General features: G+C 37.3%; 4 protein-coding genes and 1 non-coding gene across 9 annotated transcripts; 3 read left to right on the top strand and 2 right to left on the bottom strand.

The window, feature by feature from the left end:
• Nucleotides 1-3,342: 3,342 nt before the first annotated feature.
• Nucleotides 3,343-5,216, bottom strand: LOC103707218 (pentatricopeptide repeat-containing protein At4g31070, mitochondrial). Its single transcript, XM_008791621.3, has one exon. It carries the CDS (start codon nt 5,180-5,182, stop codon nt 3,368-3,370), a length of 1,815 nt encoding a protein of 604 aa, XP_008789843.3. The 5' UTR covers nt 5,183-5,216; the 3' UTR covers nt 3,343-3,367.
• A 63-nt stretch (nt 5,217-5,279) lies between these two features.
• On the top strand, nt 5,280-5,352 carry TRNAE-CUC (transfer RNA glutamic acid (anticodon CUC)). Its single transcript has one exon. It is a non-coding gene; the product is annotated as a tRNA-Glu (tRNA).
• Nucleotides 5,353-12,463: 7,111 nt separating this feature from the next.
• On the top strand, nt 12,464-20,011 carry LOC103707181 (E3 ubiquitin-protein ligase GW2-like). 2 transcript variants are annotated; one of them, XM_008791579.4, is made up of 8 exons: nt 12,464-12,859; nt 12,963-13,014; nt 13,118-13,163; nt 15,646-15,727; nt 15,852-15,969; nt 16,049-16,148; nt 18,580-18,646; nt 18,795-20,011. In XM_008791579.4, the coding sequence occupies exons 1-8, from the start codon at nt 12,659-12,661 to the stop codon at nt 18,999-19,001; spliced, it is 873 nt and encodes a 290-aa protein (XP_008789801.3). In that variant the 5' UTR covers nt 12,464-12,658; the 3' UTR covers nt 19,002-20,011. The 2 variants fall into 2 exon arrangements, with proteins under 2 accessions (XP_008789801.3, XP_088571464.1); XM_088715338.2 differs by having other exon boundaries at nt 18,803-19,441.
• A 6,153-nt stretch (nt 20,012-26,164) lies between these two features.
• Nucleotides 26,165-30,630, top strand: LOC103707180 (tetraspanin-7). The gene is made up of 2 exons (XM_008791578.5): nt 26,165-26,771; nt 29,040-30,630. The coding sequence occupies exons 1-2, from the start codon at nt 26,271-26,273 to the stop codon at nt 29,355-29,357; spliced, it is 819 nt and encodes a 272-aa protein (XP_008789800.3). The 5' UTR covers nt 26,165-26,270; the 3' UTR covers nt 29,358-30,630.
• A 5,912-nt stretch (nt 30,631-36,542) lies between these two features.
• LOC103695662 (very-long-chain aldehyde decarbonylase GL1-2-like) lies at nt 36,543-44,939 on the bottom strand. 4 transcript variants are annotated; one of them, XM_088715334.1, is made up of 12 exons: nt 44,714-44,933; nt 44,331-44,545; nt 43,243-43,475; nt 42,527-42,746; nt 41,299-41,547; nt 41,066-41,187; nt 39,564-39,820; nt 39,361-39,468; nt 37,885-38,091; nt 37,662-37,772; nt 37,218-37,391; nt 36,543-37,098 (listed from the first exon to the last, which is right to left on the bottom strand). In XM_088715334.1, exons 1-12 carry the CDS (start codon nt 44,762-44,764, stop codon nt 36,943-36,945), a joined length of 2,103 nt encoding a protein of 700 aa, XP_088571460.1. In that variant the 5' UTR covers nt 44,765-44,933; the 3' UTR covers nt 36,543-36,942. The 4 variants fall into 4 exon arrangements, with proteins under 4 accessions (XP_088571460.1, XP_038987308.2, XP_088571462.1 ...); XM_039131380.2 differs by lacking the exon at nt 41,299-41,547 and having other exon boundaries at nt 44,714-44,939; XM_088715336.1 differs by lacking the exon at nt 42,527-42,746 and having other exon boundaries at nt 41,299-41,419; nt 44,714-44,897.
• Nucleotides 44,940-61,121: the final 16,182 nt, after the last annotated feature.

Here is a 61,121-nt window from a genome sequence, read left to right as displayed (position 1 = left end):
GTGGTAGACACTTAATATAGGTTGTTCTTGTGAGCCAAATCTTACCTTAGCATGGCGCATAGTCGATTAAACTTAAAACACACTTAACTAATGATAGTACATACTTAATTAACCTCGAAATACAGTTTTCTGTTCTGTGCACACAGTTTACTATTTCCTGCACATAGGTATGGTTTCTCTGCACACAGTTAAGTTAACAATGTTATATTATTTGTATACCAAGCTTACTAACCTAACTGTCGCTCACTCATTATTTTCTTTTTTCTTCTTTTCTTTCTTTTTCTTTTCTTCTCTTCTTTTTCTTTTCTTCTCTTTTTTTTTCTTTTCTTTTTATTCTTTTTCTTTCCTTTTCTTCCTTTTTTTTCTTTTCTTTTCTTGATATTGATAGATACAGTGGAAGAAAAGACAAAAAAAAAAGAAAAAGAAAAAAAAAAGAAGAAAAGAAAAAAAGAAGAAAAAGGAAAGAAAAAGAAGAAAAAATAAAGAAAAAGAAGAAAAGAAAAGAAAAAGGAAGAAAAGGAAAGAAAATGAAGAGAAGGAAAGAAAAAGGAAGAAAAGAAAAGAAAAAGAAGAGAAGGAAAGAAAAAGAAGAGAAGGAAAGAAAAAGAAAAAAAAGGAAAGAAAAAAGAAGGCAATTAAGTATTCTATGTGCACAATTAAGTCTCCTTTGCACACAGACTTAATTGTATACAGAGAATACTTAACTGCGTACAGATAGCACTTAACCATGTGCATCACACCGTTAAGTATTTTCTGTACAGAATTAAATCTTTTCTGCACACAGTTAAGTGTTCTTTGCATCACACAGTTAAGTATGTACAGAGAATATGTAACTGTGTGCATCACACAGTTAGGTGTTCTCTATACATAATTAAATCTTCTCTGCACATACTTAAATCTTCTTTGTACATAGTTAAGTGTTCTCTGCATCACACAATTAAGTGTGTGCAGAGAAGACTTAATTGTTTATAGAGAACATTTAATTGTGTGCATCACACAGTTAGGTGTTCTCTATACACAATTAAATCTTCTCTACACATATTTAAATTTTCTCTGCACACAGTTAAATGTTTTATACATCACACAGTTAAGTTAAATATTCTTTGTACACAATTAAATCTTCTCTGCACACACACTTATATTTTCTCTGCACACAGTTAACTGTTCTATGTATCACACAGTTAAGTATTTTTTTCCTTTCCTTTTTCTTCTTCTTTTTTTTTTCATTTTTTCTTTTTTTTCCTTTTCTTCTTTTTCTTTCCTTTTTTTTTCTTTTTCTTTCCTTCTCTTCTTTTTCTTTCTTTTTCTTTTTCTTTCCTTTTCTTTTTCTTTTTTCTTTTCTTTTTTTTTCCTTTTCTTCTTTTTCGTTCCTTTTTTTCTTTTTCTTTCCTTCTCTTCTTTTTCTTTCTTTTTCTTTTTCTTTCCTTTTTCTTCTTCTTTTTTCTTTTCTTTTTTTCTTTTTTTTCCTTTTCTTCTTTTTCGTTCCTTTTTTTCTTTTTCTTTCATTCTCTTCCCTTTCTTTCCTTTTCTTTTTCTTTCCTTCTCTGCACAGAGTTAAGTATTCTCTGCATCACACACTTAAGTATGTACAAAAAAGACTTAATTGTATACAGAGAATACTAAATTATGTGCATCATACAGTTAAGTGTTCTCTGCACACAATTAAGCCTTCTCTACACACACTTAAATCTTCTTTTTCTTTCTGTTTCTTTTGTTTTTTCTTTTTTTCTTTTTTTTTTCTTTTTTTTCTACTTTCTCCTCTCGTGAGGCCGACAACGCTAAAAGGAGGCTGTGCCATGGTGGCAGTGGGAGGGGGCCCGACCGCAGCCACTTTATTTATTTATTTATTATTTTATTACAATATATTATTTATTTATTTATTTATTCGTTCATCACATATATATGTATTTATTTATTTATGGATTTATTTATTTATTTATTTTCCTTTTCTTTCTTTCTTTCTTTTTATTTTTTAATTTTCTTCTTTTCTTTTCTTTTCTTCTTCTTTTTTTTTTTCCTTTTCTTCTTTTTTCTTTCTTCTCTTCTATTTTCTCCTCCCATGAGGCCGGTGGCGCCAGAAGGGGGCCAGGCTGTGGCGGCCGCAGGAGGGGTTCCAGCCGTAGTAGCTTTATTTATTTATAATTATTTTATTTCATTAAAATATATTATTTATTTATTTATTTATTTATTCATTCATATATATATATTGATGCATTTATTTATTTTTTTTCTTTTTCTTTTCTTTTTTTCTTTTTTTCTTTTCTTTTCTTCTTTTTCTTTCCTTTTCTTTTTTTTTCTTTTTCTTTTTTTCCTTCTCTTCTTCCCTTCTTCTTCTTTCTTCTCCTCCCGTGAGCCGGTGGCGCCGGAAGGGGGGCCGAGCCGCGGCAGCCGCAGGAGGGGGCCGCGGGAGGCGGGGCTGCCGGCGGCGGCAGCCGCGGCTGGCAGCGGAGAACACCTCTCCTCCCGCTAGGCCGGCGGCTCCGGAAAAGGGCCGTGCTGTGGCGGACGTGGGAGGAGGGCGGGTTGCGGCCGGCGATGGCTGCAGAAGGGGGCTCATGAGGGGGCAGGGGCGGGGCCAATCCTAGCGGCGCGGCCGCGGGAGAGGGTTTGGGAGGGGGCGGGGCCGCAGGAGGAAGCTCGGGGGGGCGAGCCGGGGCCGACGGCGGCCGCAGGAAGAAGCTCGGGCGGGGGCGGGGTCGCGGGAGGGAGCTCGGGAGGAGGCGAGCCGGGGCCGGCGGCGGTCGCAGGAGGGAGCTCGGGCAGGGGCGGGCCATGGTCGGCGGAGGGGGGGTCTTTTTCTTCTCCTTCTGGGAATGGGAGATGAGGAGGGCAGGGGCATTTTCGGCCTTTTAAAAAAAATAAAAGGGGCTCAAGGACCGGGAGTTAAACTTGGTAAAGATATTTGACGAAAGATTTTAAGACCAGTCAACCGGAACTTTTTGTTATAGCGGGGTCTTTTGAAGGGTGGGGAATTAATTACCCCTTTAATAGGCGTAATTGATCACCAGTACATTTATTGACCGGTCTTTGACTTTTTGTTATAGCGGGGCCTTTTGAAGGGTGGGAAATTAATTACCCCTATTTAATATCTTATGACTAGCCATTTTGAATGAGGTCCTAAATTGTGAGAGATGTTATCCTCGCGGATATGGAAGTCATTTTGGATGAGTTCTTGAGTTGTAAAACTGTAGAACTATCTATAGCTTTTAACTCACTAAGTATGCAAAGACAGAAAAGGGATAGAGGATAGAGCGAGGGTATTTATTTTAACGATTATATGTCGCATATAATGCTCGCATATATCCTCTCCTTCGACTAAGCGAATACATACTCCTGGATGTCTTGCCATCTCAGTTATATATCTGTTTCACATGACAGACGAGCAACAAATCTCTGCTCCCATTTGTATTTGGCTGCTCCCAGAGCTCTTCTTCAATCCCCTCTCCCTCATTGCCCTCCTGATCTCCTCTGCCTTAAACCAATCACCAGCCTCAGCGTATATCGTTGACAATAACGTAAAGTTTGCTGCATTCTCTGGTTCGGTATTGATCAGCCAAAAGGCCAACTTCTCTGCCACCTCAAATCTGCCATGCCCCCTGCAAGCTGATACCAATGAACTCAAAACTTTGGGGCTTGGCTTCATGCGCATATTTCTCATGACGTCGCAGGCATATTCAAGCTTTCCAGATTTCCCCAAAAGATCAATATAGCAAGCATAATGCTCTGAACTCAAAAGAATGTCGCAACTTCTGCCCAAGTTATCAAACAGCTTCTTTGCCTCGCCTACGAGACCCGAGTGGCTACATGCTGATAAAACTGCAAGAATCGTGATCCCATCAGGTTCGACTCCCATCTCCGACATCTCGTTAAAAAGCCTCAAGGCATCGTCGCCACGACCATGCAGACCATAGCCTGCAATCATACTAGTATATGAGATGGAATCCCTCACAGGCATCTCAGAAAAGATTCGGATGGAAGAATCCAGGCATCCACTTTTAGCATACATGTCTACGAGATAATTCCTAACGAAAGTATCTGAAATGAGGCCAGATTTTAGAATGTAGCCATGTATTCCTTGCCCGTGACCCATGGATGAGAGGCCGATGCAGGCGGCAATCACTCCCAGCATTGCGACTGGGTTTGGTTTGATGCCATCTTTCCTCATCTCATGCAGAAGTTTCAACGTTCCAACGTAGTCGCTATTCCTAGAAGAGTTTTTCAAGATCGAGCTCCATATGACAACATCTCTTTCCTCGGCTCTCTCAAAAACAAGAGAAGCCAGATTTGATGCTCCCTTGCATCTACTGTACATGTCTATCAAGGCTCCAACTATTTGAGGTTCCAATTCAAACGCATGTCGATGAACATAGCCGTGGATCTCTTTCCCATGCTTCAAAGCACGCAATGCACCGCAAGCCGGTAAGATGGTAGCTAGTGTTGCCCTGTTTGGTTTAATTCCTTCGGCTCCCATCTCTCGAAACATCTCGAGGGACACATCATGAATTCCATTTGTTATGCAGCCTGTGATCATTGCTGTCCAAGAAACAACATTTCTCTCGGGCATCAGACTAAACACCTTTATAGCTGCATGCAAATCTTGGCATCTCGAGTACATGTCGACCAAGGCGGTAGGCAAGAGAACACCTGACTCAGATGCTCCATTCTGAATCGAATGAGCATGAATGGCTCTTCCAAGGCCCAAATTCCGTGCACGACCGCAGACCGAAAGGACGGCAGCAAGCAGCTCGGGCTTGAGCATGCATCCCACCGAGTGCATCTCCCGGACCATTTCCATGGATTCGGAGGCATACCCATTTCTGATATAGCAATTCATCATCGAATTCCAAGTGACGGTGTCTCTCAGCGGCGCTCTATCAAACAGTAGGCGTGCGGACTCAATCATGGAGTGCTTTGAGTACATGGAAAGGAGGGAGTTCATGGTTACGGTGTCCAAGATGAGGCCGGTCTTGAGGATGGTGCAATGGAGCTGGAGGGCGAAGCCGAGGGATTGTGGGGAAGAGCAAGCTTTGAGAAGGGATGGGAAGAAGGATGGGCTTCCATGGATTCCGGAGGAATGGAGTTGTTTGTAGAGCAAAAGCGCTTCATGGATTGGTCCACCGGAAACTGCTTCTACGATCTTTTTGCTCAAAGCCGTGGCAAGGCAGCTCGTGGGTCGGTTCATTGAATCATTGGTGTCTCATAGCGGTAGCGGAGGTTGAAGGCTTGAAAAGGGGTTGGTACTCTTGCCATAATTATATGTATTTCAAAACTTTGTCACATCCGTTGTAGTCTAGCTGGTTAGGATACTCGGCTCTCACCCGAGAGACCCGGGTTCGAGTCCCGGCAACGGAATTATTATTTTTTTTTTTTGTGAAAATTATTTTTTTTCAAATATCTCTTTTCAAATATAATTTAACTATTTTCTTTTTGCCTCGATCTGATTTATTGTTTTAGGAGTATGCTATGGGGTACCAGCCAGCGAAAAATTAAAAGGCAAAGAATCATGCACTGTATCTTGAAAATTGTTTCTGAATCGCAAGGAAAGCTCTAACGAGGCTTATCGATCTAGAAAAGTTCAGAATAGATTTTGTTCTCAAGTGGCTCATTAGCATAGGGGATGTCAAGGCAACACAATTTCCATGTTTAATACTTTTAATTTTGTTGTAAAGGTGTTTAGTTGGTAACTTATCATCGAATAATGTGTTATTATTTACCAAAAAGAAAATAATGTGCCATCCTATTTCTGTATAACATGCCTTCAACAAAGGGAAAATAAAAAGATTACAAACAGGACACCTAATTTTCTTGTAAGAAAAAATAGGAAAAGGAGAAAACTTGTCATGCTAAAGAAATATATTAGAAAGTTGCAGCACATCATTCTGATGGGTTGAGAGAATCAAGCGAATGTTTCTTACTCTCTTTGCCAACTTTTTTTTTTTTTGATTTTATTGGCTACACTCATGTGCACGTCGTATGAGGAGCCGGTGCACCTCAAAAAAAAAAAACTTTCAATTATATATTAATTCCAACAACATTATGTACATTGTTGTGGCTCCACTTATTCAAACAACTTATTGTGCAACCTGATGTTCAAAGGGAGGGGCCACATCTAAAAGGCAGTCGCAGTGGTGAGTGGAGCTATTGCAGTTTCCTACTGTCGAAGGATCCACTTGAAGTTGGCATTGCTCGCCACATTCCCTGGGTTCCCCACGGCCATTGCATGGTATCTCTGCAACCGTACCGCATGCTGGTTTTCCATCTGCCACAGCTGCAGGACACATAATTTATCAACGATATAATTAATCATATCCGCTTCTACCAAAATAATAATAATAATAAGAAAAGAAATCTACTGTAAGACATATAAATGAGATTTTTTTTCTTGTTTGAATGAAATGGATTGGGATGGTCCCTCACCAGATATTATTAATAAACAAGAAAGAAGAAAGAATACAAGAGAGAGAGAAAGAAAGAAAGACTACAGCTGGGACCTTAAGGGCTAATACATGTTGTCTATGAGCCAACTTATTCTGAGGTGCACATAGAGCATCCGAACCATGAAAGGAGTCTAGAATGGAGGAAATTAAAGATCGCAGCAGAAGGGTTGGCTTTGTTAAATTCTCTCTGATTCCTTTCCTTCCACAAGTGCCATCAAATAGCAATTACTGGTTGATCCCAAGCTTTCTGGTGGGGGGGTGCAAGTCTAGATCATCTCCACTAATGTCCAGAGAGATAGAACTCAGGAAGCTGTACGACGAAGCTGAAGCCAGCTGTGACTCGAGATTTATAAAATGAAATCCGGTTCTAAGAGCAAGATTTCATGCATCAACTTTTGGAAACACTCCGAGCTATACGCTAACTCTATCTAGGCCACGGTTATGAGGTGTAGTAGCTAGGGTTTGGTGCATTGAGATGTGGATGTTCATAAATACTCAGAGGTTTATCTAGTGGATTTGAGTATTTTCTATAGAGAGAAGTAAACATTTCTAAGTATTCAAAATTTGTTCACAATTATGGGTGAGGATAGGATTGCATTTATAAGACTGCTCGGGTAGACAGTGATTTAATGGAATCCCTCATTCATTGAGGTGAAACCATGCACCAACAGTCGGGTGTGCTATCATAGTAAACAATCAACACTAGCAATTCATCTTACAAAGCATTGTTAGGGATAAAGGTAGAAAGCAGGTGCATAAACTTGTATGCGGTCTCTTGACTTAAAAAATATGGCACCTTGTTGTACACTCAAGGTCAGCAAATTTGCAGCCAAACTCGTATATGGACCATGATTTCATGAACTTTATCTTTGATAGAAAGCACAGTGGTGTATTGGATTTAGATATGAGTGAAGAACGGACTATATATCCAACATGGAAACATCATATTAGCATCGTATGCATTTTTGAAAAGAGATGCGGTCAGATATATTAGATGTAGTCTGCTAGTAACTAAAAGATTTTAAAAATAATTACTTTATAGATTATAATAGTTAATAACTAATTGTTGTCAAAGTCCCATCCTTTTCTTTTTTCTTGAGAGCTAGTTAGGAGTCAGGGGCGACTAGTATATAAACACTAGCACCTCTCCTCCTTTATATATAAGGGAGGCATTTTAGGGGTTCTAGCATCCTAGGCAATTCACAGCAATTAAGATATATAAAGAGAGGATAGGCATAGATCTAGGGTTTCTTCCTTCTCTAAGAGTCATAATGGGAGAAAGAGAAAGCTTGTAAGACAAGCTTATCTTGCAAAGCATCCCTTTGGTTTGCAATTGTTGGAGAATCAGAGATACAATCTAGTTGCACAGAGCATCCCTTTCGAATAAGATATCTATTGTAGGTGTGGGCTATCATTGGTATCCCAAAGTGGCCATGACATTAGGTCGGGGAAGAAGATACAATTTATGGTTTCTAGACCTTCATTACACCATTGACATATTGGGCCACAAATAGTTTATTTTTTAGTGGCAAGGTGGTAGGAAGTTTCTTCTTAGGTTACTTTCAAAACAAAGAACTTTCTAGCACACTTGATCTTTCAAACCGAACCAAAATACCCATATATATTTGCATTGGACGTCATACTTCTATGAACTCTCGAACCTTGATATAAGTGGTAGAATTAATGCCCTAGCATAATAGTTTTTCTCCTGCTATTGTTGCTCAAGATATGCCAAGTATAAGGATGTAGATATATGAAGGAAATCAGTGCACTAGAAAAATCTAATAAGTCTTGGGGTTATATTTGTTGAAGAGCAAACATGAACAGGGTTGTTGTATGGTGAACCCTATCAATTCCACTCTCCTCCTCTGGTGAACTAATACCTGATCTTTCAGACCGAACCAAAATACCCATATATATTTGCATTGGACATCATAGTTATATGAACTCTTGGTCCTTGACATAAGTGGTAGAATTAAGCCCTAGCATAATTGTTTTTCTCGTGCTATTGTTGCTTAAGATATGCTAAGAATAAGGATGTAGATATATGAAGGAAATCAGTGCACTAGCAAGATCTAATAAGTCTTGGGGTTATATTTGTTGAAGAGCGGACGTCAACAGGGTTGTTGTATGGTGAACCAGATCAATTCTTACTCTCCTCTGGTGAACTAGATCATTTATGACACCTAGTTGAAAGCTTGCTGCTACTCGTATTTGCAATTATCTAGTTTAAGTTCTAATTGAACTTCGAATTACTTGTGTCTTTAAGTCACAAGCTTCCTCCTGACTTCGTAAGGATAATAGATGGAATTCACATGTTGAAAAAATATCTTTAATTGGTGAATACAAGTGCAAAGTTGGTCGATAAGCTTTTTGTTTTAGCATCACAAGTCCTGCAGGTCATTTGTGACATGCATTTATTATATCCTGAATTGTGTGCTATTAAAACAAAGCCTCATGACTTACATGATATGGGTGATGAGCTGTTGATCGAGACAAACATGGGCATTTGCACAATAGTGATGGGTTGGAGGACAAAAGCATACAAGCTTCAGAAGAAGAAGTAAATTGGATAGGAATGATATTGACGGTATATATGACTGTCATTTTAGAAAATGGTCATAGATGATCCTATATTGGATGAGGATACATAGTGCTGTTATTTTAGTTTGTAAGCTATAAGAAGATATAGCTTTTGGATGATTTGTGTGAAGTTATACTAAAGTTGGTGTTAATTTGATATGCCAGTAGTTTTCGTTAAATTGATGATGGTCAGCTCAAATATTTTTTGGGCACAGCGGCGAGGAAAGGAGACCTCTTGCCACTTGAGTATGATAACAAGTGGAAGGTGCCAACTGAAGTGAAGAACAACATATAGAAAATTGTTCATTGTAGACTATTTTAAGTTGACTTCTATTATATATTCCAATGTTCGGTTTGTGCTCATCCTGTTGAACCTTGCAAGTAAGTAAAGAATTTGTACATTTGATATTGAATTATAACTGGATTATGCTACAGGATTGTCTCCTTCTTGACTTAATCCACTTACCACATCATTGTAGCATCTACTATACAAGTATGCCATTTTCTTTGGCTTTGATTGATTCCTTTCTTTGGTTTTAGTCAAAAGTTGGCTTGGGACCAGAGAGAAAGGGTTGGGTTCTATCAAAAGTTGGATGTGCATTTAAGAAATGCAAGCATAAATTATATTGCACTCATTTCTACGCAGAGCAAATAGAAGCACGAATAAGGGCAAATAAGGATCCCATATGCCTTAATGCCCAGTCACAGGAGCTTGTGGATAACTGGATTTATCGAAAAAAAAAAACTGGATTTATCAAAAGTGGTAGGTACGACTTGGGTCAACTGTATAAATCTTGATCAACAGGACTGCATTTTTTCCCCAATTGGTAACTTATGTCTTAGGATAAAACTTCATAAAAGTTGTAACAACCAAGGATCTCATATAAAAAAGGTAGCCAGAAATTATTATTTAAATTTTTTTAGTCTTGTATAAGTATCAAGGATCAATCTAGTGCATAGCCAATATGAGAGTAAACATTTACCTGTATGTATCCTTATATGCTCCCCCTATTAAGAAGCTTTAGCATTCTTGGCAGGTTAAGGATCTAAATTTATTTAAATTGAATCATAATCACAAGTACGATGACTAAATTATGATCAATCCAAATAGGCCCATGTTGTAGTGCTTCCCACTCCATATAAAAAAGACTAGCCAGAAGGTATCATTGGATTTCTTGGTTCTATATAAGTATGCAAGATCAATCCACTGCATGATTGATGTGGGATTAAATACATGTCTGCATGGGACCTCATATAACAAAATTAAAGATGTCATATACTTTTGGCACAATATCTCTTACACAGAGAGAAGAAAGAGGTAATTTTTTTTCTTTTTATATTTTTCATAATACTAATTTTGTCGGAACCCTATATAAACGTTTACTTTCTCTAATTTAATGGTGATAAAATTACAGTTTACATAGATTGGAAAATGCCCAAATAGGGTAGAGTAGTTTTTAGACTGTAGTGCAAAAATGGGGAGTCGGTGGCTCCCGAGGCAGCTGTGGGCATAATAATTTCTTCCTCCCCACTCTACATGTTTTCAAATACTAAATAAACAACCAAATTATTATTTCAAGTTTACTTTATACTTTAACAATTTATATGGCAAAGATTGAGATACTACGAGCCACACAAGATGGAAGGAGCGAGTCCTATTAGGCTGAAGGTGGAGATGCTTCTTAGGAGGGGGATATGCTCTCTTAAGGATGCTTGAGAAATATGACCATATATATATATATATGCTTGTTCCAACTCCAAAGATGTTCCAGAACAAAGATATTATGAAGATGCAGGAGAAGGAGCAATCCCATGAGGGTGAAGTCTCGGAACTTGCAATCTAAGTTTTAAGCATAAGCTCTTAGATAGACAGGTTGAAGGAGTTGGTCTCCAAATTTAAAAGGTTACGTTTTTTATAAGGTCTTTATAAATATTGCATAAAGTTAAATAACGATGTTTATGACAAACATTGTCGAGGTCGCCTATAACATATTCCAATGTTTGTTAGGTACATTGCTTAAGGTTAAAGTGATGGTACTTTTTATGATACTTTTTGTGGCAACTCAGAACCTCATCCAAAATGGCTAGTCGGAAGGTATTATTTAGGTTCCTTGATTCTGTATAAGTACCCAAGATCTACCCAGCGAATAACCGATGTGGGACTAAACACACGCCCGCACGGATCCTCACATACTCCCTCCGTTCAAGCCCTAACGTCCTCGTCAGGCTAAGGGTTCAAATCTATTCAAATCTAATCACAAACACTACGATTGGCCCGTGGTCAGCCCCAATGGATCCGTGTTGCAGTGTCCCCTAGTCTACATAGGTTATGGGCCGGATCCACTCTAATACCATTTGTAACAACTTAGGACCTCATTCAAAATGGCTAGCCGGAAGGTATTATTTGAGTTTCTTGATCCTATATAAGTACCCAAGATCTATCCAGCGAATAACCGATGTGGGACTAAATACACGCCCGCATGGATCCTCACACTTTGATAAGCATCGACGAGATATCACATAAAATCTATTGTGCTATTTTTTAAATTTATTTTTGATGTTTCTAAAATGCCACAATAGAACTCTTCGTTGTAATGTAATTTAAAACCTTTTTGAACCAAACTTTTATCATTTGAGATGTTGTTTGGTATCATTTTTATTTTTCCATTCTGAAAAACTAACAATAAAAGTTATATTTATATTTTTTTTAATTTTTAAAATATAAATATATTTGGTATAGTTAATTATTTTATAAAAAATAAAAATATCGATGGCGGTGAAGATGATAGTAATTGCGGCAGAGATAGTGGAGGTGGCGCTGGTGTTGATGGTAGGTTTGGTAGTGGTGGATGTGGTGATAGTGGTGTGGTGGAGGTGGTGACGGAGGCATCGATGTTGTGGCAAATGTAGTGATGATGGCAACTACGGTGTGGTGATGGTAATGTGAGCAATAGCAATAATTATGGCGATGTTGGTGATGGAAGGGGTATTCATGATGGTGGTAAAAATATAAATTTTTTATTTTTGAAAATTCTAAAAGTAAAGATTTCTCATTTTTATTTTTTAGAAATACTAAAAGTAAATTTTACAAAATAGAAAATAAGAACAATAATAATAAATAAGTTTTTTTTATCTTGGTTACTGTAACTCTGTTTTTAAATGTAGGAGACAATGCCTAACAAGTCCTAAATTTTGTAAAGCTCAACTTGAGATCAATTTAGAAACTGAGCGCCAATTTCAAACTCGTATTTGCATACTTATATATAAGTCTACTTAGTGAAACTTAAGTTTTTTGGATCAAAATAATATTTTTTATTACATGAAATATTTTTTGTTGTTGTTGCTACTGCTATTATTATTATTATTATTATTATTATTATTATTATTATTATTATTAGACAATATAAATCAAGGCTTGTGGGCATTATCGTTATTCTATATCACGCCAATGGCATTTCTCTTGACCGCTCACTGTTCTGTTCATCCTTGCTTGCGAGCTCTGCTTCTTCTTTCCTCCTTTTTCTTTCCCTCCTCGACTTAAAAAGGCGCCAACTTTAATCCTCTCCCCCTTCCCCGCTCTCTTCTTCGCGAGCCAAAGCCGAACCCTAACCCTAGATGAGAAGGAGGAGCGATCGGAGATGGGGAACCGGATGTGCCGCAGCCGTCGAAGGCCGGTGGAGGAGCGGCTCACGCGGCCGCAGCGGCTGGTCCGGCAGCCCTCCGACGTGGACTACAAGAAGCTCCGCAAGCTCATTCTCTCCCAGAAGCTTGCTCCCTGCTTCGACGCCCTCGATGATCCTGACCTCGGCGACCTCGAGGAGTGCCCCATCTGCTTCTTTGTAAGTTTCCACCTAGAAAAAAAGGGGACTTTTCTTCAAATTTTACTCATTTTTGTCTAATTTTCTCAATTATGACTAGAAATTTTCTTGTTTTCCTCCATAGTACTTTCCAAGTTTAAATCGGTCCAGGTGTTGCTCGAAAGGAATTTGCACTGGTGGGTTCATTTAATTTTGTTTAAAAATATGCATTATATATTTTTGTTTGTCTTTCTTTTTTCCACTTTGATAAGAATTTTGAAGTTTTTCTGTAATTTGCAGAGTGTTTTTTGCAGATGAAGCCGTCTGATATCACCCGTCCAGTGCAGTATCCTCAATTTTTTTTCCTAATATTTGTTTTGTTCTTTCTGATTGCTTTACATTATACTATCCTTCTTGACTTACTGCTGTTTATTTGAATTTTTAGATTTTTCAAGCAGAAATAGAATTGTTAAAGGAAATCGATATTTAGTTCTATTCTGTTGTTTGGGGTGGTGATTACAATGTACTTACACTTCTGCAGCTAATTTCTTTTTGAAGGATGTGATGAAACTGATGATAATTTTGTATTCTTTTTGATTCCAGTAGTGGTGTCGCTGCTAATGTAGAAGTTGATATGTGGGCTACTGTTTCATTGGTTGCCAATTATGTTTCTTTTCTTTCATTTTTGTATAAATGATTTCTGTTCTTTTGTCTGTTTTATCGTACTACTGCATATTGGAAGAGTGCATATTTCTGAGAAATTATCATTATAACATATTTTCTGATGGAAGTCATCTGGCTGGAAACTGTTGGGGGAAAATAAATCGCCCAGAAGCACGTGAGCAGATCGCCAGCACGTGACTGGAGGCGCCCGACCTGAAAGCGTCCGACCTGAAGGCGTCCGACCTGTAGGCGCCCGACCTGGAAGTGCCCGACCTGGAGGCGCCCGACCCGAGGGCGCCCGACCTGGAAGCGCCCGATCTGGAGGCGCCCGAGATAAGGGCGTCCGGCTTCAAGATGCCCAACTGAAAGCCCGACCTCAGGATTCTCGACCTCGGAAGCCCGACTTCACCGTCCACCCGCCACGGTCACATCCTTTTGCAACTCGACCAGGGACCATGCTCTGTCTACGCTGCCAACAATCAATGCGCATGGCCTCTGCTGATCTCCGGCTCACTCAACAATCAATGCGCATGGCCTCTGCTGATCTCCGGCTCACTCAACAATTAATGCGCATGCCATCTACAGATCTCAAGCCCTCCACGGCAAACAGCTGATCCGCTTGGCTACGTCCGATCAGCCACGATGACTCGTCAGCTCCGGCCTGATCTCCTACGGCAATGCATTAATTCACACGATCGTGCATTGATTTATACGACATGCTTAATCATGACGGTAACCCGATCGCCTCGTCACATCACAGGTAATCATGTATCCTCTATAAAAGGGGAGCCCCTCCATCTTAGAAGGGGTTGGACTCTGAAACTCAGGAGACATATTTTCTCCCTCCTTCTATACATTAGCCCCTTCTGACTTAAGCATCGCAGGGCTGGCGCCGGAAACCCCGGCCACCGGCTTTTTGCAGGTCTTCCGGAGGACGCCGCTCGTCGACGGACCACCACCTTCCATCTCACGCCGGAGCTCCTCCTTCTCAGCTGACGGTCGCCCCCGGGTCCAATTTCCAGCAACAATTGGCACTAGAGGAAGGGCCCCGGCCGCGCACAGACCTTCCCGCTGGGGGGGCTGTGTTGTGAGATGGGGTTCCGAACTTTAGTCCCACATTGGCTAATCAGTGGAATAGTCTGTGCCTTATAATGAGGAGGTCCAACCTTTCCTCCCGAAGGCCCTTTTGTGGGACAAAACCGCGAGGGGTCACCCAAGCCCCCTGTGCGAGCTCCGCGCCCGCAGGTCGGGTGTGCGCCCTGTGCGAGCTCCGCGCCCGCAGAGTTAGCCCCGAAGCGGACAATACCTCGAGAAGGGACGTAGTCGCTTTCCCTGCTCGGCCGGTGTGCGGGCTGTTGTCGGGGTGAAAATCCCGCAACAGAAACCATTGCAAGATGGATACTCTGGTCGAGAGCAACTGATAATAGATAAGTAGATATAAGCAATGAAGCCCAAGTTGCAGATGGAGTTTTGCAAGTTCTGTCCAGGCTGTCAAAAAAAAAAGAAGGAAGAAAGAAAGAAAAAGAAAAAAACAAAGACAATGTATCCAGCTGGCGAGCTCTCTTTGGCAGTTTGTGACAGTGCCTGTAATATATATTGAGGCAGTTGTGGCAGTTGAAAGCAGACTTATATGATATGACAAAGCTTGCTGGTTGAAATCAAGTTTAAACTAAAAACTACATAACTGTACTGAAATAGCCAAATTGAGCATACTAGTTTTGGTCAGTGACATTGTGATTGGAGTATTAATATACCAACAGGTCTTATTCTATCCATTTTCAGTTGGCTTTGTAGATCATGTTATGTTAATTTTGAGATTCACATCTGGTTATCAACCTTGTGTTGAGCTTTTAAATTAGTATTAGTTCCTGACTAAGGCATCTCTTGACAAGAGAGGGTCCTGTTGTGAACTTGAAAGGACTCTGGTAGGTAGGATAACTCCCCTTCTTGATTGGAGGATCTGCTTATCCCACTTTTTTTCTTCTTTTTTATGCTCTCAGACCTGTGTTAAAACCTTTTAGTCAATGATGTTTTAGAGGGCAACAATGGTGCCTCTTTAGGAAATGGTAATCTCAATACACAAAGTACTGGTTTTCAGAATTATCTATATGCTTTATTGATAATGTATTGAACTTACATATGGTTTAAGTACTTGACTGTCAAAGCTGCCCATTCTGCAAAACTCCCTATTATGGAGTTGAGTATCGTGGTGCCAGAACCATGGAAGAGAAAGCCCTTGAACAAGCCGTATGGTTCTTAACTATGCTTGGTTCTTTGATCATTTGGAGTTGACATGTATAATTCATTTTCTTGGTGTAGCAGATGAGTTGTTTCTTGCTACAGCCCTGTGACTCTTTTTGTGGTCATGCAGGAAGAGCAGAAGATCATTGAGGCAAAAATAAGGATGCAGTGTGAATCTCAAAATGCGGTTCAAGTCATGCTTGCGGATCAAACATGTTCACTCTTGGAAGTGGGGGGACCATCTAGTGGTGATTATTCTCCTGTCTGGGTTGATTATGATATGGTTGTTTCATGTTTTCTTGTAATTTTATATTTTTCTGGATGTAGGACCAGATTATGGTAGAGTTGCATCAGATCTAGGATGCAGCTCCTTAACGCATGAAAGTTTTGATGTGGATGGTTCCTCCGCTCCAAATACTTGCAGCAGGTTTAAAGAATCTACATAGTATTGATTTATTTTCTGCGACTTTCACTATTGACATCTACAAAAAAAGGTGCATGGAGACAGCTGTCCCTTAACATTATGGACAACATATCTTGAAACTCTGTCAGGTTGAAAAATCAATTAGGATTGCATACTGTTTAAGTTATGCTGTTGTTAACTAAAATCATGCAAGATAAGAAACTGATTCAGAATGTGTTCTGTTACTTCGAACTTTTCTGTGGAACGTAGTAACATGTGAATTTGCATGCCAGAAATTTGAGCACGCCTGATTTATCATCTCTGGGTCTTAATGTCATAGCCCCAAAGCCTTTTGGGGCTTATGCTTTGGATATAAGTGTCACATATTTCATTTTGCAAATTCATTTTTTAGACAATTAAGATATGACCAAGTACATAATTATTTTTTGAGATGTCACACTCGTCAATATTATGCTTCTAGAAACTAATTTCAGGATCCTTGGGCTTTAAATGCTGGATTATTTCTTCTGTATTTCTCTTTGGTGTTCATTTGCTTCAAGCATGGTGTAATTGTACATTCTTATGTGTGTATGCGTATATAGCGTTAGGTTCAAGTTACACCTAGTGTAACTTTTATATGGTTCATGTGTAACTTTATAGAGTTACACCTTTTTTGGAGTTAGATGATGGGGGTTGACATCAGTATTTTGAGCCATTGGATGTGATTTACTGCTAAACTGTTTTCACACAAAATTTTATGATTTAGAAACCTCTAGCCTATGCATCAAGTGGTAAACAATTGGACAATTTATAAGATTAAATAATTGACTACTTGATGCATGGGCTGCGGGTTTTCAAATCACATGATTTTTAGCATGTAAGCAATTTAGAGATAGTAAATCATATATAATAGTTATAGATTGTTGACATGGGGACCCCATTGTTTAATTCAAAGTTACACTTGATGCAACTTGATCTCGGCCCATATATATACATATACATATATATGTATGACTGTGTGCGCGTATTGGTGACTTATAGGTCTTCTTATAGAGCTATTTTTCTGTAATAGTGAATTTACTCTGCTTAACGTCTCTCACCTTGGCCCTTGCAATTACCAATGCTGCTCTTCATGATCAAGTGGTATAAACGTCCATTCCTGCCTTTGTTCATATGCAGATACCATATAAGTTTTATCTTGGGTTGATACTTCTCATGCTGTCAAGGGATGTTCTTATATGTTACTAAGGCAATTGGGTCCATGAAACAAAGAATTTATCAATGACAACTACTTTGATCTTGTTTCAGCATCGACTTCTGTCATAATCTCTGAGGTTTTATCTGGAGTATTCCATGAAAGATCTTATTCTCTTTTTATAGCTTTTCCTAATTCCCATTTCTGTTGGTATTTGTTACTTCATTTTGTAGGCTGTAAAATAAACATTAACCAGATTAGTAAGGCTACAGCAATTAAATAGCCAATCTCGAAATTATTGAGTCTTCAGTTTGCATGAGTATCTAAAGTAGTCATAAGTCATTAGAATTTAGGATTTACAAAATCAAATCAGAATACATACAAAGGTGATAAAAAACCAAGACGAGACTCTAAACATCTCCTGGTTAAACATAATGCTCAATATTCATCTCTCTTGAATTTGAAGTATCTATCGGCCAGTCTATTTCAAGAAAAGGAGTATCTATCTGCTAACAAGTGGCATGTCCATTCCCACACGACAGGGTGTGTACACTGCAGAATTTGTTGATGCTCAAATCGAGAATATTGATGTCAAAATGTTAAAGCTCTCGTTATGTGCAGCAGCAGGAACTTTGTTATGTCACTGAGAAACAAGGAATCAAGAGAGATTGTTAGTACCATATATAATTGCAGTATATGGGAAGTCCTGGTGACAAATGGAGGCATTCTTTGTGTCCAAAAAGAAAGGTGTCAATTCTTTAGATCCACATTATTCATCTGTTTGCATGATTGTCATGATTTTTTTGCGAGTATTGTATTTAGAGAATGACATGCAGGCTATGTTAGGTATGGCTTGTACAGCACAAGGATTCTTGTCCTAATAAATGCCATCATCACCTTGATAATTATTAGGATTCTACTGATTGTACTATCTACGTTTGTTTATATTCTATGGTCATTTACTAATTTAATAGCAGTGACTTTATGTTTTATGATTCTGCAAGTGTGTACCTTGCAGTTCTGTGTTTCTGTCAGTCTTCTAACGGGGGAAAACCAAACAATCATTTCTTGGTTTATTGAAGCATGTTATATTTGCCATTAAAAGTTGTCGAATAATGAAAATGAAAAGAAATTTCAAGCTGGATGAGACATTCAGCAGTTCTGTGCTATTCTTTCTATCCTAAATTTTTACTTAAATTGAACGAAGTAGATATTTAAATGTTTCAAAGCTTGTAATTTTACTCAGAGCATGTGGTCCAGGCATGAAGAATTGGATATGGATCTTGAGGAAATCATGGTGATCGAAGCTATATGGCAATCTCTTCAGGTGATCCGCGTGCTTCCTTTATCTCTACCTTAAGCCCTTTGTTTTGTTGAAATCTCACATATCATACGGCCCATAATTGTATGCTTGCGTCAGAGACAGACAAATTTTGTTACATCTAGAATTTGTTTTTCATGCTACTCTTGGACAGGATTCCAGATTTCATCCCAGTGGGACCAATCAAACTTCAGGATCAAATGCTATAGTTGGACTTGATGGTGGAACACAAGAGGCAGATGCTAGTACAAATTGTTTATTGTCTTCCCATCAAGCAGAGTTCTCTTACTCGGATTCCTTGGCTGAGGGAGTCACAGTTGACATTAGCCAGCGAGGGTATTCTGCAGAAACATATTTATGAATCAGAAGATTGCGAAAGAAATCAGAACAATTCAGACCCGTCAGAGTTTTTGACTAATTCTTTTGATTCGGGTGAAGGCATTGTAGCAGCGCCCATTGATGCTTGCTGGGTCTAAAGGTCAAGCAGTATAATTCCACATCCGGTGCATATCATGGGAACATACTTCATCTAGATGACATGGCAGGGTTGTGTTCTCAGATTTCAGGCCCAACCATATTAGAACAGACATTTTAGCGACCTTGTCGAATGCTTAGTATTGCTGCATCTTCTTCTTTCTCCTGTCTTGAATTATATATTCAGATTTGTCTTCTCTCACCGCCACCGAGCTGAATGTTTGCTCGGTGAGAATTGATTAGCCATAGATGATGTAAATGGATCAGGTGTGCTTTATTCATATTTAATCACTACACAAACTTAATGAGAAGCCAAAATTCATCTTATTGTGACAAGATGCAATTTCCACCCAAGAAGACAAGGACTGAGCAATTTCTTTATATTTCTGTTGATGTTCGCTTGGTTTTACATTAGTCAAAGAAGAAAGGCGCAGAGATTAAATCTAGAACTTTTGTTGGAAGAAGATTAAAGAGTCTCTCCAGAATTTTAGCAATGGAATGAGGGGAAACAGTCGATACAAGAAATACAACCAACAGAGACCTGCCATCAAATTGCAAAGGTTTAACAATTATGTCTTGTAAAGGTGCCGGATATCTTGTATGATATTAATGTCCAAGAACTTGTCATTAGATTGGAAGCTCTTTGTACCCATGGGCACTCAGCCTCTAACCAATACATGATTCTAGTGCACTGTGAAGCTGAAAGTAGACCATCCAAGAACTAACGCATAAATTAGACCTATAACGTTGGAGTAAGGGTGCAAATGGGCCGGCTTGATTTAGGTTAGAATATAGGTCGGAAACGGATTGGATATTGATATATTCATATTTCTATCCATATCTTTTTCTAGACTTATTAAATCTAAAGGAGAAAGAAAAGTCAACCTCTTTCCAAAATTCATGAAGATTTTAAAAATATAGAAAATATATTTGCAATATCCAAAATATTTAAAACTAAATTATCGACATATGTTAAAGTTATCTAAAATATGTTAAGTATATCTATGTATGTTATATATGTCAACCAACCAACTCTGGTGTAATTGAATCATCATGCAAAAAAAAAAAGGAAAGAAAAATTATAGAATAAAAAATATTATTTTAGAAAAAATTATTTTCCTCCATGCAAAGAAATATGAGAAGGAGAAAATAAATTTCCTTTTTGAATTACCTTCCTTTTAGAAAAGTATTCTTAAGATATTATTATAAAGTAATCTTAGGAAAATTTGAATTATTACCACACGGGAAAAAACATGGAAAGGAAAAATTATAGAATATAGTATAGAAAAATTAACTTCCTTTAAGGAAAAAAAAATTTTAGGAATCCATTTGGAGTTCATCATATACACCATATCATAAATTTCAAATTAACTGTACTCTTCTTAACATATTCTTTCCTATTAAAAAATATATTTATTTTAGGAAAGTATTAATTTCTTAGGTACAATAGGAAAGTATTATTAACATGCAGAAAGAACATGTAAATGTAAAAAATGAACTTCCTTTTAGAAAAATCATGCTAAATCCTACCTAAATTTAACATGGAAAAAAATCTGAAAAAACATGCAAAAAAAAAAAAAATCTGTTACATTCCATAAAAAATGCAAGAAAACTAGGAAAAATCCTTACCTCTGTAAACATCACGTTGCAGAAAAAAATATGGGAATAAAAATAATAGAATGTACTATAGAAAAATTAATTTTCTTTTAGGAAAAAAATATTTTAGAAAGCCATTTAGAGTCCATAAAAAATTGAATGTATCAGACTCTTCTTAACATATTATTTCCTATCGCAAATTAGTTTCTTTTTAGGAAAGTATTATCAACATAATACTTTCTTACTAAAAATTATTTTCTTCGATGCAGAAAACATATGGGAATGAAAAAATTAACTTCCTTTCAGGAGATTCATGCAGAACCCGTTAAAAACATATAGAAAAAAACATTTTATATTCCATTAAAAACAATCTGCTACATTCCATTGAAAAAACATAAGGGAAAAAATTCCAAAAATTATCGACCCTAATTCTTCCTTCATTTGATATGCCAGTGGATGTCATGGCGATTGAACCAAGTGGGAGGTCAAAAGAAAAATCCTCACCTCTATTTCTTTGTGTATTTAATGTTCCAGTAAGTGTCATGGCGATCGAAGCAATTAGGAGGGTCATTATTATATTATTTTCCATAAATAATGAGGGTTTTATTACATCAATGGCCTAAGCTTAATAGCTTTTCTATTTTTTCTTTCAATTACTCATTGGTTCTTATAATGGGACTAGTTGAAGTATTATATGTAAAAATTGAAAGCATTGGAAGCCCGAAACTTGATTGTTGTAGCTAGAAGTGGGGCTTGGTGTTTTTCTAAACTTAAGGCAAGCTATTGTGTTGCCTGCAAAGATCTATGGAATAAAAATTCTGTATTTAAATTCTCCAACACAATTTGCGACATCAATGATATGTATGAAATAAATAAAACTAATAATTTATTAAAAATCCACCAACATCATTAAAGTAAGAAATTTACAATTTGCTAAATATTTATAAAAAGTTAGCAGCCATTTTCTTTTTCGATTCTAGGAATCTCATATATATTAAAATATATGATCGTATGGGAGAACTTGCTTTAACTAATTTTGATATAAATACTGAAATCTTCATGAGAAAACCTATTAGCAAACTATATAATATATACTTAAGAGATAGTATAACCATGATATCTTTTAATTAAGCTGTTTCATGCCTATATGATAGGAGGGTGGACCAATAAATTTTTTAAAAAAATTTTAAGAGAAAACTGTTGGAATGTTATATTTTTGCTTGAACATTCTCAACAAACAACTCCTCATCCTCAAGGTCTAATTGTGCTATATTTTCATTATAACTATACTATTTCTCTACTTGATCATTTAAAATATATAAACATTGCTAGTTTTTTCCCTATTGTTTTGAAATAATCGCAAGATGTACTTGATTCAAACTCTAACCAAATGAAAACAACAGCTCAAGTTCAGAAAAGAAGGAATCATAATTTTCTGGATCAAATAAAAAAGGATCAGATATCTTGACATAAGCAAATATTTATTTATCATACTACAAACGTTCAATTATTCTATTAAAACAATTTGTCTTTTCCATGAGTATTAATCTTTGAAGTGAGATTTTAAAGCCTAAATGATCAGTAATTATTTAATATATTCACTTATAATAAAATTTTAATATATTTTTTGAGATTTTATTTATCCTTCTATGACATAAATTTATTTAAATTTTCATTATCTCCTTGTGCATCGTGTTGGTATTATTTTTGTTTGTTGTGAATAGATATGGATATGAATGGGATATTAAGCATATCCATATTTGTCTTAAGTAGATATAGATGCAAGTCACATATAAGTTGGATATTATTTAATATAAATTAAATTTTTAGTCAAACTTAATGATGAAAATTAACATTAATATATAATTATAAAGGATAGTAACATAATTCACTATGCAAATATTATGTGATTATATAAGATAACAAAAGATTTAAGGCATAGTTATTAATTTTGCATGAAAACTGATTTGGTCAAGAGTCCAAGTTACTGGTTCAACTGAATTGTATTAAAATATAAAATTTAGATTATTTATAACAAAATATAATATAAAAATATTAATTTTTTATCAAATATTATCATTATTCTGTATTTATAGCAAAAATAACAAATAATCATGAATTATCTTTTTTTTAGATAGCTTATAAGAAAAATTATATACAAATATAGGAGTACATTGAAGTTACTAATATTTTCTAAATATATTTAGCAATAAAGTTTTGAAAATATCTATAATTAAATTTTTATTATTATCAAAAAATATTCATTTTTTATAAAAATAATGATTAAAATATGAAATATCATAATATATATGAATTCATGAAATGACTTTTTTAATGACCTTAATGCTTTTCAATAGGTTAAAAATACTAGTGCTTTATAAATTAGCAACAGCATATTGTGATTCGATGTTTGGGTTATTGTATTTTAACCGAGTTGTCTTCGGATTAATATTTTTCTTTAAAGAACTTTATTCCTTATAGGCTGGGCTTCCAATTACCAAATATCTGGATGAATCATGTGGATCCTTAAAAGTTATAAATAATTATCTAAATTTGGACCTGGATCTGATTAGATACTATAATTTCTATCTGAATTTGATCCAAATTGGATACAAAATAGATTTGGTCAGATTTTATCTGACTTGTTCTCAGGCCTAGGTTATAAGCTAAACTATAACTGACTGAATTCCAATCATTTCTCGACTTTTAGAATATTAACCAAACTGATTAATGTTGGACTGACCCACACAACCCAATTAAGATCACGTTGGTTGGTTATCCAAATTATTAAAAAAATAGCAAGTAAAGTATATTTGGTTTATTAAAAAAGTATATTACAAGCAAATAAATGGCAACAAATTTCATATCCAAGGTGTTGCAGATTTATCTTATGCATACCAAAACGTGAAGAGAGAACTTGCAAAATTATTTAGTAAAGAAAGGAGAAAAGAGAGAGATTATCGTCCAAATATTTAACTAATATGTATAACAACAATATCTCGAGAGGAGTGACAATTGAGGAGTCTGAAATATCAAATTGACATTTTGAGCATATTTGAATACTAGTAATCAAATATCTTGAATAATTGACGGTACCCATATTTTAAGTCAAGGATGCAATTTTCACAACATTCGTTCCACCAAATTGTTACACTAATCTTTCTTTATTTAAACTTAATTAGTTCTAGAGACTATCCTCAACAACTTTAACTAAATTTACCTTCGTACAACTCATAGGTTTTGACATTTAGTAATGCTTTTGAGAAAGAAAAGGGCAAAAAAGATGCGCAAAAACTTGTGAACATACTCAGAGAAAACAAGTGGCATATCCACCTTGATTGAGATCATTGAAAACTTCAGCATGTACGATGCGTGACCAAATGATCTTCCCAAATCAAGCCTGATATATTTGGTTCAGTAGAAGTGTCCATAAAGATATAGATATCAAAATTCAAAAAGAAAATACCCAACAAATCAATCTATACCTATTATTTCAGTAATTCAGATCGTTGCCACTTCCGTCCTAGGAAAGCGTTGAGAGGCACGACGACACTAGAGAGCTCGGCTGTCGGTTGCTTCGCTCGGAATCGAAGAGGGCGTGCAGCATACGACCGTTATGAGGGTTCTTATTGGGTGGCCACACTCTGACCTAAAACAGCATAAACAAAGAAGTCCTCTGGCTAGAGCGTATCCGGTAGGGGACTCTCCGATGCCTAAATTAGAATGATGCTTAGGAAATAGAAGGAGATTCTTTCACAGTCTGTTAGGACATCTTGAGCACTTACCTCCTGGGTTTCCCTCTTTTTGTTGATTATAAGGATGAAGGAGTTTACTTACCACCGAAGAATTAGGGCACATGGGCCAACCAAAAATGACTGAACTGGGTATGACTTGGACATCAGGCGTAAATGTCTCGCACGCGGATAACGTTATGCTTGTCACATTGGTAGGATTTCGTGATCACTAGGGCCTCTAGCTAGGATACGGCCAATCTTGGGGAGCTCATGATATGCACCCACCAAGTACTTGCTCCTGATCAACCACATGTTGGCATCGTGGTGAACTCTGATTGCTTGGTCCTTCTGGTGAGTTGTGGCTGGCCTGGATGCGCATCACAAATTATATTCAATCTAAAAGCCTTTGCATTTTCCTAGTTTGTAAGGGAGCGTGTTCCAAGGAATGGAGATATTAACACTTAGCCCGTTGAAGCAACCGCATCTCTACCTGTAAACACTGCTTACGATTCCTTATCGTGTAGTGGTTTATGCCTTTAAAATGCTACGGGGTCATAATATGCAAGGGTTTCAGTATGCACCAGTGCCCGGTTCTTGACTTCATCTTAAGCAACATATGGGATTTGTTTGGTTTGCAATTTTTTTTATTAAAATATTTTTTTATGAAAAATTGATATTTGGATATACAATGTCTGAAACAATAATTTTTGTATATTTAGTTGATCATAAAAAAGTGGCACAGTTTGGTTGAGCATCCATTTTTCTGAAAAAATTATGTAATGTATCTATTATACTTCTAATAAAGAAAAAGATGTTACATATTTTATTTAAAAGCTTAAGAATATATTTCGGGAAAAAAATTAACCTAATTCTTAGCTGGTAGGAATTAAAATTTTTCATATCCTACATAGATTTTTCTCCATAAATTATAAGAAATTTATTTCTATAAAATACTTTTTTTTAAAAAAATACTCCGATCAAAGTTAAGCTCTTTTTTTTTTTTTTGACCATATTTTTTTCTTTTCATCTCCCGCAAACCAAACGGATAATGATGTACTTTCACCTTCCAAGCCGCTCTCTCTTTTTCACAACCTCTTAATGTAGCGCCCGGCCCAATCGGACGTTTTATCAAATCAAGAAGACCCGATGCTCAATAAATACACGAAATGAGAGAATGAAGTGAAGAAAAAAAAAATCCCTTGTCCCATCACATAGATCATGTTTTATAAATGATATCAATCCCACTATTATAGACACATCACAACTTCAGTTTACTATTTGCAATTCTTAAAATTAAATTAACTTTTGATTTGATCTACTAATTTAAATATACTAAAATTTTATTAAAATAAATTCAAACAAAGTTTACAATATGGAGGGACAAAGAGGATCTTGGTACCATATCATTCTATTACAATATCAGTATGTTCGATATAAATCCAATTTAACATACCAAATGTCGATTTGTTCTTCATATCGTATGCTAATATGGTCGGTATCGATACTAAATCTTGCTTACCACCTCTCATGATGTCAAGGCATAGCTTTAGGATATCTCTAAAATGGAAATATCTAAATCAAAATATTTCTCTTTTTTTTATTCTGTGGAGCCCACTGGGCCAGGCCCACCATCTGGCTAAGTGGTCCTCCCAGTTCAGAAAGGAAGTCTCCTTTCCATCCGACTCCTATAAATACTCCTCCATCTCCACTCTCCTGCCCCTTGGCTCCTCCCTCTTCCTACCTCCCTCCCTCCCTCCCAACGGTCCTCCAATCCTTCCCTCACCCACCGGAGGCCAGAAAGAAATAAAAGAGATAGAAAAAAGAGGATGGTGCGGGTGAGCAACAATCTGATCGGGATCTTGAACATCTTGACGCTGCTCCTCTCCATCCCCATCCTGGGCGCCGGAATCTGGCTGAGCCACCGCGCCCACACCGACTGCGAGAAGTTCCTGGAGCGGCCCGTCATCGTCCTCGGCGTCTTCCTCCTCCTCGTGTCCCTCGCGGGGCTCTTCGGCGCCTGCGGCCGCGTCTCCTGCCTCCTCTGGCTCTACCTCCTCGTGATGTTCCTCCTCATCGTCCTCCTCTTCTGCTTCACCGTCTTCGCCTTCGTCGTCACCAATCGCGGCGCAGGTGAGATCGTCTCCGGCCGGGGATACAAGGAGTACCGCCTTGGGGACTACTCCCACTGGCTCCAGAAGCGGGTCGAGAACGAGGGGAACTGGCGCAAGATCCGGAGCTGCTTGCAGGATAGCAACGTCTGCAAGAGTTTGCAGGAGAAGAACCAGACGCTTGATGAGTTCATCAACAACAACCTCTCGCCGACCCAGGTATAGTCTTCTTCGATCTTCTGAAAGAAAGGTTAAAAATTTGATCCTTTTCTTTTCCTATGGGTACTGTTACTTTATTGATTATTTTTTGATGGTTTTGGTCCTTTTGGAGCATGGATTCATCGACCAAAATCTCTTTTTTTCGTCAAGATGGTCAAACAATAATCTTTACTTTCTCTCTTCTCTTGTCTCCGATTCTCTTTATATTTTCGGAACATGGATTCATCTGCGCTAACCTATCAATATTCGAGGTGGTATTGATCCATGGTCTTATAAAAATACTTTTTTCATTTTGGATCTTGCTTTCTTTTTCTTTCTTTGTTTTAACACTTTTTTTTGTTCCCTGGCCAAACTGACGTGCCAAAGTGATGGTTTTGGTTCATGGATCTTCTGTTTCTTGGTGTAGTCTTATGACATGCAAAAGCTTTCTGATGGTTTGGTGAGTTGCTTTATATTTGCCTTCCTTGTCTCATCTCTACAAATGGTTTTCTGTGTGTATTTCGTTTTCTTTTTAGGTTTCTGTTTGGTCATCCGGAGATGTAGCCTTTTTTTTTTCTTCTGTGTATTGTTTCCATATAAATCATTCTTTTCCTTGGGAACCGCTTTCCGGCTGTGTGTGTTTTTGGTAGTTTTATGGGTACCTTTTGTTTTTTGGCGGTTTTTGTTAAAGGTCCTTGCTTGATACTTGGGTGTTTCCTGTTGAATTTGCTTTTTTTTTTTCTTTGGTAATCCTTTTAATGAATTTCCTAGGCATTCTAATGTTGTTGTGAATTTCTTTCTTTGTTTTTTTTCTTTGGGGTTCATTGATCGATATTGGTCTTATAGGTTAGTAGATCTTGGGGAACTTATCTATGTGTCTTGTTTTCCTTTTGTTCCAAATTTTTGATTTTACTGCCACATGTTCGGCAGTTTGAGATCTAGAATTCTAGATGATCATGATATTTAAGTTTGAATTTTTTGCAGGATGTCCACACTGATTATGTAGACCTTAAATTAAGTCTTATACATGTCATAAATTGAGTCCAGATAAATTTTCTGTCTCCATGGGTATATTTTATTGTAATATTCTCTGGTGTTTTGAGTTTTTCAAAAACAACATGGCTTAACGTGATTCATAAAATTGGGTAATCCTCAAGTCTAGATTGATTACCCCTTATTCTTAACTTTCAGTTTTTCTGAGGCCTTCTTCAATAAGAGTTCTGTTAATGGTTATATTCTTTTTAATCATGCTGTTCAATCTAACTGTTGAAGTTTATTTATTTATCAATTTATTTATACAAAAACCAAGTTGCAAACTTTGACTGACATCGAGGATGTTCTTGAGAAATCTTTCGAGTCCTAGAAATTTGGTTGTTGCCGTTATTGCAACACCTCCCATGTGGGGCTTTTTAGCAAGTTCAGAAAGTTTTCAAAATTTAGAGCTTTGTTCGCGGCTGAAATTTTGGGACATGTCAATTTTGATTTTTGCGACTACAAAGTTTTTTATAATATATTGCTTTGGAAATACGTACGGTCTGTGCGATCCTCCTAATGGTTTCTAACTACTGATACAAATTACTCAAGTAGACCTGTTAAATAATGGATTTTAGATTGCATCCATTCATTAAGAAAACTGTGTAGTTTTTTTGTTTACTGCTATCAGAGAGAACTAGTATCTATACCTGAAAGCTGTTGATATTTTTTTAATACCTGTTGATGGCTTAATTTAATCAAAATGACATTCATCTTTCATGTGCTAGGGCCCTCCTCAATTTGAATGCTGTTATTTCCTTTAAATGTGAGCTTATCGGTCTTTCTTTTATGTCCCAAAACTGACTTCCGTTCTGATGACCATAAAATATCTTTAGAATATCAGATTATTGGTGGACCAGTCTCAGGTGTAGTAGAAAACAAAACCTTGGACTTGGTACAGATGCATGTGATGCTTTTTGTAGGATTGTTTTAGATGGGGGGCTTAATTTGATGGCAAGAGACATCAGTATACCACTTTTTAATAAGAGTTACATCCTTACCATAGGCCATATTGATTTAGAAAGGTATGGAAGGAGGACATCTTACAAAATGAGGATGCATTTACTGGTTCCTAGTTAAGTGGTCACGACCTCAGCATTGGCATTATGATACTGGTGATTATTGTCATGTGTCCATGGATGTGGTTTCTCCATATGTTTAAATTATGATCCGATATTAAATCATGCAACTGACCGAAATCTCAATTCTTGTCTACTTTGTTAAACTTAGATATTTCTGCCTGTTTTGTTTATACAGTCTGGATGCTGCAAGCCTCCCACTGAATGCAACTTCACCTACCGGAATGGAACAGTTTGGGATAAACCTGCTGATTTTACCTCTTCTAATAATTCAGACTGCAATACATGGCAAAACTATCCATCTGTCCTCTGCTATAACTGCCAATCTTGCAAGGCAGGGGTCCTTGCCAACATCAAGAATGACTGGAAGAAGGTTGCGATCGCGAACATCGTCTTCCTCATCTTCCTTATTGTTGTCTACTCTGTTGGATGCTGTGCCTTCAGGAACAACAGGCATGACAATGCTTACCCAAGATGGAAAGGAGGATATGCCTAGAGGGTGATGGTTTCTCCTATTAATGCTTCTCTTTGTTCTCATTTGCCTGAGTACCTATTTAATGATTTTTCCCATGCAAAGTCTATGCTGCTTGGTTGTTTTAGCAGTTCAATTATTGATAGGAAGCAGAGGCCAGGGCAATGTGGAATTTGTTTGATTGGGTGGATAAGGTGGAAGACTTGAACCATTAATTTTCTTTCTTCCAATGGAAGGCCAGCATATTGGTAGGTTCGTAGATCATTGGAAATTTCAAGCCTTTTGACATCAAAACATTTGTTTATAGTTGTTTTGGTGCATAACCAGTGAGTAGTAGGCGAGGTTGTTGCATTTCAGGGTTAGACAGAGTGTTTTGGTTGGATTAGGCTTGAGAGTTTGAATTTTTATATGCAGAATAGCTCTTCTAGAAGCTGGTGTTTGGGGTATATGCCTGAGATCCACAGCTCCAGTCCTATACTTTGAAAGAGCATCAATCATAGCTAAAATTAATTAGTTGGCAGGCACCTTGTAGAACACAACTTTAAAGATGCCAATTATGATGCCAATGGAAATTGGAATATGAAGGGAACAGAAAGAGAGCTTGTTTTGAAGGTGCATCTAAGTTTTAATGCATCTGAATTATGCCAATTATCCTGAACTTTATTGTTATCTTCAGCAGAACTTGGATATCTTGAAGGCAGACAGGCACATGTAAACCTACATGTAACTATCTTCCATTGAAGTTGATAAGGGATTGTTCATGTGAAACCAAAAGATTAAAAAACTTAGAGAATATACATTTTGGATTAGTTAGTCAGTCACATACATTCATATGATACCAAAAATCTAGAACATTGTATTAAACTCTGAAGTCAGAAGGGAAGTTTGAACCTGGAAAATTTAACAGGCTGGGCTGCGTTAAGTGTGTTGAAAATTGTCAACTAGTCCCCTGTTCGATGATGCAGACCAAAAGCCAGAATGAGAAGGATGGGAAGTCATCATGAGTTGGAGACTTGGTCGAGGTGTGCAAAGTTTTCACAAAGAATTGCCCAAACAGAGCAACATCATCAATTGAGTTGGTGTTTTACCAAGTTCTCATAATCATGCTAGGTGGAAATCATCTTGGAAATCATACCAAGATGTTCTAATTTCTAATATTCTAGTAGGGCTTATGAAGTGAAAGGCCTCTGCAGTGCACTAGAGAGTGAGATATTCCTTGCGAAGGACTTTTAACTATGTAATAACAAAAATTCAGGCATGACATATCCAGAGCATAAAATATTATTTTGATTGAAGTTAATGAGGGACTAATGCCTAGCAAAAGGCACACTGAAATTAAAAATCTTTTGATTCTTGGTGTTTCTTCTAATTTTTCTCATTGTGATTGGAATCTTTCCGGGGACATTCTTGTGGATCTGTCTAATTACTTGTTTCCTCACAAATCTTTAGCTTTGCCCCATAACATGGCCTACAAGCCTCTTAAGCTGGAAAATTAACAGTATATCAATAAAAGCAAGAAAAAGAAAGGCAATCACACTTACAAATGCATGAAAAAAATTATTCAATGATCAATTCTCATTGGAGTAAACCAAGTCACAGTTTGTACTTTGATTGATCATGATTATATCTTGAATCATCTATATTCAATTTATAATATGTACAAAGAAGAGGGAGAAAAATTATACAGAGGATCTATGTCGCATATTTTGCTAAGTTTTCAGATATGAAACATATGCAAAATTAACTCTCGCTGCCCTGAAAATAATAAACAACTTTTTAAGCTTTTCCTCCTACCATTCCTCTTGACTAATTAACAAACAAAAGCTATAAAAATGTAATGCTAGAGATTTTACACAATCATTTTCCTTTGTAAAAAAATTCATCTTATCAAATGCTGACTTACTAATAGTACCTTGCTTTATCTAAGGCCAATGAAGTAGTAACCTGTAGAATCAGCCAAAGTGAGCAACAACTACTCCCACAGAGAAAAAGGCAACCAATCACCCAGTCCTCACCTGCTCTTTGTAATCCAAATTTTAGAAGCTTTGGTCCTTTGAACAATGCCATTAGAATCGCTCCTCCAACACAAATAATTATTCCTAAAACTTCAGCCATTCTTCTTGACTTCTCCAATATATCAACTTAAAATATGACAACTTGTCAAGTCTCTTATTAATTCTTTTTAATCAATAATAATATTTACAAATTCTTTTCCCAACTTCCCTCTGACTTTCTTAAAGACCTATCTGACTTGTTCCTCCTTGTCCTTTGTCGAAAATATGTATGAACATGGTGGTAAGTGTGGGAGGATATGGAATATCTGGAAGAGGCCATGGTAGCAACTGTGGAGCCCGTAAGAATTATGTAAAAATGTTTCAAAAGGTTCAAATTTTTAAACCCTTTATTTGATAACCCCACATTTGATATTTTAATGCAAATAGACTCGCATTTTGGGGCTCTTTGGAACCTTATAGTTGAAGTTGAGCGGGAACTCAAGTTGCTTTGCAACTCATGTTGTATTAGTTGATTGGCGAGGAAGCCTACTTCTTGCAGTTGATTAATGAGGAGGTTCATTTTTTGTGTTTGGATGAGAGTCTGGGAGGAGGAGGATGGGGGTGGAGGGGGTGGGAAGTGAAGGAAGAAGAGATGGAGTAGAGGAGCAGGGTAGCACAGTAAAGTCCGAGATGGAGGAGGTGGTATAGGTTTTCTGGAGATGATGAGGGCTAGTAGTGGCATCCAGGTTGGTCGCGGGAAGGGACTTAGGAGCAGGGTTGGGAGGAGAAAGGAAAAGGAGGAGGAGACTTGGGAGCTGGGTAGGGTAGGAGAAAGGAAAAGGAGGAGGAGAAGAGAGAGGTTTGCTATAGTGTATGGTGAAGTTAGAGATGGAGGATGTGGTTGTGGGCCTCCAATAGGTGGTAGGGATTGGTAATGGCATGGAGGGCCGTGAGAAGGAGGGACTCTGGAGCAGGGTAGGGGAGGAGAGAGGAAGGGAAGGAGGAGAAAGAGGAGAGATTTTTCTAAAAAAATTTAAAATATCTACTCGAGTGGCTGTAACTCATACCATAGCTATTTTGACCGCACATCAATTTACCAAAAAATAGTATTAAGTTGCAGCCTAGCGAGCAACTCAATATTATGTGCAATTTGAGTTGCAGGCATCCAAATAAGTAAATTGGCCAATATTTACAATTTAAGCTGCATGCGACTGCACTTATAGAACTCTTCACCCCTCTTATTGAAGTCCATGAATTCCAAGCCTATTTGGAATTTGTGGGTTTTGGACTTGCGACCACATGCACATGGTTGCTCGGCTTGGCTTGAGCTCTGTATTAAAGTTTCATGTCCAGTGTCTCAAACATAATTGAGAAGTGCAAGTAGCCTGCTATTCTTGCCGAGAGCTTTCTTTCTTCTCTCTTGAATTTTTCGTTTCTTTTTCTCGACATTTGTCTTTCTTCTCTCTCGAATTTCATTTATCTAGTTTTCTCTATTCTTCTTTTTCTTGAGCAATTGAAAGAGTCCTTTGGGTTAGTGTCTATCGTGATAGAAGGCCTTGGGCTAAGTCAGATTTATTGTACTTGGAGATGATTTTATTTGACACATGCAGGAGAGGGCAAAATTTGTTCTTAGAGGAGTATTTTTACGTATCTCGTTCGAAGCACACCTCTCCAATTCTTCTTGAATTTCTTGTATTATTTAGTTTTAAAATTATTTGTTTGTATGATGTTATCTTTGAAAAAATAATAATTGCAAATAGTAGCAATTTTGTTTCATAATTATTAGAAGATATAAACATTCTATGAACAAATTTCATATATAGTTGCTAGTATTTGTATATAGTTTCCGGACTGTAATTCATTATTGAATGTTTGTATTGAAATTTGTTATCTTGTAATTTGGTTAAATATTTTTCTGCAAGAAAAAATTGTAGAATTTTTTCTAGCTTTCTTCTACATACAGATGTGGAGAAAGAAAGAAAAAAAGATTCAATTTTGAAAGATGTTTTGAATCTTTTCAAGTTAATTATCAGAATCAAATCCACTAAAACTAAAACTTGCAAACTTGCTCCTTTGACATTTGTGCAGGAAGCTTTAATTCAGTTTTCCAAATAAAATCTTTACAATCTGCTGCTCTGAATTCATGCATAATTCATTAAAATAGATTTCAAAACTATATCCTTATTCCTGTTGCTTGAAAATAGTGAAGAAAATTTAAAATAGTTCTTCAAATTAAAACAAATTATTTAGACTGCTTTGAACGCCGTGCAAAAGTCTGAATTTATTATATTGGGTATAAAATTCTTTTATTTATTCTAACCTACACTAAAATATTAATGGTATATTTAAATTATATTCAATACTCTATTTATAAACCCACTACTACACTTTATTTTGTTTTAATTACTCTATTTCAAAATTGCGAAACCTACACATTAAATGCATATCTAAGCAGTTATTTGCTATCCTCCATTAATTAAAATATTTTATCTTATTTAATATAATGTCGAATGCTCTACTCATTGCTGTTATCATTTAATTATTTGCTCTTATTACATTTAAATTTTAAAATTTCAAAATTTAATGCACGATTATTTGAAGTTGTATTAAATAGCTGAATAAATTAGGACTAAATATCACGACCTAGATTCGGCGCATGTTTTGTCGCGCCTTAAATTCGGAGCATGACATGGCCGTGCTATCGAAAGGTACAATCCAAAAGAACACGAAGCTCACGATAGCAAATTATAGAAAAATAGTATTTGTCCAACTTTCACCAAAGAGAAAGGAGTACAGAGCATTTAAAATCCAACATCTATGCCAAGCCAATCATTAGATATATACTACTAAAACTCTTCTACAAATTGCCAAGCTTGCTAGTACGAACTCCAAGTATGAACCAACCTTCGTCTCTATTGATCTTATTTGCATTGAGAAAAATGAAAACAGAGGTGTACACAACTCAGTAAGTAAGCCTTTCACTACCTTACTGGGATAAGTTTTTCATTTCAATGCATTATTAAGAAAAATAACAGCTATTCAAAAATAAGCATTTCATAATATAGTTTAATAAAACAATTCATAAGTAAATTATGCATGCATAAATCATTCATATTCCATAAACATAGCTTTAAGTTTATTTTGCAAATAAATACATAAATATTCTTATCATAGTTCAAAACCTTGCTCACAAAAATTCACGCTATGGCTGCTATAACTCGTGACAAGGTCATTTTCATAATCGACAAGATTTTATAATACATATTCATTATCAACTTTAACATGTTGGTAGATGGCCGTTTTCGTTGGATGTTAGCTTTAGAGTGTCGATTGGCCTCCATTTCTAGAGGCGGTCATAAAGCCTTTAGAAAACTTATATCTTTTTCTTAAAATATACACATAAATAGGTGAAAAACACTAAATGATATGATCAAATTTATAGTAGAGCTATTTTCATCAAAATATTCATGAAACTCTTTTTCATAATAAAGCATGATTTTCATAACACATATGTTGATCCATAATTCTAAGAAAAACATGATATTCTACAAGCAGATTTTATGTACGAAAGACATGATCATAAAGAGTGCAAGATCTATTTATAGTTCGAAAACTAGCAAGAAATATAAGATTTACTTATCTCTTTTGCCTTAAGCCATCAAACTTCACTAGGCAGTTTAGTTAATCTTATTAACAACATTTAAAGCAAGATTAATTTCCATTCAAAATAAGAAAAGAAACAATTGATCGGGTAACAGTATTTAGTGGCTCCGGATAGTTTAGACCCGAGCGACTCGATCAATAAATCATAGGGCATGGTCTCGATTAGGGCTAAGGTTAACCAATTTGGTTCATCAATGAACCTTTAAAAGCCATTCAACAGGGCCAGGGTGTCAGTCTACTAGGCAACCCGGACACTAGGGTGGAACAGACCCTTTACAAAGGTCAACTCGAGTTCGTAAATTAGGTTGACTGGACCGAAACTAAGTTTCTTGGACATTCTGGAGAGAGAAAGTGGAGAGAGAAAATGGAGAAAAGAGAGGAACAAGAGAGAGGAGAGAGAAGATATAGAGGGAAAGTGGAGAGAGGAGAGAGTAAGTAGAGAAGAGAGAGAAAAATGAGAGAAGAGAGAGGAAACGAGGAGATAGCTCTCTTTCTCTCTCTCTCTCTCCTCCTATTCTCTTCTTCTTCTTCTTTCTTCTCCCTTAGCAACGGCAAGGAACAAAGGGGTGGCTGAGGGCGGTGGCTGCAACAGTCCGGCAAGGTGGCGATGGCAGTGGTGACGTCCGGCGGCGGTGGCCACTCGGCGAGGAAATCAAAGGAAAAAGCCCGAAAATAGGAGAATCAGACTCTCCTTGACTTCCGGCCATTGGCCTCTCGGCCACAGCTCTGTCGTGGAGGAGAGCAGGGAGGCCGTGGCCTCTACCGGAGGTCCGGCGCCCAGAGGCGGTACCGCCGGTGGCCAGAAAGAGGAAGAGAAGCTCGGCCAAAATAGAGGATAAAACAGGGTCCTCTTGCCGATCGATTTTCGATCGATTTCTCGGCCGGCGACCATGGATCTCGGTCGTGGGAAGAAGAAGATGACACAGGAAGGGAGACCAGAGCATTACCTCGGCTTTGGTGGCGTCCGACGGCTCCGATCTCCGGCGGGCACAAATTTCAGTAGCCGTGAGCTCAATCGGGAGAAAGGAGAGAGAAGAAACAAGGAAGAAAGGACGGGAGGGAGAGAACGGAAGACAGATGGAGGAGGAGGAAGGAAGGAGGAGGAGGTGGCTGTGGGAGCTTGATGGAGTCGAGGGTTTTTATAGCCCCCCTCCGGAGTGAACCCGGCATCGGAACGGCCGTAACGGCCTGGGCCAAGCTCTTGTCAGGCCGGTTAAGCCGACCGGGCCTTGACCGGGCCGTCACATAAATACTGTAAACCTTGCGCGTGCAAAGCCCAAATCAACATACATTTCATATAATAGCTTCTTTTGATGACTATAGTTCAATCAAATCAGAAAAATTCAAATACTTATTTTTCAAGAGATGGCAATGTCAAGTAAGATACTTACCAACTATTCTTAGATTGATCTCAACCACTGAACTTCTTGATCCAACACCCTCATTTTTACTCAGTTCAGAGTGTTTCAGAGATGCGTGTGCACATTTATGAATATACGTACATGCAATACCTCGGATAGAATAGCACGAAAAAGGAGTTGGTTTTTCACTCTTTAATCAAATGTGCCAGTGAACTGCGAGGCTCAACCATCTTTATTAATGCATCCATATATCTTATATTTTTGAGGGACACAGCCATCTATCTCCTGCATGTGTTTTTGTTCTTCCTTTGATTCCAAGTTTCCATCTATACCATTCCCACCAACCTATAAATACATGCATGGAAAGGCCCTCACGTACATGACAAAAGGATAGCACCCTAGTGCGAACTGCATGCTTGGAATTTCCCCTTGTAGATGAGTTTCCCTACGTGAAAACTATGCTTTTGTTATATATATATAACAATAAGAAAAAAGAAGCAGAGCAAGTGGTTTCTTTCTTCTTCTTCTTCTTCTTCATTTTATTTCTATATCTTTTTTTTGAGCAAATGAAGCTGAGAAAGATGGATGTGCTCAAACAGGTGTTAGCCCATGCTTCATTGCAGCTCTCCACACAACATCGATCCGGTCCACATCGATGGCGCCGACCTCGTGATGGCTCCAAGCTTCCAAGCAATGGACCACACCTCCAGCATGACAGGCATGCACCACACCTCGCTCCATTGTGTGCTGTTCCATTGCCCCATAAGGCAAACAAGGAGAGAAGATCCATCGGTACTCAGAAACGAGCTAAAAACTGGACTAAATTTGAGAGCTGATCAAACATATGATGAAGCTTGGTATTTTACCTCACACGTTCCCAGGCCTTGGACATCCTGGGGAAGCCTCATGGCCGCCAGCTTCCCGTAGGTGCAGTCTTTTCTGAAGTTAATGATTGGAGGGACGACAAATTGGTGGAAGTGTGTGCCTGACGGCGCACAACGCTGCTCCCTTGCCGACAGCCACTTGCCCACTATCCATGTCTGGATTGTAGCTATAGTTAGTTCGGTCATTCTTTGGTAACGGCTTAATTTGTGTACAAAATTCTAACAAAGTCATATAACCATAACTATATGGCCTTAACTAATTCTCCTTGCTTGTGCGAATTCTTTGAAAAGGAGGATGGGGGACTGAATTCTTGGATGATAAAGAGGACTGATGCTATTAGACTACACACATCTTAAGTAAGTAATCAATCTTATATCATTCCTTGACTCATAATGCCTTGGTCTATAGTTACTCTCTGCTTATACCTTGCAGTTTTGCGCTGCTTGGCACTTGGTGACCTGCACAAGATAGTGTTGACACTCTGGAGAGGCTTCCTTTTGAATTTTCAGGAATCTTTCAGGTGACAGTGTGAGCATCTATGGAGAAAATTCAATTTACTCTCAGGCCAGAAACATAATTGTAATAATCAAAATTGTGTAATAGAGGGGGTAAATTAAGAATCATAAGGTATTTATTGCACAGGCTTACCAAGACTCGAATCTTTTTCCTGCAAAGGTACAGTGCAATTGCTCGTCCAAGCTTAGATGTAGCCCCCGTCAAGAAAACTTCTGTCACATCCTTTGGAATTTTATTAAGGATCACAGCTGCTGTCAAGGTGTTTCCATGGACAACTCTCACTTTTAGATTTGGGTGTTTGCTTACGAATAGTGTTCCTCCACCGTTGAGTGCTTCATTCTAACAAGAAGAAAAAGAGATGTTTCAGTGTTTTTCATTTTCAATAAAGTAATGGTTTTTCAGATCCTGATCATTCATGTCTAGCTATCTTCATTAAAAAGTGCAGTGAAACAAGACCCAGGTTGGAAAAACTCCTAGCAGCACCAATTAACCTAGATACTAATTTAGAAATATTTTACATATAGGAAAACAGCATATTCAAGACTTCAACATCCTTAAAAATGCTCAAAATAATTTCTGGACAAGGATTTAAATGCAAAGGAAAGCGATCATTTTATCTCAAGAAATTGCATGAAAGAAAATCAGAACGTGGAAAAATTACTGCAAGGAAAAATGATTAGAGTGCTGCCTGTTGGCTGTTGCCATTGCTTGTTTTTTTTTTTATGAGATCATATGTAAGAAATGCTCTGGTCATTTCTTAAAGTTCAAGCACGGTTTGTATATTTCTTCCCTTTGCATCTTTTCTTATTTCTAGTGATTAGATGATAAATATAAGCGAAACATGGCATGAAAATCAGCAGACATATATAAAAGTCATCAGCGCTCTTGGGAACAGATCTTGCTAAAGATATTTCCATTGCCTCTAACATATTTTCAAGCCAGTAGCCAATACTTAGGCCAAATTGGTAAACAAATTTTGCAAATTTTAGACTTTCAAATCGAAATTGAACTTATTACTCAATGCAAGAAAGCTGACTTTGAAATAAATCACATCAATTTTCCATTTAGATTTTCATTGAAATAACAACCGCCATCGGAAATGGGCTCCCCCTATTAATATCATGGTATATGAAGCCTAGCACCATAGTGACCTAATAAGCAAGTAGGTCATATCCAGTCCAAATCATAGACTATAAATTAAATCAACCAGCTAACCTAATTCTGTGTCATGTTGTTGTTTCTTTTAGAAAAGCGGTTGTTTCTATTGAGTTAATATTCTAACATAAGCAGCAAGCTCTCTTCATGAAATGGTAGCTAGGTCTAGTGTTCTCTTAACCACTCCAAGCCCCATTTATCCACTCCTCATGTCCCCTCATGGCTTAACAAAAAAAGTCTTCAGCACTTCATTTCCCTGTGATCATCCTAATTAGCTACCGCCAAGGAACTAAGGACCAAACCTCTCCATGATAACTGTAATTATAATTACTGAAAATGTGTTTGGTGATAAAAACAAACCAAAAGCAACTTAACCCAAGTTTAAAACCTTAAAAGACATTCAGTGCCTAGTGTGCTCTTCAATACCAAGGGAATTCTGCAGAGCAGACTAACCTTACTCAATGCTGCAAGGGTGAGGACCTTGACTCCCATCTTGTCTGCCCTCAAGATTGCTAGCTCGATCTGGTCATTGATGCCATTTTTAGCAGGTGGCAAGAAATACTGCAAAAGAACAAATGAGAACTAACCAATTAATCACAGGCAATTACCATGCGAGTAATCAAAGAAAAAGGAAGAACAAATGAATCAACAACCACCTGAAATCCATATCTTGGGACCATCCATGTTTGGTGAAGTCGGCCCCTCAGGTTGTAGAAGGTGACCAAGAAGGTCTTAGACCAAGCCCACATTAAGAGCATTATTAAAAAAAAAACAGGCCACAGTGGCAACATGAAAAGCTTGGTGACAAGTGGTTCTGAGCTAGCTGATCGAGATATGAAGGGTGCATGCATGGAAGATTTCACATCTACGACATGGGCGAGGAAGACAAAGTCAGGGACTTGCTTACTTTTTCCTGCATTAGAACAAATCAGAGTAGATCAGTTTGCATGAATCCATAGCAATCGAACTAACATGAACTTTACCTTCTTTCAGGAATGCATATCTAGAAAGTTTCTCTAACCTTGACATTAACCAACAAGCTATGTTGTAGCTATTCTGAGAGAACGCTATCTATTGGAATAGTTACATTATGAAGGTTCAAATCCTTTCAAGAAAAAATAACCACCAATTTTCATCATCATATTATGCGGCAGCCTAATTCCTTTAATACCGAACAAAATACCTTAATCTTTCGAGTTGCTACTTTTCAAGAAAAATAGCATGAAACAACAAGAATTTAAGACTTTAGGCACAATCCATTTTTTGTCATGTGATTCCCGAAATAGCTGTTATTACCCCTTATGCTTCCAACATAAATGCATTCCCTTCATTTCCCAGCTTCTCATCATTCAGCCAAAATGCCAGAACTTATCGAACCTATATGACCTACTAATTCCTTACTGAAGTTCAGTTGGAATGAAAGGATACACTTGTGACTTAGTCTTTTTACAACAAGGAAGAGTGTCCAAATATATAAAGCCAGTAGAGCAATCCAAGTAGACAATGGAGTCTGTAACCTGGACCCCTGCAATTAATTTGCCCTGTCTATTTTTGGTAAGAGCCAGTTGAACAAGGAAAAGGGCCATGGCCCTGATTGCAGAAATTAATGGTCTATAACAAGTTGTCTCAGGGAACCCATGATAGCAGATGGATTAATCAGTGAGATTGATGTATCAGCTACCAATGAAGAAAGACCCAACTGCCTAATTCAATGGCATTCGTCCCCTTAAAATTGAACAACTGGCCGGTTAAAAAACTTGCTAATCCATAAAAATGTCGAACCCATACGAACAATGGTATTCAAGAACTATGTCATAATTTCTCAGTTAATCAGCTAGATGTCTCTGTACTTTGTTGTTAATGAGAGCAACCTGTTACTCCAATGTTGGGTGGTCTCTCCTTCCCCTCCCAGGGAAAATTCAAAAGTTGGCAATTTGGAATCTAAAGTCTAGTCTATGATCTATGTATGTATGTGTGTGTGTGTGTGTGTGTGTGTGTGTGTGTGTGTGTATTATAATTATATATAATTATATCTTATATATAATTATATATTATATGTAATTATATTATATATATCATAATTTACCATAAATAATGATTTATATGGTTGAAAAATACATGCCAAACACACCGGCACAAAGTAAACATACTCACTCACCTGAGCTTATCTCCTTCTGCAACTCCCATGACTTGCTATTGAGTGTTCTTCCAAACACATCAAAAATAGGCATGAAAAGGCAGAAATTGGAGGTCTTTTCTATGTGATGTAAGCTGTGGTATCTGCAAGCAAACAAATACACCACTTAGTGTTGTTTGAAAAATACAAAAATCAATACGCAATAAGCTCTGAGCCTCGAGTATCAAATTTTGGATGATTAAAAGATGTCCTACTTTCTTTTAGATAGCTGTCGGCCTCTTAAGCAGAAAAGTAAGTTTCCTTTGATGTTAAATTTTGAATTCAATGACGTAAGAAGGTCCTCTGAAGCTGAAATGAGTTGATGGCTTCTCTTATCTTGGCATAAAAGTGATGACATAAGTAGGCAAGATGCCAAACAAAATAACTTGTGGGACCTGCGTCCTCTTGTGAAATTCCTCAATGTCTTTAAAGGTGAAAAAGGCCTTAAGAAAACCATGACACGCCTATAAGAAAATGAGTAAACCTTGTTTCACATTCACCAAGTAAAGGAAGAAAAAGAAATTAGAAAGGTTGGTCATCATCAAGTCAAATCCAACCAGTTAAAAAATCAGTCAGGAATCCAGTGAGGCCAACTTTGGCTTGACATAATTACTGATTGCCCTAAAGGCAGTTGAAAATCCAAATCATCAATTAAGAGAATTAAAAAATGTTTACCACCAAGAAGGAAATTAGCCCTCCCAACTAAACGTACTTCTCCAAACGTATTTGTCTTTGCTCTCCCAGCCCTGAGAACCTTTACAGCCTAGTTACATGGCTTCAAAGTACCAGTTCCTTGTGAACTGCCCCAATTCCATGAATTAGACCTACTATCTTGTGGCACATGGCATACTACCAGCTTATGGGGAATTTTTGGTTTCGGGTTGAAAGCGCGTACATAGCATGGGAGGGAGTACTGAATCTATGATGGATGTTGTGGCAATTTAACCACGTAATGTGCTTGTAACTTTTTTGATGTTGTTTCTTCCTATAACCTCTATCTATATATCTGTGTAAATCTCCGAGCTTCTAACATCTTCTTACTTTTTACTATCTAATAAAATATGCATGGTGGTTCATCCTCCCTTTTCATTATATATATATAAGAGTATGTCTAGGTTCCTGAACATGAAAAGTGGCATTAATTCTTCTTCTTTCTTTTTTTTGAGAAAATTAGTGGGAGCAGAACCAATTATTTCATAGTAGTGATTGGAATTCCTCATGACAAAAGAGGAATCTAACAAGCAAGCTACTGGACCAGTCCAGTTGATGGAGGCTAACTCAACATGATTCATATTTTGAGCTGTTTTCTAAAAGACAAGCATGTAATTATTTTCAAGAACAATAAGCATGCAACGATACTTGGATTATTTAACAATACACTTTTGTCATCGTGTATGTGTACATGCATTTCTATGCATATATATGGACTAGAAGTCCACTTACGTAGGGGTGTAAATCAGGTATCTGAGAAAAGGAAGGGCCTCAAACAAGCCATGAGAGAACACCTCCACATTGCTGTACCCCATGCACCTCAGGGAGTCGAAGACGAGAATGTAGCCATACATCAAGCAAACAGAGCCGGATCCCATTAAGAAGGCTCCAAGAAGTGGGGCACCCATCACCACACAAAGCATTAGGTGCTCCAAAGGAGTACCCAATCCAGCTTGGCCAAAGGGAGAAAAAGACAGTAAGCCACAAAGCTAAGCATCATTGCATAGTATTTATTAGTAAAATCAGGATAGTGGTAGAAGGGGAAAGCAAGCATATATATATATATATATATACACATATACATATATACATATATATATATATATATATATACATACATATACATATCTATATATATATATACATATATATATATATATATACATATATATATATATATACATATATATATATACATATATATATATATATACATATATATATATATATACATATATATACATATATATATATATATACATATATATATATACACATACACATATATACATATATATATATATATTGTAAATCGAATGTTTTAAACTAATCGAGAATAGATGTATCCATGGGAATCAGAAAATAAAATATTAAAAAAGAACTGAACAGGAAGATTGAAAGCAAACAATTTAAAGAAAAACTGGAAGCTTTGTTGCCTCATATTGCACCTGTGAAGGGCTGCGGCACCATAGAGGAGTGGTGTAATGAGTGGTAGTTGGTGAAGAGATAGCCTGTGTGGAAGCACCTATGCACCCAATAGAATAAGGGCTCTGAGAGCCCCACATGGAATAACAAAGCAACAATGCACCCTCTGAAGTCCCAGAATGGGAGGTCTCGTAAAGATGGGACAAAGCAAAATGCCATGGCTCCAATGAGAACTTGGAGGATAAGGAAATTGTCCCTAAGTAAGAAGGAAAAATAAACTTAATATCCAGCGACATCAAAATATTCAAATACTTAGCCTCGTTCGGGGAGCTGTTGGCAGTAGAGCTTTTACAAGTAGAGCTTTTGAAAGTAGAGCTTTCTGAAATAAAGTTTTTCTAAAAAACTGTTTGTTGTTTGGTAACTATATTTCGAAAGTGCTGTGCTACTTTAACATTTGTTTGGTAAATAAACTAATAAAGTACTTTTAGTATGACAAAATGACTATAAAGAACGTTGCATAATATTATATAACAGAGCATAATAAAATATAATATGTATTAATACATAAATATATAATATAGTATAATATTACTATAATGTAATATAATTTTATTATAATATAGTAATATAATATTATATACTATAGCATAATAATTTAATATAATATTAAATTATATAACATAACATATCAATGTATTATGATATGATGTAATATAATATTATATTTATAGTATAATACAATAATAAAGATATAAAATATTATAATTATTAGCGTAAATTAATTTTTCATAATATAATAAATTTCGTAGCTATGTGATAAAATTGGTTAAAAAATTATTAAAGGGACATTTTATGTAATTGCTATATTTTATCACGAATATTTTGGTCAAAAAACAGCTTTCCAATTGGGCCTAAAAGTGCTTTTTCGGAAAGTTCCAAAATGGAGCTTCTCCTAAAAAAGTTGATTTTAGCTTTCTGGAAAAGCTAAAACAGATTTCTGAAATTTTTACCAAATACTTCTATTTTATCTAAAAGTGTTTTTGGAGGGCCAAAAAGTGTAAAAGCTCTTCCAAACGGGGCCTTAGGTGATACAATATGTCTAGGAGTCTACCAGTCCGACTCCTTGTCGATTTGCTTGAAGTCGACGCCGTCTAGGATCACTCGCCGCCTCCGAGTGAGGAAGAGCATGTTGCTGAAGGAGGTCCAGAGGAGGTATAGGAGCCCCCTGAGGCCGGAGAGGATTAGAAGGTGAAGACACCAATCATTTGATGTCCCATTGCCCCATGAATACAGAGCCTTGGTTACAAGAGGCCCATATAAGAGATACTGCACCAAACCAACAAAAAAAAAATCATACATAGTTAGATGATCCTCTGCCATGTCTTACAGAGGTCCTGAGGAAGGATAAATAGAAGAAAACCAGGGGAGAACAAATGAGTAAAGTGTGGAGCAAAGTTGGAGAGATGAGTGTTGGAAAGAAATCAGGTTGCATGCCTTGTAGGCACCCAAGTATCCCCAAGGCCAGGAAGACAAGGGAGCAGCCATTTCCTCTCACCACCTCAGATCAGCACAGAGAGAGAACTTGAGATGGGGAATCGGAGCTCGACAAATATAAAGGATGCCCCCTCTCTCCTACTATTTGTAAGGAAGGAGCGACGAGATGAGGGCTAAAAAAATCGTACGTAGTTAGATGGCCGTTGCCATAAAAGAACGTGGAAATGAAGGGAAGGGGTTGGCAAACAATTAAAACAAAACAAAACAGAAACAAAAACAAAAGACCTAACTTCACCTACCTCGGCCTACCTAATAAATGTGCTACGTGGGTGGGATTGAATTATCTATTTAAGACCTAACTTCACCTACCTCGGCCTACCTAATAAATGTGCTACGTGGGTGGGATTGAATTATCTATTTAATAAGTAGATCTAATTCAAATTTAAAATTTTAACTTATTTAATAAATACGTTTTATTCGGATTTATAAATTTTTAATCCAACCGCATCTAACTTGATCTGTATTTGATCCAACACCATTGCCACCCCTATTTTTAATCAAGTTTTAGTCTGAACTTATTGAAAATTTAATATTTTCTATGCCCAAGCCCCACTAATGATCAACTCTAATTGGACTCTACCTCTCCTCCTGAAAGTAGAGCTTGTGGTACAACGTGGTTCACAAGGGAGCTCGGAATCTAATTCGGTTATTATAAATGGATAAGTAAACTAGAATACAGCACGTGCCACGTATGTGGATGAAAAGAAAAGAACATCAATATTTTCTAATCAAAATTTTCATGTTAAATGGTGGAAAATCTTTTATTTTATGAATTATTTAAGTAAAAAAATTAATATTTTTATTCAATATCTTTATAGCAAGAACGACAACTATTATAATATTCATTTTTATTGTCAAATATTTTTAATAGTGGAGAAAAAAAGCACACATATAGTCCAAAATGTGATTGATGGTTTCATGAATTGAGAAACTTGAATTAGGTAAATTATAAGTTGTTGGTCGTAACAATCCAAGATCTTATCCAAAAAAGCTAACCATAATATATTATTTAGCAACTACATTTATAGATCTTCATGCATCTACAAGCCATCTTTTTTGCCCTGCACCAACACTCACTTGTCAAAACTCGAAGCTGTGTCAGCCCAACGCACTTGGTTTATATGTTAGCTTGGAACCATAAATAAATTTAATCATGAAAGCAAAATCCGACAATTTCACACGACATATATGAGGATCTGTGCAAATGTATATTTAGTCTCACATCGGCTATATATATATTGCATAGATCTTGGGTGCTCGTACAGAATCAAGAAATCCAAATAATATTTTCCGACTAATCTTTTTGGATAATATCATGAGCCGCGACAAATAATATTAGAGCAGACTCGACCTAAGGCCCATATAAATTATGGAGCACTGCAGCATGGGTCCATTAGGGTTGACTATGGGCCGATCATAGTGTTAGCGATTGGATTTATGGTGCTTATGAATAGATTTATATGGATTTGGATTTTTAGTTTGGCAAGAACATTGGAGTTTAAACGAAAGAATGTACTAGGTAGATCTTGAGTATTTATACAGGAATATGGAATCCAAAAATTACCTTCTCGCTTGCTTTTTTGGGTAAGATCTGAATTGTGAGAAATGGTATCGGAGCGAACTTTACCTATGACATATGTGAACTAGAGGACACTGCAATATGGATTTATTTGGGTCGACTATAGCTGATTGTGGTGGGATTTAAATGCATTCGGACTCTTAATTTGGCGAGGATCTAGGGATTAAATGAGGGAAGTATATGAGAACCTATGCGGATGTGTGTTCAATCCCATATTACTTATGTAAAAGTGTCTCCTAGATAGCCTTGCATGGGTGACAACAACAAGGCAATGCAGCTAATTGGATGGTAGTAGGCTCAGTGATTGTTACGGTATCCTGTAGAGTGAGTGGTTAACAGAGTTGCTTAGAGAGTGACTCATGGAAGAGTAGTAAGATGACCATCAGGCGTCAGGTTGCTAATATGGTAAAGATAGGGGGTTTCTATGGTTGTCAGAATGCAATATTTTAAGATGGCAATGGCTCTTGTTTCTCATTTTGGTCGAGATCTTAAACAAAATATTAATTTTATTAAACATCGAACACTCAACAATATAACAAATCAGCTATTCAGCTCTGATTATCTCCATATATAGATAAATAGATATAGCCAAAAACTTTAATTTGTATATAAATATATGTTCTAGTCTTTCTTTTACTATCTTATACGTTCTCCTACTGCATCGAAGATTATTTCCCTTGGACATGCATGCACGAGCGTAGGTGAAAAACTACTCTTCTAATTGTAGGCCTGAGCATCGTTCTCTTCAAAAACTAAGAAACTAAGAAACTACTCTCTCTCTCTCTCTCTCTACAAAAACTAAAGAAGTGGGCCTTCACCACTGCCTCAACGCTGGGACAAGTTGGCAGAGAACTGAAGAGGCCTATGTGCAGCTCAAAAAGAAAACATCTTGGATATCAAGCAAATTTGATGTTTTCCATGAATTAATTTCATGGGGCCTATACCATTTTTTTCTGTTTTTCTTTGAGAAGAAATCATGGGCCTATCCTAGATCTGGCCTCATGAAATTAATCAACTTTGATGATCTGATTAACCAATTGACTGAGCTTTGAGTCCCATACAAACTCTTATCGCAGGTCGTTTAATTGTTGACCAAATTTTTTTTGTCCTGGACCAATGTATAGCTCTACTTCTTGTTTGTCATATAATCAGGGATATAACAATTAATCTAAGAGCATTGCCTAATCTCAATCTAATTTTGTTAATAAAAAATTGTGAGAACCTGTGCGGGCGTGTGTTTAGTCCCACATCGGTTATTTGTCGAGGAGATCCTGGATACTTATACAGGATAAAGGAACCCAAAGAATACCTTCTGGCAAGTTTTTTTGGGTAAGGTCTTGGGTTGTGACAAATGATATCAGAGCAAATTTGATCCATAGCCTATGTGGACCAGAGGACACTGCAACACAGGTTTCATAGAGGCCGACCACTGGCCGATCGTGGTGCTTATGATTAAATTTGAATGGATTTGAACTCTTAGCCTAACGAGGACGTCAACACTTAAACGAGGGGAGCATGTGAGAACCTGTACGGACGTGTATTTAGTTCTATATCGGTTATTCACCGAGAAGATCTTGAGTACTTATACAGGACTAAAGAATCCAAAAAATACCTTTTGGTTAGCCTTTGTGGGTGAGGTTTTAGATTGTGACAAAACTTGGTGTCAAGTGGAGATCTTGTAGCCAGCTACATGCAAGTTTGACGCATGAGATTAGGTTGGGACTAGATTGGAGAATCCTGATTAGGAGTGCTTAGATTGGAGAATCCTGATTAAATGTTTTTGAAGTATATGCCGCAAACGTGAGCAAGATATTAGATGAAAGAAGAGAACCTAGTAATTATTTGTAGTAAGCTGTAGCAGCTCTTTCCAACAGCTGCGAAGCATCATATGAAGCTTGCTAGTTATGTTTCTTTTTCTTGTTAGAGCCATGAAGATCCAAAAACATAAAGTTTCAGGAAAAGATCCTGTTAGAAGTCACATGGATAAAAGGAGACAAAAACATAAAAATTATTTAGAAATAAGAATATTAAATACTCACTTGCCACAGCACCACTGAATTTGCAAGTGCTACATGAAAGTCGTGTTAGAAAAGTTTTTTTCCTTTGAAAAGGTTCAAATTTTTAAACCCTTTATTTGATTATCCCACATTGGATATTTTAATGCAAATAGACTCGCATTTAGGGGCTGTTTACAACTTTATAGTTGAAGTTGAGCAGGAAGTCAAGTTGCTTTGCAACTTAAGTTGCATTGCAACTCATGTTGTAGTAGTTGATCGACAAAAAGCTTACTTCCTGTAGTTGATTAATAAGGAAGTTCATTTTTTGTGTTTGGATGAGAGTCTGAGAAAGAGAAAGGCATCTTTGATAGACATTTCATCAAACATCTTATGAACAAATGCTAGGTTAACATGACATGCTAATTTCCTTTTATCATGAAAAAAATCATGAATTGACCACCACCTTATGAAATGGTTCGAATAATACTTGCTTGAAGTAAAACAATTGGCCATTATAATTAATTGCCAACCACCTTTTTATATCACCGTTTGATCAAGCAGAATATTTGGGGCCGATGATATTCGATATACCTTTCTTGGTAGCAAAATCCAATTGGAAAATATGAAGCATGCATTAGATAAGAGCACAATACACATGTAGCCGGCATTAGAAGTGAGACAAGAATCATTGCATAATGGCAAGTTCCCAATAATGCCTATATCACCCAGATAACAAACGCTCACCAACTCTATCGTTTATCATGAAAATAAGAATAAAAATTATTATTTGCTAATTTCTCAAAAAAAAAAATTCTGTCCTTTAATTGCTTGTTCCACTGCTTCTTAATTTATTTGGAAAAAAAAATAATACCTTCCACATTGGCCATAATAACTTACAAACAATAAAGAGTAATTTATAAAATTATTTGATAAAGCCACTGGATGATAATTGTCTGGTGAGATCACCAATGTAAATTAGACTACTCTCTTTTCTCCACAACCTACCTAATAGATAAATATGAAGGAGCCGGGTCTGATAGTTTCCTCTCCATCTCTCTCTTGTTTCGACTATTCTCTCTTCAGGATTTTGTCAAGAATATGTTATTTCAATTCTTCGTTAGCATCTCCTCTTCTCTCTCATCCTTCTTCTCTTCCTATCAAACCTCAAGATCTCAAATCTGCTTAAACTTGGGGTTTTTATCTTGCCTACATGGTCTCTACCTCCTAGCAGCAATAGGTTGGATTCAAGGAGGCTAAGGTGTGTAGTACCTGGATATACACCATGTATTAACAAAATAATAGTGGAGATTACGTATTACTTGGTACAAGGTGTATATCGAGAAAGTACAAAGTATGTATCACCAAAATAATAGGTGCATCTATGATCTGTTACGTGCAGGTGTGTGTTTAGTCCCACATCGATTATTTCCTAGGTAGATCTTGGATACTTATATAAGATCAAGGCACTCAAATAATATCCTCCATTTAGCCATTTTGGGTGAGGTCTTGAGTTATAACAAATAGTATTAGAGCATAATTAGATGAGATCCTGGATTGTGACAAAATGGTATCAGAGCGGACTTGACCTATAACTTATGTGCAGTATAGATCTATTGGCGCTGACCATGGGCCGATTGTGGTGTTTATAATTGGATTTGAATGGATTTGAATCCTTAGCCCGATGAGGATGCCAGAGCTTAAATGGGAGGAGTATGTGAGGACTCGTGCAGATGTGCGGGGTTGTTACATTAGTATATCGAGAAAGTTCAACATGTATTAGTTGGGCATGTACTATGTACTTGAAAATTGGTTCTCGTGTACATTTTCGCTTCTTGAGTGGTATATTTAGAGTCACAGCTATTATCTAGAACTTAGAGATGTGATCTAAGACTACAACTCATTCTTTTTTAGTTTCCAGAAGTAGTTTAATTCATGATTAAGATTGGCTTTCCATGGATTCTAGCTGCTTTCATGATAAGCTTTTATTGAACATTTATGATACAACTAATTACTTAGAGTGTTAATTATTGGATAAAAATTTGAGTTTTTTAAGGGGATTTCTAGCTTTCTTTTATAGTTTTTTGATTAGTGGAAGTGAGTACTAAGCATTAGTTCTTGTAAAAGTTGCTAAATTATATAGACCATGATTCCATCTCTCATAAGAATATTTCTCTTTGAAAGAAAAGTGACTATCAAGCTTGTCATGCTTAAAATACTAGAAGAATGCAAATTTAAAATTTTCTTTCCAATTATTAAGTGAATAAGCTAGGCAATATAGGGATTAAAAAGTAGGAAATATAAATTCTTATAGGTTTTAAAAGAAAATGAGATGAATACTGATCCTCATAAGAGTAGCCAAAAGACTTCCCATTCCCTAACTGGTCGCCACCCTCCACCAGGGCTCAGAAGGAGATGGAGAGGGGAGAAGGCTTGGTGTAGTGAGATGCATGTTTGAGAATTTGTTCCAAATTTTGATCAAAATATCAAAAGATCTCTCTACTCAATGTTGGGGCTCTAAAAGCTTAACTTTTGGAATTATATGGTTAGGAGTCAATTTTCTTTAAGAAACCCAGAAAATAAGTATTTTTAAGCTTAATTATAAATGTTTTTTTGCCTCTGGAAAAATGAAAGAGTTGGGTTTCGAGAGAAAGTTTGGCAGTGATCAAATTAGCTGGTAAATAATGAATTCTTCAATAGTTTACAGAATTCGGATATTATAGGATTTGTTAAGTTGGGCGGTGAGAAAGGTGAGCTTTGATGATTTAATTAGTATTTAGTTTCAGTTATTTTGTTTATGATGCTGGGAAAGGATTAATCTGTTAAGCTTCGGTTGTAAGATTTTTATTCATGGCATGCTTTAGTTATCATGCAAAAGGAACCAATGCAGCATTAAAGAAACTTTTCTTTTTCGAAAAAAAATTTAAATCCTTGAGTATGTAAGTCGCTTTGGACTGATTCACTCCTTAAGGTCCACCTTTTCAAGCTCATTGTAAGAAATTTTCATCGTATTCAAATAATCTTGCTTCGAATAAACATGACAGATGTTGTCCATCTTGCTATAATATCTCGTCACTTGAAGAGTGAGTCTTATAAAGCAGTTGGAAGACCAATTTTATCATATTGCTTTGAATGTTAGATGGTAAACAGGGTCCATGAGCATATGGTGATTGTATGAGAGATGATTATGTTGAGGTAAGTTTTGGTAAAATTAAGTATGGAGTTGGAAATTAGTAGATATGAGGAAGAGTAGAAGTGACTTATTTATTTTTGTGTTTTTGCAAGGGAAGGCTAACATACATAGAGGATAAAGTTTGGTTTGCCAAGATAAGGTCAATCATTACATGGAATTGAACATGTTTGCTTTTGGTTCATGGTTTCAGACTGGATCCAACCGATAACTAGGTTGGATAAAGAAAGGTGAGGACTTGAAAAGGATTTCGTAGCAGAAGCTTACTTACAGATAAATGTTGGGTTTTGACCCACATGACCATAACGTGGTCAGTTACAGGATGATTACCGTAACTGACTCCTAAAGAAGTGGGAACTCCCTTATCCTTGATGGAAGGATAAAACTTATGGGTCTCACCCTCTGCCTATTGATCGACACAGAACCAGCCATCGTGGGTGTTATTAACGCAGGGTCAAGAGGGAGAAACAAGGATTTATTTGTTCAGATTACTCATGGATCCAGGTATGCTTCCCTTTTCATGATTGGTTCTATTTATGATCCTATTTACAGATGTTTTAACATGTGGTATCCGAGCCTGGTTCATTCTAGAACCAGATCAAAGTAAAGGGTAGAACCAGATCATGGTAAAAGGCCTATTTTGACAGTCCCATGGACAGTCCTCCACGGCCGCAGGGACAAGGCATTAGGATGGTCTAACCCTGTGACGGCCGGCCAAGCAACCCCAATGCCGGATCCATGGATTTGAGAAACAACCCCCCTCCCCCCCGGGGTTTGACCCTGCTGACGCCGGATCTGGCCGGCATATGGCGCCGAGAGCCAACAAAGGATCCGACGGCCTCAATCCTACCCGATAAAAAAGGGGAAGAAACACTTACCGGATGATCACCGTCGGGCGGTGGTTTCCTGCGGGTGGCGCAACCGCCCACGTGACGCCGTCGGGCGGCATTTCGTCCGGCGTCAGGCCCATCCCGGTGGTGCCGTCGGGCGGCACTTCGTCCGGCGGCATGATCGCCGCCCGCCGCTCCTAAGGGCTGACGGGCTAGGTTCGGCGGAACCCCAGCCCGCCCCTGCTAGCGTGCGACCGCCGGTGGGCTCGCCATCGGGCGGCGAGTCCACCGGAGGCAGGCGGGCGCTCGCCGCCCGAAGATCGGAGGCAGCCGGGCTGGGTTCGGCGGAACCCTAGCCCACCGTTAAAAGAGGAAGAAGACGGGTCGGGCCGACCCGTCTCCTCTTCCCATTAAAAAAAAAAATTAATTTATGCATAACGGGTCTGGGTTTTGGGTTTCGACCCGAACCCGTAATCGTTAACCCGCTGCATTTTAAAAAAGGGCATAACGGGTTCGGGTTTTTGGGTTTCGACCCGAAACCCGAATTCGTTTGGCCAATAAAAGAAAAATTTTCTGTTAAGCCCCTATGAAACATTTTATTTGTGCATACAGTCCTTCTGGGGATGTTAAAAGAATGAAAATGTTTTTGTTAAGTCCTTGTGAAACATTCTATTTATATTGAAGTCTTAGAGGGCTGTTAAAAGATGAAATTGTTTTTGTTAAGCCCCTGTGAAACATTTTATTTATGCTGACATCCTTCCAGGGCTATAAAAATCAAAATATTTTAATTTAGTCCCTGTAAAGCATATTATTTGTGCAGAGGTCCTCAAATATTTTGATTTAGTTCCTGTCAAACATATTATTTATCCAGAGGTCCTCAAAATATTTTAATTTAGTCCCTGTAGAATATATTATTTATGCAGAGGTCCTTGTAGGGTAATGTGATAAAATTTTCTGTCTTTTATTCTACATTTTTGTATACTTGATATCATGATATGACACATGTACTAATTTTGTAGATTAGTAAAATTTTAAATACAAGTTTTACTTTAATGTCATATTATGAATTGTCAATTATGTGCAATATCATTATTCCAATTTGATGTCTATATTATGAAATAGTTTGGTAGTTGCCAAAGTAACTCAACTAGAATGTTTAATAGACATCAAGTCATCAAATACTCTTATCCCAGGTATTAAGATAATGACTTTGCAAATTATGACTTACAGTTTTTCAATCATGAGATATTATGGATTGGCCCAAAGGTGCACTACTTTCAAATGATTGATTTACTGAGTTAGGACAATTAATGAGTATCCTTGATTTAATAGGTATTGGATGCTCAAAGGCAACAGACCTATTTGAATTTTGGACTTATATCATTAATTATTCCTAGGTGAATTGGGAATCACCATAATAGTAATTTAGTGTTTCATAATTACTACCCAAAGGTGTATTATGGTAACACTATTTATGTTATTCATCATTATTGCTAACTCAAAGTGTTAATGTTGTAAGCATTTTCTTATTGTTAATTTTCTTATTGCGGTATATATTCCTGTTTCTTTTCATTCGCAAGCTTCATCTGTTACGATCTTTAATGGAACTAATTTCTCAGAGTGGAATGAACAAGTCCAGTTTCACCTAGGTGTTCTGGATCTTGATTTAGCACTCCGATCTGAGAAACCGGCTGACATTACTGATTTAAGCAGCTCGGAAGAAATATCTTTTTATAAAACTTGAAAAAGATCGAATAGATTGAGCATTATGTTTATGCGGATGAGTATAGCGAACAATATCAAGTCAACGCTTCCTGAATGTGACAGTGCTCAAGCATTATTGAAAACTGTGGAAGAACGTTTTCGATCTGCTGATAAGTCTCTTGCTGGGACATTAATGGCTAAGCTTACCACCATAAAATTTGATGGTACTTGTGGGATGCATGAGCATATCCTTGAAATGACAAATATAGCTGTTAAGCAGAAGGCTCTTGGGATGGATGTGAATGAATCCTTTTTAGTTCAATTTATTTTGAACTCCTTGCCTCCTCAATTTGGATCATTTCAAATTTACTATAACACTATTAAGGATAAGTGGAATGTGAATGAATTGACCAGTATGCTTGTTCAAGTAGAGACAAGACTTAAGCAACAAGGACATCATTCTATCAATCTTGTAAGTCACGGAGCCAAGAAGAAAGGAAGAAGCCAAGAAAGGGCATGAAGAGTGGACCATCCAAGGGTAAAGAGCCTCATCATGATACCGAGGTTCATAAGAAGAAACAAAACAAAGATAGATGCCATTTTTGCAAGAAATTGGGACACTATCAGAAGGACTGCCATAAACGCAAGGCATGGTTTGAAAAGAATGGTGAGCCTTTGGCTTATGTATGTTTTGAATCAAACCTTACTGAAGTTCCTTCTGATACTTGGTGGTTTGACTCAGGTTCTAATGTTTATGTTTCAAATACGATGCAGGAATTCCTTACAACCCAGATGCAAGATCCAAATGAGAGTTTTATCATTTTGGGGAATGGGGTTAGAGTTCCTATAACAGCTGTTGGAACCTATCGTTTGTTTTTGAATACTGGTTGTCATTTCGATTTGCTTCAGACTCTTTATGTTCCTTCTATTTCTAAAAATTTGATTTTTGTTTCTAAACTTGATGTTGAAGGATATTTCTTTAAAATTGGGAATGGTAGTTTGCGTCTTTTCAAAGACAATCTCTTCATTGGTTCTGGTGTCTTGTGTGATGGTTTATATAAAGTAAATCTTGATAATCACTTTGCTGAAACTCTTATGACCTTGCATCGTAATATTGGAATTAAACGAAACCTGATAAATGAAAGATCTTCTAACTTGTGGCATAAAAGATTGGGTTATATATCTAAAGAAAGGTTAAAGAGATAAGTAAAGGATGGAATTTTGTCAAACTTAGAGTTTACTGATCTTGATATGTGTGTAGATTGCATTAAGGGAAAGCAAACCAAACACACAAAGAAAGTTGCCACAAGAAGTGAAGAACTTCTTGAAATTATCCATACAGACATTTGTGGGCCTTTTGACTCCCCATCATTTGGTGGAGAGAAGTATTTTATCACCTTTATTGATGATTTTTCACGTTATGGTTATGTCTATTTGTTGCATGAAAAATCTCAGGCAGTAGATGTCCTAGAGGTATACATTACTGAGGTTGAAAGACAATTAGATAGAAAGGTGAAAATTGTCAGGTCTGATAGAGGTGGTGAATATTATGGTAGGTATGATGAAACAGGACAACACCCTGGCTCATTTGCTAAACTCTTAGAAAAGCATGGCATACGTGCTCAATACACTATGCCGGGAGCGCCACAGCAGAATGGAGTAGCTAAAAGGCGTAATCATACACTTATGGATATGGTTAGGAGTATGTTAAGTAATTTTCCGTTACCCATATCATTGTGGATGGAAGCCTTTAAGACCGCTGTATACATATTAAACCGGGTTCGTAGTAAGGCAGTTCCAAAAACTCCTTTTGAGTTATGGACAGGAAGGAAACCGAGTTTAAGACACCTGCATGTTTGGGGTTGTCCAGCAGAGGCCAGAATTTATAATCTACATGAAAAGAAATTGGATTTTAGAACGATTAGTGGATACTTTATAGGTTATCCCAAAAAATCCAAAGGGTATAGGACTTACTGTCCTAACCATAGTACGGGAGTTACCAGTAATATCAAATTCATTGAGAATGGTGAAACTAGTGGGAGTGATAAATCACAAAATGTGAAAATTCAAGAAGTTAGGGTGCAAGTCCCTTTACCCATGACTTCTAAGAAAATTGTTGTTCCTACAGTTGTCACACAGTTTAATAACAATGAACAACAAATTAATGATCAAACACTCCATAATGAAGTTATCACCACTGAACAAGTTGTAGAAGAACCACAAGGGATGACATTAAGGAGATCTCAAAGAGAAAGAAGATCTGCCATTCCAAATGATTATATGGTTTATCTACAAGAATTTAATTTTGATATAGGGACAAGAAAAGATCCGGTTTCTTTTAAACAAGCCATAGAAAGTGTTGATTCTACTAAATGGATTGATGCCATGAAAGATGAGTTGAAATCAATGGATCAGAATGAAGTCTGGGATGTCATTGATTTGCCCAAAGGTTGTAAGACGGTTGGGTGTAAGTGGGTCTTTAAGACCAAGCTCGACTCAAAGGGTAATGTTGAACGACATAAAGCCAGACTAGTGGCCAAAAGTTTCACTCAGAAAGGAGGCATTGATTATAAAGAGACCTTTTCTCCTGTATCTAAAAAGGACTCATTTAGAATCATTATGGCTTTGGTTGCACATTATGATTTAGAGTTGCACCAAATGGACGTGAAAACTGCTTTTCTGAATGGAAGTTTAGATGAAGAAGTCTATATGGACCAACCCGAAGGTTTTCCATTAAAGGAAAAAGAACACATGGTTTGCAAATTAAAGAAGTCAATATATGGTCTTAAACAAGCTTCCCGACAATGGTATCGCAAGTTCAATGATACCATCACTTCCTTCGGTTTTAAGAAAAACACTGTTGATCGGTGTATATACCTGAAGGTCAGTGGGAGTAAGTTTATCTTTCTGGTCCTATATGTTGATGATATATTGCTTGCCAGTAGTGATCTTGGCTTATTGTATGAAACTAAGATTTTTCTCTCAAAGAACTTTGAAATGAAAGATATGAATGAGGCAACCTACGTGATAGGCATTGAAATATTTTGTGATCGATCACGTGGATTGTTAGGATTGTCTCAAAAGACATATATAGACAAAATTCTAGAGAGATTTGGTATGGAGAATTGTTCAGCCAGTGTTGTTCCAATTCAGAAAGGGATAAATTTAGTCTCATGCAATGCCCACAGAATAAATTGGAACGTAAGCAGATGAAAAATATACCTTATGCTTCTGCAGTTGGTAGCTTGATGTATGCTCAAACTTGTACCAGACCAGACATCAGTTTTGCAGTTGGAATGCTAGGCAGATACCAAAGTAATCCAGAGATGGATCACTGGAAAGCTGTAAAGAAGGTGATGAGATACTTGCAAGGAACAAAGAATTACATGCTTACATATAGAAAATCAGATAGCCTTGAGGTGATTGGCTATTCGGATTCAGACTTTGCTGGATGTGTGGATAGTAGAAAGTTAACATTTGGTTATTTGTTCCTATTAGCTGGAGGAGCAATCTCATGAAAAAGTGTCAAATAGACAAGCACTGCTTCGTCCACCATGGAAACAGAATTTGTGGCATGCTTTGAGGCCACAGTTCATAGTTTGTGGCTGCGTAACTTCATCTCGGAACTTGGGATTGTCGATTCTATTGCCAGGCCGCTGAGAATCTTTTGTGACAATACTGCAGCCGTCCATTTCTCCAGAAACGACAAATATTCTAATGGTGCTAAGCACATTGAACTTAAATATTTTGTTGTCAAGGAGGAAGTTCAGAAACAAAATGTGTCTATAGAAAATATGAGGACAGAGCTCATGATTGCAGATCCTTTGACAAAAGATTTTCAACCGAAGACTTTTAAAGAGCATGTTGAAAGAATGGGTCTTAGTTGTAATCCATGATGTTAATTGAGGATTGTATTATATTTATTTCTTTGACACTTAGATATAATTGATTACGTTTCTGATTTTCCTGTTCTTCAAATATATGTACATGTATGAGTTTGAATGTATGATCACAGGAATTGTCTCTCACAAAGACATAATGTTTGACCATTATAGACACTTTTTATTTATGGACTGTGGTTAAATAATTTGCTAGTGTTGTGGTACTTGGAAGGAACTATGTAACCGCCTTGACTCGCATTAGTAAGTTGTTTAATTATGGTATTATGATGACCCAACTGACTGTGGATTAGAATGATGCGCGCTTAATATTTATATCATTCTAACCAAAGTATGGTCATATGGGCCAAGTGGGAGAATGTTGGGTTTTGACCCACATGACCATAACATGGTCAGTTACAGGATGATTACCGTAACTGACTCTTAAAGAAGTGGGAACTCCCTTATCCTTGATGGAAAGATAAAACTTATGGGTCTCACCCTCTACCTATTGATCGACACAGAACCAGCCATCGTGGGTGTTATTAACGCAGGGTCAAGAGGGAGAAACAAGGATTTATTTGTTCAGATTACTCATGGATCCAGATATGCTTCCCTTTTCATGATTGGTTCTATTTATGATCCTATTTACAGATGTTTTAACAATAAATAGCCTTGATACCAAACCTACCATTCCAAATAAGGCTTTTAGTGGAGCGACAAAAAGGCTGGAGATTTCAGGTGTAAATTTTTGGACTGATACTGATCAGGTAGGAGAAAGTGTGAGCAAAACTTGACCCAATTTTTCAGACAGGTCATATTTTAGACTCAGACCATGCGTCTGAAAAATTGAGATGATTGTGATACTAAGTAGGACAAACCATCACTTGCAGCTTTATTATTGTTCTATAAAAGTAAGATTCGATTCAGGTGTGTGAAGTACCATGAGTGTTGACTATTTTGAACTTTGCTCCAAATATTGGTTTGGAGAGGGACTATTTGCAAAATGACATTTCATTATATAAAAGGTACATGTTACCTCTTTTCCCGTGGGATGAAGGGCTTTGTTTTGTTTTTAGGTTGAAAGGGTTTTCAGCCGCCGCCGCACCCATCTTCTTCACCCTCCCGTGCGCTCTCGGTCTCCTGGCAACATTCGACTTGGGTTCCCTTTTGTCTTCACTCGCTGGAGGCTTTCTTCCTTCTTCCCTTCTTCAACCGTGGCTTCTTTCTGTGACTTCCCTGTTTCTGTGAGCCTCTTTCTTCTTTGCTGTTCACAGTAAATGCAACAAGGGAAGGTATGGTTTTGATACTCATTTGATCTACCATTGGAGCCGTAGAAAGGTTGATTTGCATACTACACTTTTGATCTATCATTGTGGCTGCAGAAGGGTGATCCGATCAGGTTGTTTCTTGCTTTATATTTGGTTTTATATTGCCTCATATTGTGATCATTTGGCAGTCCATATTTTGGGCTCTTATGTATCTATGTTTGTACCCTATTGGGAAGATTGATATAGTGGATTGCTCCTCCTCCCCGTGGATGTAGGCACTTGCTGCCGAACCACGTAAATTTGGTGTCTTTGTGCTTATCTTTTCATGCCTGTGATGTGTTTGATGGAATGCCTGAATGAGACCAATTGTTAATTGGTAAGCCGGATACAGTGAGTTTTGTGCCCATTAATTCCAACAATTGGTATCAGAGCTATGGCTACTGTTGGGCAACAAAATTCATATAGGGCTAACGATTCGGCTTCTGTTTCTCATTCCACTACCATAAGGCATGAAGTGGCTGTATTTGATGGCACAGGGGACTTCTCACTATGGAAGGTAAGAATGAAATACTTGTTGGTTAAGGAGGGTGTAGCAAAAGCTCTCAAGGGTATGGATGCAATCCCAGGAGATAATGAGGCTGTCAAAGAAGAGATTAATGAGAGAGCACTAGGAACTTTGTTTTCGGGTTTGAGTGATAAAGTCCTGCGAAATGTTGTGGATCTTGATACAGCTAAGGGAGTATGGGAAAAATTGGAGAGTCTATATATGGCAAAATCCCTTACTAATAGATTGTACTTGAGGGGAAAATTGCACACATTTCGTATGGCAGAAGGGACTTCACTCAAAGATCACTTGGATGAGTATAATAAGCTCCTACTTGATTTATCAAATATTGGTGTTGAAGTAGATGAAGAAGACAAGGCTTTGATCCTTATCTACTCATTGCCTAAGTCCTTTGAGCATATTACTACTACTATGCTCTATGGAAAAGAGACAATAAGTCTTGAAGAGGTAGAAGCTACTTTGTTATCCAATGAGCTTAGATTGAAAGTACAGCTACAACATCAAGTTCAGACTCCAGCTCAAGGACTTATAGTTAGAGGTAGAGATGAGCAGAAGAAAGGTGGACAAGGTAGAAGCAAATCCAAAACCGGATCAAAGTCTAGGTCTAGAAGACCAGGTGTTTGTCACTATTGTAAGAAGCCAGGCCACTGGAAATCAGAATGTAGACTACTACAGTCTAAGAAAGAGAGGGAACAAAAGGATAAAGGAACCGTCTCAGACCCGGCAACGGTTGCAGTTTCATCAGCTGGTCACAACAGTAATGATAATGATGCAGTATTTACAGCTGCTTGCAGTGTCAGTCATCCTGATACTTGGATTGTGGACTCTGGAGCATATTTCCACATGACACCCCATAAGGAATGGTTCTCTTCTTTTAGATCATGTGAGGGGGGCACCGTTCTTCTTGGAGATAATGGTATTTGTAAAGTGGAAGGTGTTGGTACAGTTCAAATTAAATCTAATGCAAACACTGTGGTGACTTTGGACGATGTCAGATATGTTCCTCAACTAAAGAGAAACCTTCTCTCAGTACATGCCTTCGATAGTGCAGGTTTCGAGGGCAGATGGGGTAGAGGATCAATAACTATCAATAAAGGAGTATTGACTTTATTGAAAGGGAAATTGTGTGGGACCCTTTACTATTTGGATGGTAGTACAATAGCAGTACAGTCTTCAGCAGTACAGTCTTCTACTGAGCAGTTGACACACCTGTGGCATCAGAGATTGGGCCACATCTCAGACAAGGGTTTACAGGAGCTGAGCAGACGTGGTTTGCTAAGTGGTCAGAAGGTTGGTGCACTTGGATTCTGTGAGCATTGTGTGTTCGGAAAACAACA

Source organism: Phoenix dactylifera, chromosome 2 (assembly GCF_051530095.1).
Source record: "Phoenix dactylifera cultivar Ajwa chromosome 2, Ajwa_hap1_PhDact_Kaust_v1.1, whole genome shotgun sequence".
Classification (NCBI taxonomy): Eukaryota; Viridiplantae; Streptophyta; class Magnoliopsida; order Arecales; family Arecaceae; genus Phoenix; species Phoenix dactylifera.
This window is presented reverse-complemented; position numbering and strand designations above follow the sequence as displayed.

Excerpts from the sequence above, each read along its gene's own strand:
- LOC103695662 (XM_088715334.1), bottom strand. The coding sequence starts at position 44,764 with ATGGCTGCTCCCTTGTCTTCCTGGCCTTGGGGATACTTGGGTGCCTAC. Across the intron at positions 39,821-41,065 it reads GCAGAAGGAGATAAGCTCAG|GAAAAAGTAAGCAAGTCCCT; the intron begins GTGAGTGAGTAT and ends GTTCTAATGCAG. Across the intron at positions 37,392-37,661 it reads AAGCAGCGCAAAACTGCAAG|ACATGGATAGTGGGCAAGTG; the intron begins GTATAAGCAGAG and ends GCTACAATCCAG.
- LOC103707181 (XM_008791579.4), top strand. The coding sequence starts at position 12,659 with ATGGGGAACCGGATGTGCCGCAGCCGTCGAAGGCCGGTGGAGGAGCGG. Across the intron at positions 12,860-12,962 it reads AGTGCCCCATCTGCTTCTTT|TACTTTCCAAGTTTAAATCG; the intron begins GTAAGTTTCCAC and ends TTTCCTCCATAG. Across the intron at positions 13,164-15,645 it reads GATATCACCCGTCCAGTGCA|CTGCCCATTCTGCAAAACTC; the intron begins GTATCCTCAATT and ends TGACTGTCAAAG.
- LOC103707180 (XM_008791578.5), top strand. The coding sequence starts at position 26,271 with ATGGTGCGGGTGAGCAACAATCTGATCGGGATCTTGAACATCTTGACG. Across the intron at positions 26,772-29,039 it reads ACAACCTCTCGCCGACCCAG|TCTGGATGCTGCAAGCCTCC; the intron begins GTATAGTCTTCT and ends TTGTTTATACAG.
- LOC103707218 (XM_008791621.3), bottom strand. The coding sequence starts at position 5,182 with ATGAACCGACCCACGAGCTGCCTTGCCACGGCTTTGAGCAAAAAGATC.